At 42.2% G+C, this 72,089-nt stretch overlaps 1 protein-coding gene across 3 annotated transcripts; it reads right to left on the bottom strand.

The window, feature by feature from the left end:
• Positions 1 to 18,368: 18,368 nt before the first annotated feature.
• On the bottom strand, positions 18,369 to 71,733 carry GALNT8 (polypeptide N-acetylgalactosaminyltransferase 8). Of its 3 annotated transcripts, none has more exons than XM_063785404.1 (12): positions 67,782 to 67,873; positions 67,010 to 67,082; positions 65,808 to 66,105; positions 53,781 to 53,947; positions 48,393 to 48,576; positions 47,466 to 47,663; positions 46,834 to 46,948; positions 31,936 to 32,121; positions 29,684 to 29,821; positions 29,018 to 29,113; positions 27,543 to 27,710; positions 24,401 to 24,604 (listed from the first exon to the last, which is right to left on the bottom strand). In XM_063785404.1, the coding sequence occupies exons 3-12, from the start codon at positions 66,095 to 66,097 to the stop codon at positions 24,557 to 24,559; spliced, it is 1,590 nt and encodes a 529-aa protein (XP_063641474.1). In that variant the 5' UTR covers positions 66,098 to 66,105; positions 67,010 to 67,082; positions 67,782 to 67,873; the 3' UTR covers positions 24,401 to 24,556. The 3 variants fall into 3 exon arrangements, with proteins under 3 accessions (XP_016778309.3, XP_063641474.1, XP_054519956.1); XM_054663981.2 differs by having other exon boundaries at positions 67,015 to 67,082; XM_016922820.4 differs by lacking the exons at positions 24,401 to 24,604; positions 67,010 to 67,082; positions 67,782 to 67,873 and adding exons at positions 18,369 to 20,456; positions 71,439 to 71,733.
• Positions 71,734 to 72,089: the final 356 nt, after the last annotated feature.

The raw sequence follows: 72,089 nt of genomic DNA, 5'->3' as shown, positions 1-72,089 counted from the left end.
GATAAAACAAGAACATCACTTACCCTCATGCATAATAGGAGGAAGCTTTAAAAATATACCCCAAATCTGATTACTTTTTCTCACCACGTTACTGCTGCTCTGGAAGTCTCTTGATTAGTCTCCTGCCAGCAGTGTGCTGCAGCTGACTCATGATGGCTCACAAGAGCTGACTACTTATATTTTCAGGGCTTTGAAGAGTCCACTGTCGAATTGTTGGTAGTTTGAAATTGGCCATGGTGGGAGCATTTACACCACAGGAATTAGCAGGCATTACAAACCAAGGCCTTTTTCCCCACCTAAAGAGCTGGTTTACCTGCATACCACTCACTTCACCCCCAGCAGACAATTCTCCATGCACAGGCAGAGTGATTTAAACAAACAAACAAACAAAAAAACCACATAAATCCACATGCGTCATTTGCCTGCGTCAAAGACACCTCATTGCACTAAGTATCAAGTCTAAACTCCCAGCCTGGGTCCATACCAGCCCCATGGAATTGGGCTAGTACCTCCCTCTGAGTCCTCATTGACTGACACTTCTCTCCCCTCCTCAGCTTCAGCCATGCTGGCCTTTGGGGAGTTCCTGGACATGGAAAGCTCTCTGTGGCTTCAACCCCTTTTACACTTGTGTCTTCAGCCTGGAGCACTCTTCCCCCAATATACTTGCATCACTTGCTCCCTCACTTCTTTCTGGTCTCCACTTAAATGTCATGTCTTTGGAGAAGCCCTCCCTGATCACTCCATCTAAATAGCATTACCCACCGATCCTCTGCTGCTGTTTTATTCTTCCTCACAGCACTTATCACCCTGCTATAATGTATATTTATTTGCTAACAGCTTTATTGAGATGCAATTCACATACCAGACATTTTGCCCATTTAAAGTATGAAGTTCAATGTTTTTCAATGCATGTGAAGAGTTGTGCAACCTTCACCACAATCTTAGAACATTTTCATCACCTCCAAAAGAAATCCCTTTAGCCCTCACCCACAAAAGCTCCCCCAAACCACCCTCCCCATTTCCCACCAGCCCTAAGCAATAACTTGTTTCTGTCTCTATAGATTTGCCTATTCTGGATGTTTCATATAAATGGAATCACACTATACATGGTCTTTTGTGACTGGCTTTTTTCACTTACTATGATGTTTTCAAGTGTCATGCCTACTATAGCATGTATTGATATTTCATTCCTTTTCATTGTCAAATAATATTCCATTGTATGGATATGCCACATTTTATTTACCCATTCATCACCTGATAGAAAGTTGAATTGTTTCTACCATTTGCCTTTATGAATAATGTTGCTATGAGCATTCACATACAAGTTTTTGTGTGGACATGTTCTTATATCTCTTGGGTATCTACCTAGGAGTGGAATTTCTCACTCGTATGGTAATGCTGTCTTTAACTTTCTGAAGAACTGTTTTACATTCCCACCAGCAATGTATTAGGGTTCTAATTTCTCTGAATCCTCACCAATAATTGTTATTTTACTTTTCAAAAGAATTACTACATAGCCATCCTAGTGAGTATGAAGGTGGTATCCTACTGTAGTTTTGATTTGTATTTCCCTGATGATTAATGAATGTTGAGCATTTTTTCATATGTCTGTTGGCCATTTGGATATCTTCTTTTGAAAAATGTCTATTGAGATCCTTTGCTCATTTTTAAAGAGTTATTTATATATTCTAGATACGAGTCCCTAATCAGGTATATGATTTGCTGTATTTTCTCCCATTTGTGGTTTTTTTTTTTATTAATAGACTTTATTTTTTTAGAGTAATTTTGGGTTTACAGAAAAATTGTGAGGTGTCTTTTTGCTTTCTTGATAGTGTCATTTGAAGCACAAAAGTTTTTAAATTTGATGAAGTCTAATTTATCTATTTTTTCTGGTGTTGTAGATAAGAATCCATTGCCAAGTCCAAGGTCCCAAAGATAATGCCTATGTTTCTTTTGTCTGTTTGTTTGTTTTGTTTTGTTTTGTTTTTGAGATGGAGTCTCACTCTGTTGCCCATGCTGGAGTGCAGTGGCACAATCTCATCTCACTGCAATCTCCACCTCCTAGATTCAGGTGATTCTCCTGCCTCAGCCTCCCAAGTAGCTGGGACTACAGGCATGTGCCACTACACCTGGCTAATTTTTGTAATTTTTTTATTAGAGATGGGGTTTTATCATGTTGGCCAGGCTGCTCTTGAACTCTTGACCTCGAGTGATCCAGCTGCCTCGGCCTCCCAAAGTGCTGGGATTACAGGCATGAGACACCTTGCCTAGTCATGCCTATGTTTCTTTTAAGAGTTTTATAGTTTCAGCCTTTACACCTAGGTCTTGGTTTAGCTTGAGTTTATTTTTATATATGGTATGATGCAGGGGTCTAACTGTGGCTATCCAGTTGCCCCAGCATATATATTTATTTTTTAATGTACATATTTTCCTGCTTAGGCCATAAGCTCCATGAGGACAGAAATTCTTTTCTGTTTTATTCACTGACGTGTCTATCATTAGCACCTAAAACATTGGCACATGGGGGCACTGCATATTTGTTGAATAAATGAGGAATAATTAACTCGATAAATGTTATTTATTATGATTATCATTGGTTTACCCTTGCTTTCTCCTTTCTTCCTTCCTTCCTTCTTTCTTTCTTTCCTTCTTTCTTTCTTTCTTTCTCTCTTTCTTTCTTTATTTCCTTTTGAGACAGGGTCTCTATCTGTTGTCCAGGCTGGAGTGCAGTGGTGCAATCTCAGCTCACTGCAGCCTCAGCCTCCCAGGCTCAGGCAATCCTCCTGAGTAGCTGGGATTACAGGAGTGCGCAACACATCTGGCTAATTTTTGCATTTTTTTGTAGAGGCGGAGTTTCGTCGTGTTGCCCAGGCTGGTCTTGCACTCTGGGCTCAAGTGATTCTCCCACCTCGGCCTCTCAAAATGCTGGGATTACTGTAGGCATGAGCCACCATGCCCGGCTCATTATTTTACTCTTTCAACCCCTCTGGGCTTCAACCCTGCAGCTTAAAATTCCTATGACTAGGCCTGGTGTGGCGGCTGACGCCTATAATCCCAGCACTTCCGGAGGCCGAAGCAGGCAGATCACCTGAGGTCAGGAGTTCAAGAGTAGCTTGGTCAACATGGTGAAACCCCATCTCTACTAAAAATACAAAAAAATTAGCCAAGTGTGGTGGCACGTGCCTGTAATCCAAGCTACTCGGGAGGCTGAGGCAGGAGAATCGCTTGAACCCAGGAGGCAGAGGTTGCAGTGAGCCAAGATCATGCCACTGCATTGCAGCCTGGGCAACAGAGCAAGACTCCATCTCAAAAAAAAAAAAAAAATTCCTAGGACTAACCAGTCTCTCCAATGCCTCCTACTGCCACCCTTGGTCCTGGCGTTTGGTTCTTTCTGGTTCTAACTCTGATCCTCCAACCAACCAAAAGGTCCACTCAGTCCTCCCACCTCCTATGTGAGCCTTCCAAGCTCTCTGTTCCCTCCCAGTTTCCTCTTCTCTCCTCTTCTCTTTCTGGAGCTTCTCACCCCCTAGCCATTCTAGCCTCTGCCCTCCAGGGACCACCCATCCTGCTCAATGAACAGTCACCCTTCTTAGTAGGCCCTTAGTGTTTGCCTAGAGTCTCACTTCCACAACGTGCTCTCAGGTTTGCCTTAGAGATCCGCATGAGACCCCTATGAGGCAAATCAAGCACTCAATGTTCTCCCTATCTTACAAATGAGAGCCTGAGTCCCGAAGGGCTTGCTCAGGCTTCTTGCAGGTCCCACAGTTTGTTAGAGGTGGCATTATGCCTAGGACCCAGGTCTTCTGACTCCAGGTCGAGACAACTCCTATGAGCAAAGAGATTTTTGCTTGCATGAGGACAACTCTACCAGACTCTCTGAAATGCCTTCCCAAATTTCTAGTCATCTCCTTGGTCAAAAGAAGCATTTTTTTTACAACACCAGTTAACTTTTAACAAATGATTGCTGTGTGCCGGATCCTGTGCTGTTTTACGTACATTATTCTTCTAATCCTCACTGATCTCCAAAGTTCAGAGAAGCTAATGAACTTCTAAAAAATCATGAAGCTAGCAAATGGCAGAGTTGGAATTCAAGCCCAGGTTTTTAACAACCAAACATTACAACTCCCTCCCATAAGGAAATTCACCTTAATAGGTTCCATTTTACACAAGGAAAAGCAAAACTAGCTAAAAGAAAAAAACATCTACAGAGTTCTTCTTTGCCCCTAATGGTGAAGATGGCTCTGCACTAGTCCTTATCCTCCTCGTTTCTGAAACAGGGACCCTAAGCAGCTCCAGGTACTGAGTCCTGAGTCCTGAGTCTTCTGCACTCAGCTGCATGCCTCCCTTCTTCAACCTATTCCTCCTCCCCCTTTTCTCTAGCTCCTGCACCAGGCCCCAGTCTCCAACCTCCCCTTCCCCTCCCACCCACCCCAAGACCAGGCCCCTTTTCGTTTTTATGTTCTCTTTCTGAATCAGAGAAAATCTGCAGCCTTCCCTTCCCCAAGTAGAGCCAGACTAGCCTGTGGCTGGATAAAAGCTCTGAGTCGTGAGCCGCAGTCATTATTTTACTTTAACTTGTCATGTCCCTTCTTCCAAATGATCCCTGTTCATCACTCTCTGCAGCCTGCCCCTCAGCCTGCACACATGTGGCAGCGGCTCTCCTCTGAACCATTCTTGGACATCTTCAGAGAAGGACCTGCCTCCTAGGCCACCATTAGAGCCCCCTCCCCGCCAGCCCCCGGCCTTCTAATCACAGAGTTCATTACAAAGCCTGTTGCAGCTCTCAACAACTGGGCGCTTAATGGAGATGGATCTGTCCCCCGGGATGGCTCTAAAAGCAGCACACATCAGTTAATAGTTTCTTCCTGCTGTTTTTTCCAAGGCAGGGATTGAACTGGTGAAAGGGAAAAGAAATCATCTCCTTAATATATCTTTGGAAAGTAAATACTTGTTCAAATAAAATAAAATCATCATCCCTGGAACATGCAGGAAGGGAGGCAGAATTTCCTCCATTCCTATTTAGGACCTTATCACCTGGGGTATGGACGGGGACAGGGAAGGCCAAGTAGATTGAGAAGCCTGAGGACCCAAACATTTGGGGTAGGCAAAAACTTACTTGATTATAAAACATCGGCATTAGCAGTCCCCCTACTCTCTGTTCTATTGATTTGCATACTCAGTTGCACAAGCACGTGAATTAGTCTGGGCCTTTCTCTAAGGCCAAATTCTACTTAATGCTCTTTTAGGGGACCTATCTTGCCCTACTTATTTCTCTAAATTATCTTGTCTGATTTAATTCACCCCTCTTCCCCTTTTATCAGTCCTGATTCCACTCCCATTATAATCCTCAATGCAAGAGGGAATTAGTGTGCACAAGTTGGGGATGGCAGAGGGAGGAGGGAAGCAATTAGGAAAAGAAGCAGCAGAGGAGGATAAGCAAGGCAGAGGACCTGCCGGCAGAGCTGGGAGGCAGCGATGCATCTGTCAGACAGAGCTTTTTCCAAGGGTGCCAAGGGCTAATGGACTATATTTTCTTTTGAAGTATTTTTTACTGATACTAATGGGCTATTTCTTACTGAGTACTTTTTCCTGATACACTCTAAAAGAAAACATTGAAGAGAACTGCTCTCACAACCCACAATTTCCATTTCCTCCCTGAAGCATTTGTTGTTCTCTGAGGCACTCTTTGCAAGGCACACACACACAAACACACACACACACACAACACATGAAATACTTATGGCATACTAGGCGCTGCTCTAAGTTAGCACCTACTTATCTAATTTAATTCTAAAAACAATTTTATTTTTATAGTTGGAGAGTTGGCCAGACTGACCAGTTTTTCTGTAAACCATTTCCTTTTCTTCCTGGACACATAGCTGGACTACATTTCCCAGCTGCCCTTGCAATTAGGTGCAGTCATGTGAGTGAGTTCTGCACAGTGGATTGAGAGCAAAAGGGATGTGGGTCATTCTTGAGCTGGCCCATAAAACTACACAAACTTTAATACTATCCCTCCATTCCTCATCGTTTGGACAAATGAGGAGGGCTCTGGGGACTGCGTCGGCTGAGGGGTTGAGAGAGCCACAGGCGGAGGGATCCCGAGTCTCTGAGCCATAGTTGGAGAAGAGCTATGCAGAAGAACCACCTGACGAGGGACACCCACCTTGGATTGTCACATCAGCAAGACATACATTTTTATTTTGTTAAACTCCTAAAATTTTGGTTACGGTAGTCAGCCTACCCTGACTATTACAACCCCCATTCTATAGACTATGAAATTGAGACTCAAAGAATTTCTATGACTGCCCCTAAGGTCAAATAGCTATTAAATGGCAGAGCTGGGATTCACAGCCAGATTTTCTGGCTAAAACCATTGCTTTTACCACCATACCACAGCTGTTTCATAATCGCTTCTGCTATTGCTTTCAAGGAAGCAAAAAATCTGCTGAGACACGCAGTCATTTTATACAAATGCATTTACAGTTCATTGAGGCTGTCCTAATTAGTACCTTAATGAAGATGGCCCTGGGGGAAAAGAGACCTAAAGGAGGGAGGTAATCAGGGCCAGATCCTGGACGTAATGTGGGAAGAGATGCTGCAAAGTCACCTTGAAGGACCTCAAAGCAGCCTTAGCCAACAGGGGCAATACAGGCTTAGGGAGATTGGCAGCAAGGGTAAAAAATGGGTATACTGTGTTCACATTAGAAAAAGGTAGACTGAGTATCTCTTCTGGCAGGAAGAAAGTCATGAAAATGCAATAAAGAATCTTTGGAAAGCCATTATGCACAGCCAGCACACTAGCCCACCATCACTCCTCTGTTAGAAATCCTTGTCATTTCCCAGTGGCTATAGCATAAAATCCACCTCCTTAACTTGCAAACAAGGTTAATAATGATCTTCTACTCTTACCTATCGAGTTTCAACTCCTTCTTAAGGAGGGCAGAGGTAGAGTAGGAAAAGAGTACGTTATGCTCCAGCAATTTGAACTATCTTAAGTCCCAGAGCACACCATGCTGTCCAGGTCTTTGCAAATACTGTTCCCTCTGCATAGCCCTCCATCCCCAGTCCCAGCCTCCATAAAGATGAGGTCAGGTGCCATCCCATTCTCTGGTCTGGGTTTGATGCCTCTCCTCAGTACCCCCATGGTCTCCTCTGCACATCTACATTATATTGCTGGTCAAACGCATTGCAATTGTTCATTCTCACCTCCCACCAGACTATGTACTGTGCATCCTTCATATCCCAGCACTTCACAAGCACATGGAACACAGTGGGAGCTCAATAAATGCTGTATGGGTGTGTGGCTAGATGGTTGAATAAACAGAATCCTGAAGAAAAATTACTTGGCACTGTGATAGGTAATGGGCTCTCCCAAAAATGTCCACATATTTCTCCCTGGAACTAGAATGTGTTAAATGTAAAAAGGGAATTAAGGTTGCTGACCAGATGATCTTAAGATAGGGAGATGACCCTGGATTATCCAGATGGCCGCAAGGTACTCACAGTAATTCATAAAAGACGGAAAAGGGAGGCCAAACAGTCAGTGTCAGAATGATGACATGTAAGAAAGATTTGACAAGCCACTACTGACTTTAAAGATGGAAGAAGACCGCAAGCACAGGAAGGCAGGCAGCCTCTATAGGCGGGAAAAGGCAAGAACAAACAAAATGAAACAACGCAAATTCTCTCCCAGGCCTTCCAGAAAGGTGTCAGCCCTGCATGCCAAGAAGTTTCAAAAGAGAAAACCACTAGTCATTCGTCCACATTAATTGGACATCTATGTGCAGAGAGCTGTGCTAGGGCCTGCAGGCATATAGAGCTGTATCAGAACAAATCCTGACCTGGATTCCTTCCAGGAAGTCTGGGGTCTGGAGGGGTGCAGCAGGTAATGACCTGAAACTAAAAGATATGAGAAAGCACGCAAAGAGGGAGGGAGGGAAATGTAGGAAAGAACTGTAACTTGAACATGTGGCTGAGCAGGTGTGTCTCTTGACAAACACAAGCACATGGAAACATTGAAGTAGGCCACTTGCCACGTGACAGCAACAGGGGCCTCCGAAGGCAACCATCCTGTGTGGGCTCCAGATCAGGCTGTCCCAGGAAACCAGAACTCACTACATATGGAAAAGAGCTTCCCAGTGACAAATCTAGAGAAGACAAGGGAATGAGACTTAGAGCATGCTAAATCCACAAGTCACTCTTGTCATTATACAGATGTCATTACACAGATGAAAGAATCAACACACGGAGAGAGGAAACTACCTTTGTTTTGAAGCCAGTCTTCACACAACCGCACATCCTCAGCCCTTGACGCAATCTCTATGGTAGTAGTCACTACAGGTGTCATAGCTAGTGTGTGTGGCCGCCTAATTCCCATTGTACTATCTATTTCTTGAGGCAGGGGATAATCTCACCTGCTTTTTAAAATTCTCTTGAACAGTGATTAATGCATGGTAATTAAAAAATAAATATTTGTTGAATAAATTAATGTAAGATCCAGAGAGGGAAAATCAAATAACAAGAGAATTTTCAAATCATGGTACCAGGTGAGGCCGGAGACTAGGGAATTAGGGTAACCAAGGGTTAAGGCATAAGCAAAAGAACAGCAGGTGAAGCCAGTTCTAAGCAAGATTAGGCAACACACGGGCCACATCCTCACTCCTGTGATATCAAGGCAGAAGTCTCCACTTCAGCCTCTGATTGGTCGGGGGCCAATCCTTCATAGGGTGTAACTGATTTGGAAGCCTCTACAGGGCACCTGGAGTGTTACCCAAATTCTTTAGCTTAATAAAAACCCTAAACAACATTGTAATCAGGGCTCTTGAGCCGCTTTCTTGAACCTGCTCCCACTCTGTGGAGTGTACTTTCGCTTCAATAAATCTGTGCTTTTTTGTTGCTTCTTTCATTGCTTCATTCTTTTGGTGCTTTGTGCATTTTATTCAATTCTTTGCTCAATGTACCAAGAACCTGGAAAACTCACAATCAAGACTTTCCATCCAGTAACATAGGAAAAAGGGATCAGTAGTGATTTTTCTTCAATAAATATTTATTACTTTATCATCTAAGATAAAGTTATGTTTTTTTTTTTTATTTTTTTAAAGACAGGGTCTTGTCATGTTGCCCAGGCTGGTCTTGAACTGCTGGGCTCAAGCAATCCACTGGCTTCAGCCTCCCAAAGTACTGGGATTACAGGCATGAGCCACCATGCCCAGCAAAGAAAGATATGTTTTAATGAAAGTGATTGAAAGGTATGTTTTTCTGTTTCTTTCAAAGCGTATGTTTTTCTATTCTGCAACACTCCTGGAAAACCCATGTTGTAGTCCTCATTTAGGTGCTTACCAGTTGTGTGACCTTGGACCGAAATTAATCACTGAGAGCCTTAGTTTCCTCATCAGGAAAGTGCAAACAATGAGACCTATTTTGTTAGATTGTCTGAAGGATGAAAAATAGCATTTGCACAGCCCCCCAATATCCAGCACATAGTAGATGTTCAATAAATGATAACTCTTATGAGCCTCCCCCTAGGCGGGGATACTTCCCTTTGTACTCAGCTAGGAAACTTTTGACTCCATAATAACAGAGTAGCTCCAGCCTTCCAGGTTCCCTCCCGTTCTACGCTACGTGAGCAGAACTCTTTTCTTCTAATATGCTTCCACCTACCTTCTTTATCAGATCAGCTGATCCCTCTGCTGTGCTGAGAAGCTGAGGGCAAGCTCCACTCCACACAGAACCCGGCCTAAAAGATATTCACCCACACCACTGCTCTGCAGAGTTATCCTCTAAATTCCGTACTAGAAACTTTTATCTTTCTGCAGGTGACTTGTCTATATCCATAAATATGGACTAGTGAATAATGTTGGATTTCTAAAAAAAAATACTAAATTGAAAAATCAGACTGGGCATGAGTCATGCCTGTAATCCCAGCACTTTGGAAGGCCAGGGTGGGAAAATTGCTTGAGGCCAGAAGTTTGAGACCAGCCCGGGCAACACAGCAAGACCCTGCCTCTACGAAAATTTAAAAAAATAAAAAAATTAGCTGAATGTGGTGGCACATGTCTGCAGTCTCAGCTACTCAGGAGGCTGAGGCAGGAGTTTGAGGTTACAGTGAGCCAGTGAGCTATGATTGTGTCACTGCACTCCACCCCGGGTGGCAGACTGAGACCCTGTCCCAAAAAAAAAAAAAAAAGGCCGGGCACTGTGGCTCACACCTATGGTCCCAGCACTTTGGGAGGCTGAGGCGGGCGGATCACGAGGTCAGGAGATCGAGACCATCCTGGCTAACACGGTGAAACTCCATCTCTGCCAAAAACATACAAAAAATTAGCCAGGCGTGGTGGTGGGTGCCTGTAGTCCCAGCTGTTCGGGAGGCTGAGGCAGGAGAATGGCGTGAACCTGGGAGGCAGAGCTTGCAGTGAGCCGAGATCACGTCACTGCACTCCAGCCTGGGCCACAGAGCGAGACTCCTTCTCAAAAAAAAAAAGCTATAACAGCATATATAAAGGATGGTCCTAATTTCATGAAATACATAAATATGTTCAGACACATAGGTTCAAATAAAAAATATGAAAGTGAACAGAATTTAGTATTATTACATCCAAGCAGTAAGATTATGCATGGTTTTACTTATTTATTTTGTGTTTATGTGTTTTGGAAATTTCTACAATACAATGAATGTGGGGTTACTTTTACAGTGAGAAATAAAACAAGTATTATTCATTCATTTGTTTCTGTACGCACTTCTTAGGGAGAAGGCAGAATGGAAAACACTTCCATTGGCTGCTGTGTTTACCCATATGCCCCACAGGGTCCCTGTCCTAGGATTCACCCTCTGTCTTCTTTGCTCTTTCATTCCATCCAGGCAAATTCATTTTGGGCTCCCTTTGCTCCCAGTTCCACATCTCTATTTGCTCATAGCCACATCCCTGGAACAGCTCAGGCCTCTCGAACAGGCAGTGTCCACTTTTCACTCACCTCCTTAAACCCCCTCAATGGGAGCCTTCTGCACATCTCCTGCCACCCCTTCCAGCCCCATCCTTGATTCCCAGGGGTCCTGCTTTCTTTTATGTATCATTCAACTTGATTCTGCCAAGTGTGAGATGAGAAAGAATGAAAATTAGGACTGTAGGTGGGAAGAAGGGAAAAAAAGAAAGAAACCCATAAAATTCAAAGGAAGCACGACTAAATTGGTGGAACTTTGGTATATTTAGGCCAGGCATCCAGCAGCTATAAAGTCTCGAAAGACAACAGAAAGGAGTTCACAGCGTCTTTTTTTTTCTCTCTCTCTCTTTTCTTTGACCCTGGTAGTAGGAGGCAGGTGACTGTGTGTCTGAAAGAGAGTAAACAGGATGCTCCTTGTGTAAGGACACCTACTTTCCAAGGACAAACACCACCACAAGGTCCCCTCCAGACAGGAGGGAGAACACCTAGCCTCCAGGCAAGCAAAAGTTCCTCTTTCCTGTCTCCAAAGCCACACCTGCGGAGAGCGTATTTACTTTGGTCTTTCATATTATCTGACTCATGGGTTTAATTAAACTTTCTATCTGGCTATGTGTCTTTTACTACACTTGAAAAAAAAAATCCCAGCTGTGGCTTTAGAACTGATTTGCACACCCAGTCTAGAGGCTCATTTATAATCACAAATATCAGATGTCTGATGACAGAGTTAAAGGTATTACTGATTAGAATAACGTTATAAGAGAATCTCTGTTCCTCTACAAAGTTTTCTTTTTTTAAACTTGGGATGTTTGTCTCTCTTCTTGTTGCTATTTCAGGGAAAAGAACTGCCAAATGGAGTTTTTCCATCTTTGACTTAAAAAGGGGTGTGGGGGGGTAGAAGCTCGTCCTTGTTATAACATGAGTGCCAACAGTTGGCCTGGAATCAGTGTTCACAGCCAGATTTTCAAATTCCAGTAACCAGGAGTCCGTAATGAAAAGACACCCACAAATGCCTCTCTCTGAGGCCTCTGGCCAGGAGGCGTGGGGACCTTTGATCCTGTCTGGAGCCAAGAGACCCTAAGGATGGAGTGGAGACAGGCAGAATGCTGCCAAGAACTCGGCTGGGTGTGCTTTCCCAAAGCACGTCTGAGGTAAAGTCTGTCTGTCCCTGGATTTGCCAGACCCCTCCACACCAGGGCCAAAGGCGAGCTGGATTACAGAACAGGGACCTGTTTGTTGTTCCACGTTGCTTTCAGGGAGCAAGTGGCCAGCAAGTCTATTTGCCCAACCTCAGCCACCCCGCCACAGGCATCTTGGCTGCTCTCTGAAGAACCTCCCTTCCTTGCCTTTTGGGTGGAAGTGGCCCTGAATTGCTGTTATTTTTCCAAACTCCTCTGTGCATAAACAAGATGTTTGGAAAAGCTCAGATGGCCACGGATCTGCTGTGTTGGCCACTGACTGTCACTTGCAGGGCAGCACTGGACAGCATCAGCAGATGTGCTTCTGCCTGGCTCTAGACCTCGCCTCAACCACCAAATCCCACCCCTACCTCCACCCCACCACCTCTCCCTCTCTTTTTAAGAGAACTTGGCTACAGGGAGTTCAGACTGGTAGGGGTGAGGTCGATGAGATGCCTTCAGTAATTTTAAGGGTGTTTCTTATCAGAGATGTAAGGAATCCTCCCTGTTCCCAAAGGGTTCAAGGAAGAAACGGGGAATCCCATAGGTGGGAATCTGCCTCTCCTGACAGAGCTCTTCTCAAGATCCTAAGAGCTGGGGTAGGCTCCAAAGAAGAACCCTATATGGAAAATTGTCTGTCCATGATTAAAGGTCCCCTGGGCAAAGTATTTCTGAGTAAAGACTCCCTGTTGCTTCCTCTGACTGAACACAAAGATGCACACTAGCAGATTAGCCCACAGATCAGTGGGCAGCCAGGGCCGGCTCCGCGGGAGCTAGGTGCATCCTGCACAAAAAAGCCCTCCCATCTGAGGGTGAGCAGAGGCGAGGAGAGCCTCCGGAACCCTGCTGCAGGGAGGAGAATGAGAGTAGCAGCAGCCACAGGCTCTTTTCCTGCCTCACTCAGCCACCGCTGGCCTGCCAATCCCCAGGCTTAGCTACAGACATGTTTACACTGATCCACTGCCTGCCATCGCCAGAGGTTCCCATGGCTGTCCAGGGCCCCTGAGCCCACTGCAGCGGCTACTGGAGGCAAGTGTGGCTCCTGCCTACACTATCCCTTTCCTCACTCGTAAGCCCTGCTGTCCACTGACCCTGTGGCAGCTGCACCTCCAGCCACATCCATCCCATAGTGTCCTTCATCCACCGAACTGTCTTTGCTGTTGCCACCCCTGTGGCCCCAAGCCAGTGCTTTCCTACCCCCTCAGTCCACCTCCACTGTTCCCTATGCCATGCTGGGGAACTCATGAGCGAGCGTTCTAGGCCAGGAAGGCAAACAAGGCCAGGCAGGTAGCCAGTCCCCAGGACAGCAGTCTGCCCAGGACCAGAGTTCCAGCCCTCTCTTTCGTGTGTGACCTAATGTCTGGCTCCAGCTAGACAAGAGCAGCCCACATGAAACTGACAGAGCCCCAGGCTTTCAAAGCAGAGCACAACAGAGCATTTGTGCCTAGAGCACCTGCACCACAGGATCCATGGCACCTATCCCATATCTGGGACCAAACTCCAGGGAAAGAGTTCCAGTAGACAGGGAAGGGACCCCATGATAAAGGTTGGGGCTGGGGGCTTCAGGAAGAAAGGGGTTCCACAGGTTATGATGCTAGAGTTGGAGCTACTCCTGGATTCCTTCTGTTGTCATTGTTACTGCCATCTGCATTCTTAGATTTCCTCTTTCCCCAGGGATCAGAGGAAGCTGGGAGGTACATGTTGCTCCACTCCATCTTGAGTGAACTCCATCTTCAACAGCACTCTCCTGCCCTGGAGAGAAGCTCTTGAAGATCATAAAGTCACTGGACTAATTGTTGGAGATTGTCACTGTGGTGACTGTGACCCAGTGAGGGCCCACTAGACACTGCGCCTGGGCTGCTGTCTACCCAGCCCTGCCTCTCACAGCCAAGCACCGCACATACACACACAGGCATGAGAAGGTCACAAAGGCTGCGGGGAAACTAATTGTTTCAAAAGCATTTTGAAACACTTGGCTTATTAAGAAATGTTTTCCATTTTTTATTAAAATACCTAAAAGCACCACATTTTTATTAAAAAATACCTGAAAGATTCGTGTTTAATTGTTTAATGATGAACCCACAGCAGTAAATTGAAGGAGACTGCCTGGTAGGTTTAAGCAATGTTAGGGCAGGATTTTCAACAATTCCCAACAGATAGTATCTTTGGGGCTCAGGAATAAAAAAATCAAAACTTTCAGGAATTCTCCAAATCATAAGTTTCTCTTTAAGTATTTCTAAAATTAATTATACTCTTTACTCATTGTTTTGGATATCTAAAAGTTATTTCATAAATAAGAAATATTAAGTTCAATAACATTTATAAAAACTATGGTCTGTAGCAAATATTGAAACTCTGGGACATTCCAGCAAACATTATTGTGTATATTCAGATAATGTAACATTCAGGTACCCTAGTAAGGCTAGCAGCACTAGATAGACTCACAGGTTGAAACTGCCAGTTTAAGAACATATTTCGCTTCCAAAACTTGATATTTCTTACAATATCCTTCATAAGATTTGTATGAATATTTGCATAAAATATACCATGCATAAAAAATACTAATATGTATTTTATTTGCAACAATTACTCAACATTACAAGCAGACAAATCACAAACACATTTATAACATGGCTATTGCTACATATAAGGATGTTAAACTGATTAGATCATGACTGCTTTTCTTTTTCTTTGCACTCCTGTCCTGGTTTTCGAAAATATCAACCTTAATCTTGGACTGTGTCTGTGTTTTCTGCTCTTGCGTTCCATTGGACATCAATGGTTTCATCAAACCAGTAACAGCTCTATGTCGCTTGCAAAACTTTAATTCTCACTGGAGAATTATAAAGCTCTTTTCTGTTTTCCCCATTTTTCAACTGATTTTTCTTTGAATTTGGGATTTGGAAAAAGCAGAATTTCCTGAGCAATGCTAGGAAGGGATTCCCATATGGAAAACCTGGTCAAGATCCACTGCAGACCCATCAGGAAGGCCCACAAGCAGGCTCTCTGGAAAACAGAGTAGAGAGCTTGATGAGGGGGGAATAGCTGGGACTCGGGGGCTCCAGGACAAAGTCCTTGTGACAACAGTAAAGCACAAGCCCATTTTCATCAATTTAGTCTCAGCTAGAAAATGCCCTGGAAGCAGAACCACCAGCCTCACTCAGCAGTTAATGAAGAACCTTCAAAGAGTGAAAGAAGGTTGACAACTTACTTTGAAAGGACAAGTCCTGACTTAGCTTTTGTGACTTGTAAGACAGAGAAGGAAAATATTAACATTAGGGAATGTTGACATATCTGGTTTCATTAGTTAAAGTTAAAACTATACCTACTTCTTATTTTGTTATACAAAGTTGAGTTTCTTCCTAGTTTTTTTTTTTTTTTTTTTTTTTGCTATGGAAGCCAAAGAGCTTTCTGGTGATATTGACAGATTTGGTTTTTATAGTTCCAAGGAGATGGTAGATTTGGAATCTTGAGACATAAAATGTTTGTGGGAAAAAATTGTGTTTGTTAAAATTATAACTTCAAGTCATGAGCAGTTGATTTTACCCTTTAATCCTAGTGATAATTAACTCAACCTGACATTACAGACCTCATTCTATTTCATTTAATCTTTATAAAAGGACTTCACAAATTTCTTTAAATTTAGAAAATTAGCTAAAAGGACATTTCCTATTGTTAAAATGTATTACATGTAAAATAAGGGAACTCTGTAAGAGATTAACTTTAAAATTCTAGAATGTCAATGCATTATGGCATGGCTCACAGCTCTGTACCCTTTAGGTCTTACACAGATGAGGAAGTTGCTCCCTCTGAAGAGAGAATCGGGATGCTCAAGCCTCATGTAGGTGATGCTTAGGGCCTGGAGAAGAGAAACAACCAGGCACATGATGGCAGTGACCCCTGAGTCTCCAGGCCCTGCTCCCTTTGGAAAAGTGCCAGAATCCTAGGGAAGCAGAGGCTGCAATAAAGAGCGGGATAGATCCAAGCTGCATTCCTGGGATTTGTTTGAAGTCTGGCATTGTAGGGAGAAGAACAAGCAAAGCTGCCTTGTAATTTTAGTTTTGGATAGGTGGAATGACAAGAGGAACAAGCCTGTTACTTTAGGGCCAAAAAGAGAGGAGCATTTTGTAACAGTAAACTGTGGTTCTTTAAGGCTGGTCTAGTGTGGCTTATTCCCATAAGGGGATAAATTGGGTACGGCCATCTGGAAATTGAGAGGTAATGTGGGATGGGGAGAAAATGGCCATTTGCAAGATGCCCCAGAGATTTTCACTTTCTGAGCCAAAGAAAGGGAATGAATGACGGGTCCACAGTTCCAGATATCCAACTCCTAGAATCAAACACAGACTTCTCTGTTGGAGTTTTGGTGACCTTTCATACTCCAGGGTCATCGACTAGTTTACTCGTCATATTAACTGTTGTTTACAAGGTAACACTGACTTACAGTAGAGCTCCAATGTTCCCAAAAATCAGAGAGAGAGGGGTCAATAAATAATTAACTTGGTTGCCAAGGGAACAGCTTCCTGAGTGGACTGAAGACAGCCGCTGAGACAACCTTCACGTGTCCTGGCCAATGAAGGCTGGAAGTAGACAGTGACCAGATACACATAATTCCATGTACATCTTAGGACAAGGAATGAATAGGTGGTTTTAGGGCCAAGGAAGCAAATCAATACCTTCTTTGTCATAACTAGCAGGCTACCCTCGAGAACAGAGCTGCTGGCGGAAGCTCAGGACCTCTGGGAAGCTGGGGAGCCTAAGCAGCTTTCTGTATCCTCACTGTAAGTGTGAGAGAATCACAGATTTCCCTCAAAGAATAAAGTACACCAAACTTGAATTAAGCTGCTATTGCTTATCATTGCAGTTAAAAGGGAAGAGATTTTTAGTGTCTATCTAGATAGGCGTCGAGTTTGTTTAATTTTTTTTATTTTTAAACAATTCCAGATGTACAGAAAAGCTGCAAACATAGTACAAAGAATTCTTGTAAACAAACCCTTTACTGTTCATCCAGATTCACTTTTCCACATTTGCTTGATCATTCCCAGTTTCATCTGTCTATCTATCTAACTATCTCCATCCAGCCACTCCTCCATCAAATCTGTCTACTGCTCCATCCATCCATCCATCCATCCATCCATCATCTATCTATATAAAATCTCAGAGATAATGTCCCTTCCCCTCAACTCCATCCAGTGACTATTTTGTAAAATAAAGAACATTCTCTTATATAGCCAGAGTACGATGATCAAAATCAGGATACAATGCTATTATCTAATCAACAAACGTTCTTCAACTTTCACCTATTGTCTACTGCTGTCCTTTACAATCAAAGGGGGAAAAAGCCCTCAGGTCCAGGATCTAATCCAGGATCACACATTACATTTAGTTATCTCGTTAGTCTCCTTGAATCTGGAACACTTCCTCAGTCTTGTCTTCCATGAGTTGATATTTTTGAAGCATACAGACCATTTCTTTTGAAGAATGTCCCTCAATTTGGGTTTGATTGATGTTTCCTCAAGATTATAGGTTCAGGTTCTGTATTTTGGCAGGAAAACCATAGAAGTGATATTGTGTTCTTCTTGCATTATATCAGGAGGCCCATGATATCCGTTTGTCCGACAACTGATGATGTTAACGCCAGTCACTCAATTAAAATTACCGTTATTTATTTTAATACTCAAATTGTCCCAGATTTGGCCAGTGGAAGCCCCTTCAACCTGACCATTGTGGTTTGTGACAGGTCCCCATAATTTTCTGAGCAGTTTATAACTTTCTAAAATAGAAAGATATCCCAGCCCCAGCCCTAAAATTAGCTATTTCTCCAAAGGCTTGTAATTCCTTTCACTGGAAAATATTTAGAAACAAGATCTGCATGCTGCATGTTAGGTGTGATCAATGCATGTGTGCATGAGTGAGTGTGTATGTGTTCATTTACAATATGGAAATATAGTTAGGTTCACTTATTTTTGTTTATACTCCATTTTGGGTTTCTATCTTTATTGATTTTATAGGTTTATATTTTAAGCATTTGAAACATAACACGGTTCTAGAAGTCAAAACTATAGAAAATATAGTTAGAGAAATGTCACTCTCCCCACATCCCTTCTATCCCGTTCCTACTCCCAATTTTTTCTGCCCTATTTCCAACCACCACCACCTATTGTAACCAATCTCATTATTTTCTTATTTATTCTTCTTATGTTTTACTTTGCAGAAATGAACAGATGCAGGTATATTTTTCTCTTATTTCTTACCTAAAAGGTACATAGTATAGATACTATTTTTCTTTTCCCACTTAACAAAAGATACTGGAAATCACCCCATATCAGTTCAGGGAAAGAGTCTTTGTTCTTTATCATAGCTGCATAGTACTCCATTATATGGAGGTATTCAATTATTCTCTGATGTTCAGCCACATCTTTTTTTTTTTCAACATTTCTCAGTTACAATGAATACTGCAAAGAGTCACTTTGTGCTAAGTATTTTCTTATTTTTAAGGTAAATCTCTAGAGGTGGAATTACTGGCACAAATAGAAAATGTACATACAGTTTCTTTAGATATTGCTAAATATCCCCAGTTTGCCTTATGTATAAGATTGCCTGTTTCCCACAGCCCTTCCAAAAGAATGTGCTGTCTTACTTTTTAATTTTTACCAATTTAAGTGAAAAGTATCTCAATACAGTTTTAATTTGCATTTCTCTAACTACGAATGAGGTTAAACATCTTTTCATATGTTTAAGGGTATTGTGTCTTTTATCCAACTTTCTATTGGGTACATGCTTTTTCAAAACTTTGCTGTGAACTGCATTTTCCCTTCAATTTGCCAGGCAGAAGCTAGAAATTATACATTTGCTTAACATTCATCTTGTCCCTTGATTTTTTCATAATAAAATCGTATCTGCAGTAGTTTTAGTTCTTGATATGGCAGTGTTCATAGTGAAATTTTAATCAAGCTATTTATAATCTGTACACTTTTAAAAGTTCATTTTTATAAGTTTTAATTGATTAAATTCTGTACCAAATTATCACTGTCCCGCTTGCCTAAGGCCTGAAGAAAACCTAATGATTCCCCAAATCATTTCCAAGCAGCCCTGACACGGGACTAAGAGAGAAAAGTGGCCCTCTGAAGAAGGGGTTCTGGGAGCACATGCTTGAAGGGTAATCCCACAACACACCACACGCACAGGACCATCCTACCTCCTCCCCCACCATGGTGCCCGGTCCCACCAGCCTCCAAAACCTTGCCAAAAATTGGCAGGCTGAGATACATCTTCCCAACTCACCAACTAGCAGAAAATATTTATCCAGTGGGCAGCCATAGAATCCTTGGTTTTAAGATTTTGCCTGCAATCTCTTCTTTGCCCCCAACAAGCGATGCCCCTCTGATTCAAGCCTCATCTTCTCCATAATTTGCAAGAGTAGGAGGAGGGAATAGGTAATTAAGTCATTAAATGTTATGACCTACTAAGAGAAAGGCTTTGATGGCCCTGGATTTTCTTACCCTTCTCAACACACTGTCCCCTAGACAGCTGTGATGAGTCGAGGTGCCTTCTCTCCTCCCCTCAGCCTCCAGAATCTCTTTGGTGTGGGAGAGACTGATCATCCAAATAAAACTGCCATGGAAGGATGAATGGAGGAATGTTTAAAAGTCACTTATCTATTTTCTGCATCTCTCAGGACAGTCCAGGCAGGAGGGAGAATTAGTGCTACCTGAAGAGGTGTCACGCTGCCGGCCTGAGGAGGGCCCAGCCTCTCACGTGGAATGGCCCCCGGCAGCCTGGGGAGTCCCCAAGCAGATGAGCTGGGGAGGAGGTGTGGGGCAGATGGCGACAGTAGCTGTCGGGAAGGAAGGCTAAACATCGTGGGCAGAAGTCAAAGACAAACTTCCATCCTCCTCCTCCTCTCCCCACGTAACAGCCAAAAGATGCTGGTTATTTCAAGGAGTTTCCAAGAATGGCATTTGATATATATCACGACCTTCCCAGGGAAGCTGGGGACGAGGCATCAGAGCTTCCTCTCCTCTCTCCAACAGAGACACCCCGGCACACGCACAGGCCCCACCTGAAGTCGCCATAAACAGACATACACATGCTTTCTTTCTCATTGAGAAAGAAGCTGGGAGTGTTAGGAGTAGAAGCCATTCCACTTGCAAGAATTGATGACCCAGATCCAGCGCCATCTGAGGATCACTGGCTGTTGGTCTGACCCCAGTCTCTGACACTGTGCTGGATTTCCCACACTTGCGTGGTACAGGTCTGGAGCACAAGCACGTGGCTACCCGAAAGATCCTTCTTCATCTCCAGACACCGCTTGGTATCTCTGTTTATGACAGCTCCTCCCTGGAGGGGAAGAGAGACAGAGCCAAGGTGCTGAAATGCCTCAGTAATTCATCATCTCTTCTAGCTCTGCTCTCCCTGCTGTGCTCAGCCACATTCTTGAGGGACCCCTCAGTGCTCCACAAGTCATCCAGGGAAGAAAGGGAAGCAGAATGTAGGATGAGATCACCCCGTGCTTCCTCTACCAGCCCCATGGCAAACTGACCAACCAGGCGATGTTGCGCTGGCTTCGTGTGATGCCCTCAGCCTCTCCTGAGATGGAAGCATTGGGTCAGTACTGACTACCATGGAACGAAGGCATCTGTGAGAACCGTGGGCCTTCTCAACTTGGCCCTCCTCTCCACGTCCTCACCCCTGACCCCATGAGACCCATCAGGGTCACCTTCACCTTGTGCTTCTCTCCCTCTTCAGGGAAACTGTGTTGTGGGCCTGGAGCAGGAGCTACATTCAGGAATCTCAGCCTCTGAGGCAGCTTCCCGCCTCTCCTATTGAGGGGACTTCGCCAAGGTTTATAACTGGGAACATGATAGGCTTTAGTGCTACAAAGTCAGGGCTGAATCCTTGCTCTACCACATACGAACCATGTGGGCTTGGGCAAATTACCTAATCTCTCCAAGTCTAAATGTCAATCTCATCTATAAAATGGGTTTAGAGTTAATCTTAAGGTTAAAATTAGGGTTAATATTGATGGACCATCTTGGGCCTGACACATGAAACATGCAACAAATCTTAGTTCATCTCTGCCACTCCCCCACTCTAATAGGAGAAGAGAAAGGAAGGGCCATCCTTCTCTTTGATCCTATGTGATTCCCACAACCTCCCTGAGCTTCTTCCCCCTTATCTTCATATCTCAGCAACTGACACTCCTGCCATCTGTCCAAACTACCGTCTCTCCTGGTCCTGCCCTCTGCTCCCGGCCCTCTCTCTCCCACGTCCCTCTCCACCCATTGCAGGACTCACATGATCTACATTACTGCCTGGGTCAGGCTCTTTCCTTTTTATGCCCTGCACTCTGCTATCATCCTCAGGGTGCATGACATTCATTCTGATGGCTAGTGAGAAACCCTGACCTCACTGTTCCCCTTCAGACAAACTGCCACCAAGTTCTTGAACACCAAGTGGGACTGACTGCAGCTGTAACATCTCCAAATTTCTGCTTCCTCTCTCACCATCACCTCCCTGCCTCTCATCTCTTCCAATCACAAACTACCTCCAACAGCCCTTGCTCCCCCAAAATTTGCCTGTCCCTGGACTCCCCCCAGCCCCAACCACCCTTTCCTCCTCTGGGCACCCATCCAGCATTGGCCATTCAGGGCAACGCTTCAGATTCTGGAACTTCTCCTCCACCACTGCCACCACTCCTCTCTCTTTGCTTCCAGACCACAGAGTGCTTGTGGACAGGGTCTGCCAACTGAGCAGGCCTGGCTCATAAACCTGCCCACAGCAGCCTGGCCCCAGGGCTCAGCTTATTCCTCAGGGTTCCTCTTCCAGGCCTCCTCAGCATGCTTTGTCTGTCAGCCCCCACCTGGCACTCACTTTAACTGAATGTCAAGAACACCACACTCCTATTCAGTCTTCCTGTCCCCTGCAAGCCATCAGCGATCCTGAGGACACAGCCTCACAGATGATCTCAAAAGAGCGGCCCCACGCCCGCCTCACCCACCAGCAGCCCCCCTCTGTTCCCTGAGCCCCAGCCATCCGCGATGCTAGAGAAACACTCTTCCTAACATCCATCTTTTATTTCTCCCTCTTTGCAGATTCCTTTTCTACTGCCTTTAAACATGTCCAAATGTCACGATATTAGAAGGACAAAATAAACCCAGACCTTAACTCTACTATCCCTTTCAACAAACATTCAGTTTCTCTCCCTTTCAGAATCAAATTCCCAAGCAACGAGGCAATAGCACACAGTGGTTAAGATTCCGTGTTTGAGTGCTGGGCATTTACTACACTGTGTAGCCCTCAGCAAATAATTGGACTCCTCAGTGCCCCAGTTACTTCATGGGTGAGCTAGTGATCACATTTCTCTTATAAGACTTACGTTTTATAAGAACTAAATGAGATAATGTTTAACCCAATGCATGGTGCAAATATGTATTCAATAACTCTTGGTCACAATAATTTATTATTGGTCACAATAAATTATTGGTCACCATAATTTATTGTGACCTTTTAGACAAAGTCAGTGGTCTGTTTTCTATTTCCACTCAACTTCCACGTGACGTGAGCTTTGACAGTGTTCCACACATCCTCAAGTTTCTTCCAAATTGTGTTCATCTGGATCTTACACATTGTTGTTTTGGGTTTGATTTTTTTTGTTGTTTGTTTGTTTTGTTTTTGCTTTTTTTTTTTTTTCTTTTGAGACAGAGTCTCGCTCTGTTGTCCAGGATACAGTGCAGTGGCATGATCTTGGCTCATCCGGGTTCAGGTAATTCTCCTGCCTCAGCCTCCCAGGTGGTTGGGATTACAGGCGCCCACCACCACGACCAGCTAATTTTTGTATTTTTAGTAGAGACAGGATTTCACCATGTTGGCCAGGCTGGTCTCAAACTCCTGACCTCAGTTCATGGTCTGCCCGCCTCGGCCTCCCAAAGTGCTGGGGTTATAGGCATGAGCCACCGCGCCCGGCCATTTTGGTTTTTATTTTGGGGTGCTGCGTGTCAGAGTTTTTAAAAGGATTTTTCTTTTTCTTTTTCACTTTTACAAAAGTAATAGATGCTTCTTTTTTAACATGGAAAACATTTTTAAAGTATATGAAATACTTTAAAATAAATGGTCAGGGCTCAGGGCACATGGGCTGCTGGCAGGTGAGGTGGGCATGGAGCAGCTCCTCTGAGATCATCCATGAGGTCATGTCCTCAGGATCGCTGATGGCTTTCAGGGGAGGGGATGATTGACTAGAAGTGCATTTATAGAAAATATATTTTAAAATATTTTATATATAAAGTATATAAAAGCACTCATAACAAGATAATATTTTATATGTGGTCTTTACATCTTGCTTCTTTATATAAATTTAACATTCTATATACATCTTTTCCAATTTTATTAATTTTTTGAAATAGATTTCTTGAGAACATCATTTGAATGGCTATATAATATTCAGTTCAAGAGATGAGCAAAACCTCCCCTACTGTTGGACATTTAATTTTTCCTTGTGTTTCACTGTGATAAGTATTAAGATATTTTCTACATTAATCCTGGCCTATGTTCTGTACTATTCTTTAAGTAAAGATATTGTCCTAAAAAAGAATCAGTGCCTTAAAAAGGGTTGTAGTTAGTTTGGGTTCTGAGGAGTGTCTGGTTTTCCTACACGTGGGCAAGTTGCTTCTGGAGCCGTGCCAGTCTCCATGCTCACCAGTGGTGTGTGGGAGCACTCCCTCCCCACTTCCTCTTTCCCCACACTTCCAACCCCTCACCACGAGTGCTCTCCTCCTCCTCACTATTCCTCACTACTCCTCACAGAGACCCTCTTTGTATTGTGAGCTGTTGCTTCACCCCGAAGATGGATGACCTTCTCCAAATGCCCCCTTATTTCAGTGGCATCACTATCTTAACGCTGTGCTCCTCAACTTAAAGTCCATGTGTCTGACTAGCCCTTCTCTTCTTGAACTGGGTCCCCGCCCCATCTCTGGCTCTCTTGTGAGTCACAAGGGTCATAGCCTCCTCTGGTACACCCAAAACACAGAATCATGAAATCAAAGAAAATGAAGGGATGATCTAGTCTCATCTCCCTCTCAATTTTGGAAAATTTCTTTGGTAACTTTTTAGTAAATTAATTTGTAAGTTGTGTCTACAAAGTAAAGTGAGAACCAGAAGAGCCCAACATTCAATCAAGTATCATTTTTCATATCTGAAAGAATTGTAGACCTAAGAGGTAAGATGGATGGAAAAGGATTAGATGGAGTGAACCCACTCCACACTAACATTAGGTAACACACCAGAAATTACATGATCACCTCCCTTTTCAATTTTTGTGGTTCTTGACATAGTGGCCATAGAAATGGACCCAGCCTGTATGTTAGAATGGTTGGCAGAATTTCCCTGGATGTTCTGCCTTCCAGATCTCACAGCCAACCCAAATCTCTTTTCTGTCAGTAGCCTCAGTCAGCTGAGAAGGCGATCATCCAAAATTTTCTTGGCAAGGCAACCTTCAAAATGTTTGGAATGCATAATTATTTATTTAGTAACGGTAGGCTGTTATCATGAAAAGAAAAAACACCAAAAAAAGATATGAAAAAATGAGAAGAAAATTTTATCTAAAAATATTATTTCTTTAGAATACATTGTATCTTTAATTCTTACGAGGTTTAGGATAAAGTATACCTATTAAGGGAATCAAATACATAGTACTTGCCAAAGATTCTGTGTATATTTACTATTTTTAAGTACTTGTATCTAAGAAAATTGGCATCTTACAGATTAATCTTGTGATAGCAATTTTAAAATGTGTATTTGAGTAATTAAATTGGTGACTCGATGGTGAAATTTTACTGACTTTATAAACACTTCTGAAGCATTTAAGAGAACTTAAGAATTGAAAAATTTAAAGTCAGGTAATTGAAGTTCTTAAGAAAGGAAATTTAACATATTAAATTTGTAAATACAGCTCATCATGTTTAATGGAATTTAATTTATTAAATTAAAAAATCTTCTTTAAAGGGGATTGTCAAAATTTGTTAGGCTTATAGATAAAATAATAAAATTTGTAAGCTGAACTTAAAAGCTTAAAGAAAAACCATGATTCTTTGAACACTCCTTTGCACCGAGTACCATGCTAAATGCTTCACACACACTATCTCATTAAATGTTTTAATTTATAACTTGAATACAATGAATATTAATTTTTTTAAAACAAAGTAAACTTGTTGTAGTTTTCTTCACATGAACAAAAAAGATATGATTAAGGACATCAAAAACTCATATTTAGCACCCTAGGCCTGCCAGATGCTCAGACATGCTGTGCTTGGTGACTGCCATTGACAGAGAACTCACCACTATGCTCAGCAGCCTATTCTTCTGTAGGAAACCTGAAGCTGTAAGGCCTTTAGTAAGTTCTCCCCTTGCTCCTACATTAAGTCAAAATCTGCCTCCTTAATCTTTATCTGTGGGTCTCAATTCTGCCCTCCTGCAACATTAAACAAATCTGCTCCCTCTTCCTCACAAAGACAGCATCACCTTTTCTCTATCCATAAGCCTAACAAGCCTTTCAAGCTAATATCTCCAGGCCTGCCAATCTTCCATTTGCTCTGCAACCATTTGTTGAGTGCCTGCCATGTTCTAGGGGTTGTGCCAGATGCTAGAGAAAAAACAGCAAACCCCAGGCCCTGCCCTCCAGCTCACAGCCAAATGATGAAAAAAGTGAGCAGACAATTGCAAGAGATGGTGAGACCAGGGCTACAAAAGCACCCCTGAGAGCACCTAGAGGAACCACCCAACCGACTCCTCTGGGGTCACGGAAAGCTTCCCAAGGGAGATGATGTCTAAGGCCAGGGGAACACTTTGTAGTTGGCCTGGTGAAGAAGCGGGAGGAGAGGGAATAATACCTGCAGAAAGGCCTAAGGTCAGAGGGAACCTAGATTTTCATTGAATTACATGTAGTTCCATAGAATTGGAGCTTAAAGTAAGACATCAGAGCCTGAGAAGACATTACCCTCCTCCTTCTAATTGATATTGTCTAGTTCAGGGAAGCTTAATCTAGGATCCAAAAAACCTCTGAAACTGTAAGCAAATCTTGCACATAAGTTCATATGTATGTTTTCCTGGAGAGAGACTCCATAGCTAGCAATGAATTCTCAAAGGGGTCATTAACTTTGAAAAGTTAGAAACTGTTGAACTAGATTGTCCGTGTGGCACCTGAACCAAGCATAGTACCGCATTCAGAGACACAGTCAGAGACAGAGCAGTAGCTCCCTCCAGGAGGTACTGCCCCTTCCTAACGAATTGGCCCAAGACTGCAGAAGCTTTTGGAGCAAGCCCATCCATTATAAATTCCCCACAGACGTTGTCAGCCAAGACCCTCGCGTCATCAACACATGAATTCTGCCAGATTCCCTCCACCCTGTCCTTGGTCATTTGATATTGAAGTTAAAGGCAGAGCTTCTACATTAGCCTCTGTCAGATTTCAGCGTAGTATTCCACACCCTCTGATAATCATTAATAATAAATGGATCACAATGGCTAATGCGTATTGAACACTCTTCTGCTCCAGGCACCACGTGAAATGCTTTACACATGCTATCTCATTTAATCCTCCCAAAAGTCGCATACAGAAGATATTATCATCTCCATCATTTTATAATGAGGAAACTGAGCTTCAGAGAGGGTAAGGAAATTGCTATACTGAGCTAGGACTTGTGCCCAAACTCTCAACTGTTCAGCTACAACAGACTCCAATATTTCTTCTCCTTAACCACCCTGCCTTAGTCAAGAGACTCAGTGTTTCTTACCAGTTCCCTGTTTCCAATCTTTTCCCTACACGGGGCCACAAGAAGTAATTCTCCTAAAACACTATCAAATCAGATCTGAACCTTTCATATACCTATCCTTTAAAAAACACGTAACTCGCCGGGCGCAGTGGCTCACGCCTGTAATCCCAACGCTTTGGGAGGCTGAGTCGGGTGGATCACGAAGTCAGGAATTCAAGACCAGCCATGGTGAAACCCCGTCTCTACCAAAGACACAAAAATTAACTGGGCATGGTGGCATGTGCCTGTAATCCCAGCTACTCGGAAGGCTGAGGCAGGAGAATTGCTTGAACCAGGACCTGGGAGGCAGAGGTTGCAGTGAGCCGAGACTGCAATATTAGGTAACACACCAGAAATTACATGATCACCTCCCTTTTCAATTTTTGTGTTCTTGACATAGTGGCCATAGAAATGGACCCAGACTGTAGGTTAGAATGGTTGGCAGAATTTCCCTGGATGTCCTGCCTTCCAGATCTCACAGCCAACCCAAATCTCTTTTCTGTCAGTAGCCTCAGTCAGCTGAGAAGCCACTGCACTCTAGCCTGGGCTGCAGAGCAAGACTCAGTCTCAAAACAAAACAAAACAAAACAAACAAACCAACAAACAAAAACACATAACTCACCGGTTTAAAATCCCAATATATATGCAGTCCATTCTTAGCTGCCTTGGAGCATGGTTCTAAGGTGGGCTTCTCCGCCTTGCCAGGGTCTGTCAGGCAGCGATCACTAGCACTGGCCTCTGCAATCAGTTGTCCCACATAGAGCTCCCCAGTTAGGTGATAGTAGACATTCTAAAAAAAAAAAAAAAAAAAAGCAGAGGGCTCGCCATAGGCATTGTCAGCCAGCAGGAGACCCTAGCCCAAGAGACAGCAGGAAGAATGATCTTGGGGCCCCTAGACACCCAGTCACACCAAGAGCACTGAACCTTCCTGGACAACATGAAGCAACCTCTGCTTCCTTCTCCTTAGTCTCTCCTTGAATCCAGGGAGAAGGCCAGGCCTAGGAGGGTTCCAACAGAATCATAGCTTACATGGATGAAGAAGCTTGTCTTTGAAGAAAAAGCAAAACTAAACTCCAGAATCTGTCACTGCAGGCCTCAGCTATGGGTTTGTTGTCAGAAAACCTTTCAAATTCCTGGTCTGACACTATCTTGCTCAGTGAGCTTGGACAAGTAGGTTATTAATGTGTCTCCATTTTTTCAACTAAGTGCAAATGATATCTATTGTGCATGCCTCAAAAGGCTGCTATGAGGGCAGCATGCAAAGTAAGAAGATAGATGTGAATATTGTCCCTAAAAAAAAAAAAAGTCCAGCCAGGTGCGGTGGCTCCCGCCTATAATCCCAGCACTTTGGGAGGCCAAGGTGGGCGGATCACGAGGTCAGGAGAGCGAGACCATCCTGGCTAACATGGTGAAACCCCGTCTCTACTAAAAAAAAAATACAAAAAATTAGCCGGGCATGGTGGCAGGTGCCTGTAGTCCCAGCTACTAGGGAGGCTGAGGCAGGAGAATGCCGTGAACCCAGAAGGCAGAGCTTGCAGTGAGCTAAGACCGCGCCACTGCACTCCAGCCTGGGCGACAGATCGAGACTCTGTCTCAAAAAAAAAAAAAAAAAAATCCCCTGACTGCACCTTCCACATGGTGCCAGGGCCCTTCCATCCCTTGGAGGAGCGTCTGCTCAGCCTCTATCCTCTCTAGCTCTGTTTCCTTCTCTATAGGAGAAGCACAGGTGGCTTCACCTGTCCACTTTCCCAGGCTTTCCAGTAGCAGTGAGAAGATGGCGGGAGCAGTGGGAGGAGGGGAAAAGGAAGGGACCAGAGGTGATTGTCAATGCAAATATCACCATGGAGAATGAATGTGACAGAGCATAGCTTTTCTACCTATCCTCCCTGTAACTGAAATGGAACTACGTTGCCATGGCTTTCTGAAGAAACTAAGACGTGCTCAGTTACAAGTGCAGGTCTGGGTTTCACCTTTACCCAGGATGCTCCGCTCCTGCCTCCCCATCACGTATCACGGAGTCCAGACCCAGCAAAGGTTACCAGGGGCTGAGCCACGACAGACTTGCCCAGGCAGGGCCAGGAAGATTGTGGAAGATACCTGTGAGCTGAATTCATGGCAGTAATACATGATGGGGGTGTTGCCTGGAACGGGTCCCTGATCCAAGCAGACATTTTCATCCAATAGGTTTTTCATCTGAAGGGGACAAAACACACGGCAACACTGTTAGAAAGGGCAGAGAATGAGGCGCCATCCCTCCCAGGGCCTACATTTTCCCCAACACACCGAGGACACCAGGAACGACCAGCCACAAGGAGCAGAGGGCTGGGGTCCCGGCAGGCATTTTCTAAGCACTGGGAAACAGACCAACGCCGAAGGGAGGCGCTGCTGCGCTGCCCACATCCGGGAAACACCCATCACCTCAGACCATCACCACACACACAGGGAGGGGCGCCTCTGCAGAGTTCAGGCGGACAAGGCCAATCGCTGCGGCTGCTGGAGAAACGGGGGCGGGGCTGGGGGGGGCGGGGGGAGTCCAGGCAAGAGCTACAGTTTTCAAGGGGAGTAGAAGCAGAGAGAAGGAAAAGAGATGGGGATTGGGGAGCAAGGGACAAAAGGAAACTGAGAGGGTTGAGGGCGAAGAGCTGAGTAGAAAGCTGAGGTAGGAAGGGCGTCTTGGGCAGGACAGGCAATCACGAGATTCAGGCCGCATTGTCTTTCACAGTCAAACATTTAAAATCCAAAGTGCAATTTCATAATACATACTCTTCCATAGCCCACGATGGTGTGGATTGGCTTCAAGAGTGGATAAACATTTTTCAGGTACCAGTCAAAAGTTTTACATTTCAGTTTTTGCCGGAGTGCCATTCTGGAAGAAATGTCTCCAAAATCTATTCCAGAGTTCTGTAAATAAAACGCCAAGTGTTTCTGTGCTTTGATTCATGAAAGCTCTGTTAAAGCGAACTAAATATGGCCTGAGAAGGACTCCATATTTCTGCATGTGAGTCCTTGTGGATGGACTGCAACCAACTTAATGGATAGACAAGATTGAAACCCTAACTTAGGACTATGCACCTGTAACAATAGCTGGGTCTTGGCCAATCCCAGCAGCCATACTTCAACCATTCATCCATTGTCCAGTGTTCAAGTGTTCAAATAAGGCAAACACGGAGCTGTAACCAATCCAGCTGTTTCTGTACCTCACTTCCGATGTCTGTACGTCACTTCCCTTTTTTTTTTGGTCTATAAATCTTCTTCCACCACATGGCTGCGCTGGAGTCTCTGAATCTGCTGTGATTCTGGGTGCTGCCGCATTTGCGAATCACTCGTTGCTCGGCTAAACTCCTTTAAATTTAATTTGGCTGAAGTTTTTCTTTTAACAGCTCCTTCACTCCACCAGTGGGTATGGACCACGCATGATGGAACTGAGTATTTTTCTGATAGCCTGTGAAGTAACCCTGATATTTTATATTTCCAGAGAAAGTGGAAAAACCTTAAACCCTAGAAAATTCTGCTCTTTCAAATTCTGCTCCTTCAAGGCCTGCATAGTGGGGCCGCTCAGGTTTATTTCTCCTCATAAGCTTACGCAGATTGCTCCTCTTTGAGATGATATTTACATCAATAAAACCCAACATACTCCTCATGATATGGCCAGAAAAGGCTTTTGGAAGGAATACTCTAATACCAAGATTTGGAGATTAAAGGAGACTTTTTTAGAAGTGATATTTGTGGGGAATCAATGTAAAATAATACTAAAGAGGCAAATTAGGAAAAGCAGAAACCATTTGTGTATCTGCCCTCTTCCCAGAATTTTCCTTTGGGGCTCATTGTGGATCATCCCATGTAAAAATTTACATCATCCTTTGACGGTTCAGTATTTTACAGACAATTCTTTGTACAGCTTGGGACAGTCACAATATGACTGTGTGGAAATAAAAAAGCTAGGGATGTCCTGGAGGGTACTTGTTTTCCTATCATACCTTGGTATACTGGGACATCAGAATCAACTCTTACCCATCTCTCTTCAAACAATGATCCAACTGTAAGAGGTTATTGGCAGCTTGGATTATGAAAGGAAGCATATTGGTATCTTTAAATGATAAAGAAGGCTCAGGCATTTCTGCACATTTTTACAATCTCCAGACCTAGTGATCCCAGTGTTAACCTGGCTCCTGACCCTAGGAGTCCTTCCAGACTTTCTCTTCTAGGTCCATCCACAGTTACCCACCATCCTGACTCCCTGTCTTTCTGGGGGCTACATTAGAAGCCACTACGATGGAGGGATGAGTTTGTCAATGAGATAACTCCTCCCTGTGGGCCAACACAGCTCCACATGCTCTAGCCCGGAGCCAGAGCTCAGGGACATGAGAGAGCACAGCATGACCTTAAGCAGCCAGTGTATAAGATGTGGGCTTAGCTAAGAAGGCCATCCTTGGCTGGGTGCAGGGGCTAACACTTTTAAACTCAACATTTTGGGAGGCCAGGAGTTCCAGACCAGCCTGGGCAAAATAGCAAGACCCCATCTGTACAAAAAAAAAAGAAAACTTAAAAAGGAATGCTATCCTCATTCTTGTGCATCCAACAAGATTACAGTGCCTTCTCCTACCACCCCACATCATACCTGCTATGTTTATATCTCTCATTATAAAAGAGAGATGAAGAACATGGAACTTAGAAGCCAGATTTCCTTGGTTTGAATCTTACTCCCTGCATTACCTTAAACAAGTTTCTTCCAACTCTCTGTGCCTCAGCTTCCTCATCTGTAAAATTTAGAATAATAAAAATAAAACCTATCCCCTACATATGTTGTGATGGCTAATAAGTTAATATATAGAAGGGTCCGGAATGCAGTACTGTACTGTTACATAAATGTTAAGAGCCATTATTATCACACCATCAGGAACTTACCCTAATTCTTTAGGGCTGCGATGGCACTTTTGCTTTATCCCTCCCCATTACATAACCGCCACCTCCTCCTCTTTCATTCTTCCGTGCTGCTGTTCAATTCCATGACTCACCTGGAGAGGTATGTTCCAGGCCAAGTAGACCATGTGTTTGTGCTCATCCATCCAGATTTCGGCCACTCGCAGAGCATTGCGCTTCAAGGCAGGGGTGAGATCCAAGGCGTAGGGCTTGTGGTGTCTCTCTAGGTGGGCAATCCGGGAACAGGGCAAAATCTCGACCTTCCCTCCACACTGCCACACCTGCAGAAGAAGACCAAAAAATCACCCGTGCTTCACAGCCAATGAATTGCATAGCTTATTGACACAAGAAGACTACATTTTAGAACCGTTTTTAAAGAATGTAAGCTCAGTCCTCCCACTCCTGCCTTTATATTGCCTCCTCTAACTTTCTTATCTAAATCATCTTTCCTTAGAAGTCTACTGAACTGCTTCTTTCCTGTCATTCAAACAACTCCTGCATCATACTTCTTTCAGGAAGTCCTCCTACATGGACCAAAGGAGGGGCTGCCTCTGCTCCCTTATCCCCAAGGAAAGTGCCCATGTCCTGAGAGGCACCATGCCCTGAGCCACTCTCACTGCACTAAGTTCCTCATGCCCCTTCTCTGCCTGCATGCTAGACAAAGGGCAATGTGGCAGACAGACGCCAAAGTGACCCCATGATCCCTCCTCCTGGTGTCTACAGCCTTGCCTGATCCCCTCCCCTTGAGTGTGGGCCTGTGACCTGCTTCTAACCAACAGAATATGGCAAAGATGGCAGGATGTGCTTGATTACGTGGATCATGAATACACTGCATAAGATTGGAGGGTCCATTTTGCCAAGAGATGCTCTCTTTTGTTGGCTTTGAAGAAGGAAGCTGCCATGCTGTCAGCTAACACATAAAAAGGGAAGACATTAAGAGTGGCTTCCAACTGATACCCAGCATGAAACTGAATGCTTCCTCAGCCTGGAAGACTTCAAGGATCTGAATGCTGCCAACAATAATGTGAGCTTGAAAGCAGATCTTTCCCCAGTGGAGCCCAGATGAGAACCCAACTCTGGCTGACACCTTGATGGCAGCCTTACAGAAGACCCAGCTAAACTGTGCATGGACCTCTGACCCACAGAAACTGTGAAATAATGGATGCATCTTGCTTTAAAACACTAAGCTGGTGATAACATCGTTATACAGCAATAGATAACTAATTTGCATAACTTCACCAAATGGCTTATGACCCAATTACAAATATTCATTTTTACCATCCTGATGGGTACAAAACATACTTGTCAAAACACACATTCTAATACTGAGCTTAGAAAATATGATGTTCATCTCAGTAGCTAATAGGACTATTTAATCACATTGGATAGACGTGATGTCTCCTGTGTCTTCTCTTCATGGTTGCCTAAGTGAGATGCAGTTTCTGGGAGGTAATTAGCCCACAGCAGTGGCTAGCAACCTACCACGCTCATGCCAATGGGAGCACCTGAGATAACAGTGTGTAGCTTAGGCCACGGCGGTTCAGTTAACTTATCAAGAGTGTCCAACTGAGTAGTCAGTCTCATTATCTGACTTTCAAATCGTTTTCATCCTTTTCTTCACTTCTTAAAACTCTAGATTCCCCTTCCTTTGCACCCTATTTCCCAGAATGATGGACCAAAAAAAAAAAAAAAGCAAGGCTTTGAAATCAGACTGACCTATGTTCAAATTCTGGTTCCATCATTGCACACCTGGCAGCTAGAGAGTTTTGCCTCTAGCTGCCAGGTGTGCAATGATGGAATAAGTTGACCCTCAACTTATTCATCTGCTATAAGGTCACAGCCACTATTTGGGTTTTCACCGGGATTAAATGATGCAACAAGGAATCAGTTATGGCAGCCTCTGAGATAACCTGAAGTGCACATTTTCTTTCATTATCCTTCTCTGGCTCTCCTCATTGGCCCCCAGAATCATGTGGAGGTTACATCCAGCTTGCACTCAGATATTATTATTCTCTCTAGCCAAACATTCAAAAATCCAAATATTACCTTACTCCAATTTTCCTAGCTGATGGAGGTTTTCAACTCACATGAATTCAGGGAGAAAAATTAACTGTTATCATAAGAAATCTTAAATTCAAGTTAAAAGTCAAGATTGCTGAGGCCAGGTGTGGTGGTTCATGCCTGTAATCCCAGCAATTTGGGAGGCCGAGGCAGGCAGATCACTTGAGGTCAGGAATTTGAGACCAGCCTGGCCAACATGGTGAAACCCTGTCTCTACTACAAATACAAAAATTAGCCTGGTGTGGTGGTGCACACCTGTAATTCCAGCTACTCAGGAGCTGAGGCAGGAGAATCACTTGAACCTGGGAGGTGGAGGTTGCAATGAGCCTAGATTGCGCCACTGCATGCCAGCCTGGGAAACAGAGCAAGACTCTGTCTCAAAAGAAAAAAAAAAAGATTGCCGTTTATGAAGTAATGCCCATAATTAGCTTTGCCCAAAAGTTTTCAAACTCTGCTCTTCAAATTTATTCCCACTTGCCAAATTCCTTCCATCATCTCTCTCTCTCTCTCTCTCACACACACACACACACAGAGACATTAAGCTTCTGCTGATAATAATATATTACTTTGTGCCATATACTGTCCTAATACTTTCCATAAATTTAGTCCTCACCATACAGGTATCTCCCTTTAAGTAACCTGCCCATGTTCACCAGCTAGTAAATGACAGAGCTGCATTGTGAACCCAGGAAGTTACATGTTCAGTTCTGGCACAGTGTGTGAAATATACAAGGTGCTCAACAAATGCTGTTTTTTCTTTCCTACCCATCATCTCCCTTCTTAACCTTTCCTACCCAACATCTCCATTTACACACATTGATGAGCACCATCCCTGTCATGGCCACTAGATGTCAGAATAAAGCACTCCATGCAGCTCTGATGTTCAAGATCTGCTACTGGAGAAAAATCCTAATAAGTGCTTAGATGTTTTAAAAGGCAAATAGTCTCACGCAAACCAAGAAGCTGGATATGGGCAGAACTGCTTGGTCCAAAAAAAAAGGAAAAGGATGACCCTATATTTTAAGCAAAGTCCATTTTAAAAATCACAAAATATTAAAAGAAAGAATGTCTTGTAGAAACTGAAATGGCAGTGTTCTATGTGTGTTTGGGAGAATGAAAACAGAGAGACTCGGCCTAGGTGCAGAAGGAGAGAACAAAGCATAAGGAACTCAGAAATAATGAGGGCTTTGGGTCTTAAGTTGAAGAAGTGGGGAATTCACCTAAAGCTCTGGTAGGTAAGAAAACCTAGCCACAGTGTAACTAGGGTCATCCTCAAGACTTTGCTAAGTACCATAAATAAAGTTATTATTTTTGCATTTATATTTTTTGTGTTAGACAGTACCTGTACTCCCAGTGTCTATTCTGATCTATATCTACAGTGATAGAAGAAACATCTGGGCACTTAACCCAGTTAACTAAAATCTATATTTCCCAGACTCCTTTGCACACAGGTGTGGCCATGTAACTAGGTAATGGCCAACAGAATGTGAAAAGAAATAATATACACAACTTTCAGGTAGTGCTCTTAAAAAGAAAGAGCTTGCTCTCTCTCTTTCCCCCTTTTATCTTCCTACTGGCTAGAATACAAATATGGTGTTGAGTGTGGCAGGACCACCAAATAAAAGTCTTGGCCCCTATCACCCTAGAGCTGCCATATCAATCCTGAACTGCTTATGTTCAAACTGTTATAGGAAAGAGAAATTAATTTCTATCATGTTGAAGCTTCTGTTATTTTAGCCTCTGTCAGAGAAGCTGAATGAGCATTCTAATTAATATCTTTATAAAATTATATCAAATTCATTACATTGTGACTGTACCATCATTCTTATGAGGTACATTAAACAAAATGCTTCTCTTCATTTCACAAATGGGAAAACTGATCAGACCACTGCATTTGTCTGTTTTCACACTGCCATAGAGAACTGCCTGAGACTGGGTAACTTATAGGAAAGAGGTTTCATTGACTCACAATTCAGCATGGCTAGGGAAGCCTCAGGAAAATTACAATCTTGGCAGAAGGCAAAGGGGAAGCAAGGCACCTTCTTCACAAGGCGGCAGGAAGGAGAATGAACGCAGGAGGAACTACCAAACACTTATAAAACCATCAGATCTTGTGAAAACTCACTCACTATCAGGAGAACAACCTGGGGAAAACCCCCCCGACATGATCCAATGACCTCCACCTGGTCTCTCCTTTGACACATGGGGATTATGGGGATTATAATTTAAGATGAGATATGAGTGCGGACACAAAGCCTAACCATATCAACCACCATCCAAAAAAGGTTAGTTTTCTCTGCCAAAGAATGATTATGGCTTAAGGTATAACCCAGAAAAGACTCAAAATTCATTTGTTAACATTAAATGTGGAGTCCTGAGTGGGTCCTTACTGGGTACAGTACATGGCTATGGGGTCATCAGTTTCAGTTAGAAAGAAATTAAAGACAGTGGAATGAAATAAACTCTAGATGAGAAATTACTTTGTTCCTCCAGACACCACAGTGGATCAGAGATCACCTTGTCACAAGCACAGAATTTCAGGGCTTGGAGGGGGAAAAAAGGTCATCTTATAGAAGCTTAGTCCACAGTGACTTAGCAGAGACAGCATTACAACTCAGGGTCAGTGTTTGTTACAATGCCACCCTGACATTCTTATTATTGTCATTTTTACTGTTAAACATTTATTGAGTGTAAACCATATGTCACTCACCATACTAGGTGCTTAATGCAGCAGGTATGGCTTAGAGGGCTTGTATGTTGCACAAAAACTCTTAAGAGGCAAAGCAGGATTTTGACTTAAGTCTGTCTGTCTCCAACACCTGTGTAATTTCGACTACTTTCCATTGCCTCTTTTAAGAGTTCGGCCTTAGGCTGAAAGACGAAAAAAGATGAACTACCAAGAACAATCACAAACCCCCGGGCCAGCCCCTTCTAATGAGGCCCTGTAGATTACACCAAAAAGGTAAAAGAGATACTGTGGAAATGATATTTTATCCACAAAATCTCTTCTAAATTGATTCTGATTCATGAAATTTATTGGCCCTAATTCTTCACACCATTTCTGGGTTGGCCATGTGACTTACTCTGAAATAGTTTGCTACTTCTAAACCTAGGCCTTACGAGACTTCACATGGTCTCATTTGCCCTCTTACACACCGTAAGAAGAGCTTTCTGTCCTAGGTAGCTGCTATCCCACATTTGCCTGAGCCCCAGAGTGAACACGTGTGGAACACGGCCACTCCATCCGAGCCAGCTGGATCTGCAAATCTGTGAGAATTGATTATTGCTGCTTTAAGGCACTGAGTTTGGGTTGATTTATTGCGTGACATTTTTTGGCAAGAGTTAACCAATACACTGACATATCTTGAATCTGCACTTGTAATTTCTCTATTTTTCTTGGTTTGCATCCTGAATTCCCTCATAGAGCACAAAAATTCAGGTTGGGAGAGGTGGTGGAGCAAGATGGTGAACTAGAAGGCTCCACCAATCATCCCCCTGACAAGGATACAAATTTAACCACTATTTACACAAGCAAAGCACCTTCATAAGAACCAAAAATCAGTTAAGCACTCACAGTACTCATATTTTAACTTCATATTGCTGGAAAAGGCACTGAAGAGGTAGAAAGGACAGTAGCGAATCACTGATGCTACCCCTCCCCCATCCCCAGTAGCTGCAGCACGGTGTAGACAGCATTTCTGTGTGTTGGGGGAAGAAGAGCACAGCAATCATGAGGCACTCAACTCAGTGCTGTCCTGTTAGAGCAGAAAGGAAAACTGAACCAAACTCAGCTGATGCCCACCCGAAGAGGGAGCATTTAAACCAGCCCCAGCCAGAGGGAAATCACTGATCCCAGAAGTAGGACCTTGAGTTCCCACAAACCTTGCCACCAGGCTAAAGTGCTCTGAGTCTCTAAGTAAGCCTGAAAGGCAGTCTAGGCAACTATTAGGGGAATCCTAGTGCTGAACTGGGCCCAGAGACAGTGGATTGGGGGTGGGGAGGCAGGTCACACAACCTACTGAAATATCAATTGGGGCCACTAAAGCAGTACTGGCATGACCCATCCCTAACCCCAGGATGCACAACTTGCAGCTCCAAAACAGACCCCTTCCTTCCACTTGAGGAGAGGAGAGGGAGAAGTGAGGAGGACTTTGACTGCATCTTGGATATCAGCTCAGCTACAGCAGGCTAGGAAATCAGTCAGAGTTGTGTGGTCCCTGGTCCAGGCCCTAGCTCCCAGATGACATTTCTAAACACACCCTGGGCCAGAAGGGAGCTCGCTGCCTTGAAGGGAAGGACCCAGTCCTGGCAGCATTTATCACCTGCTAGGTGAAGAGCCCTGGGACCCTGAACAACTAGCAGCAATACCCAATACTACACTGAGGGCCGTGGGTAAGTCTCTGAGACTTGCTGGCTTTAGGTACCAGCTCGGCCACAGGTGGGTAGAGCACCAAGCAGTCTCTTGGGGGTCCCTGATTCCAGGACTTGACTCTTAGATGGCATTTCTGGACCTGCTCTGGGCCAGAAGGGAGCCCACTTCCCTGATGGGTGAGTCTTAAGCCAGGCAGCATTCATCATAAGCTAACTTAAGAGTCCTTGGGCCCTAAGGGAACATGAGTGGTAGTCTGGCAGTACTCCCTGTGGGTCTGTGGTGGCACTGGCCTCTAACTTTGGAAAGAGGAGGGAAGAGTGGGAAGAAGTGTGTCTTGTGGTTTGAGTGCCAGCTCAGTCAAGCTCAGTCACAATATAATAAAACATGAGGTAGACTTTTAAGGTATTTTACTTTAGTGTCTGACTGCCAGACAGCACCTCTGGACCCACTTGGGACCTGGAGGAACACACGGCCCCGAAAGGAAGGACACAGGCCTGTGTCCTGTGTCCTGGCTTTGCCACCTACTGATTGTAGAGCACCAGGGTCTCAAGGGAACATAGGAAGTATACAGTGAGTGGTTACAGCAGGCCTTGAGTGAGACCCAGTTCTGTGCTAGCTTCAGGTCTGACCCAGAGCAGTCACAGTGGCGGTGGTCACGGGGTGGCTTGTGTCACTCCACCCCCAGCTTTAGGTAGCTCAGAACAGAAAGAGAGATAGACTCCATTTGTTTGGGAGACGTAAGGGAAGAGAACAAGGGTCTCTGCCTGGTAATCCACAGGATTCTCCCGGATCTTATCCAAGACCATCAAGGTGGTACTTCGATGAGTCTGGAAGAACCACAGCATTACTGGGCTTGGGGTGCCCCCTAAAGCAGGTACAGCTTAGAACATAACACCCATGTCTTTTTGAATATCTGGAAAGCCTTCCCAAGAAGGATGGGTACAAACAAGCCTAGACAGTAAAGACTACAATAAGTAGTCTTTACTTAGAATAAGTAGACTAACTCTTCAATGCTCAGACACAGAAGAACATTTACAAGTATCAAGATAATTCAGGAAAACATGATCTCACCAAATGAATGAAGGGACCAATCCTAGAGAAACAGAGACAAGGGACCTTTCAGATGGAAAATTCAAAATAGCTGTTTTGAGGAAACTCAAAGAAATTCAAGATAATTAGAGAAGGAATTCAGAATTCTATCAGATAAATTTAACAATGAGATGGAAATAATAAAAAACAATCAAGCAGAAATTCTGGAGCTGATAAATGCATTTGGCATACTGAAGAATGCATCAGTATCTTTTAATAGCAGAATTGGTCAAACAGAAGGGAGAATCAGTAAGCTTGAGGACAGGCTATTTGTAAAATACATAGTCAGAGGAGACAAAAGAAAAAAGAATACAAAGCAATGAAGCACGCCTACAGCATCTAGAAAATAGCCTCAAAAGGAAAAATGTAAGAGTTATAGGCCTGAAAGAGGAGGTAGAGAAAGAGATAGGGGTAGAAAGTTTATTCAAAGGGATAACAACACAGAACTTCCCAAACCTAGAGAGAGATATCAATGTCCAAGTACAAGAATGTTACAGAACGCTAAGCAGATTTAACCCAACGAAAACTACCTCAAGGCATTTAATAATCAAACTCCCAAAGATCAAGGATAAAGAAAGGTTGCTAAAAGCAGCAAGAGAACAACATACAATGCAGCTCCTATACTTTCTGGCAGCAGACTTTTCCATGGAAACCTTACAGGCCAGGAGAGAGTGACATGATATATGTAAAGTGTTGAAGGAAAAAACTTTTACCCTAGAACAACATATACAGTGAAAATATCCTTCAGACATGAAGGAGAAATAAAGACTTTCCCACAAAAACAAAAGCTGAAAGACTTCATCAACACCAGACCAATCCTACAAGAAATGCTAAAGGGAGGACTTCAGTCAGAAAGAAAAGGATGTTAATGAGCCATAAGTAATCATCTATAGGGATAAAATTCACTGGTAATAGTCAGTACACAGAAAACCACACGATATTATAACACTGTAACTGTGGTGTATAAACTACTCTTATCCTAAATAGAAAGTCTAAATAATGAATCGATCAACAATAATAACTACAAAACCTTTTCAAGACATAGTACAGTAAGCTATAAATAGAAACAACAAAAAGTTAAAAAGTGGGGGGACAAAGTCAAGGTGTAGAGTTTTTATTAGTTTTTTTTTTTTCAATTGTTTGGTTGTCTGTTTATGCAAATAGTGTTAAGCCGTCATCATCTTAAAATAATGGATGATAAGATAGTATTGCAAGCCTCATGAAAACCCCAAACCAAAAAACATACAACAGATACACAAAAAAATAAAAAGCAAGAAACTAAATCATATCAACAGAGAAAATCACCTTCACTAGAGGAAGACAGGAAAGAGAAGAAACAAGAAAGAAAAGACCACAAAACAATCAGAAAACAGATAACAAAATAGCAGAAGTAAGTCCTTTCTTATCAATAATAACATTGAATGTAAATGGACTTAACTCTCCAATCAAGACATAGAGTGGCCAAATGAATGAAAAAACAAGACCCACTGATCTGTTGCCTATAAGAAACATACTTCACTTATAAAAACACACATAAACTGAAAATAAAGGGATGGAAAAAGATATTCCATACCAATGGAAACCAAAACAAAGCAGAGTAGCTATATTTATATCAGGCAAAATAGATTTCAAGACAAAAACTATAAGAAGAGACAAAGAAGGTCACTATATAATAATAAAGGGGTCAATTTAGCCAGAGGCTATAACAATTTTAAATATATATGCACCCAACACTGGAGCACCCAGATATATAAAGCAAATATTATTAGAGCTAAACAGAGAGCTAGGCCCCAATACAATAATAGCTGAAGACTTTAACATCCTATTTTCAGCACTGGACAGATCTTCCAGACAGAAAATCAACAAAGAAACATCAGACTTAATCTGTACTATAGACGAAGTGTATCTAATAGATATTTACAGACATTTCATCCAGTGGCTGCGGAATACACTTCTCCTCAGCACATGGATCATTCTCAAGGACAGACCATATGTTAGGTCACAAACAAGTCTTAAAACATTCAAAAAATAAAAATAATCACATGCATCTTCTCTGACCACAGTGGAATAAAACTAGAAATCAATAACAAGAGAAATTTGGGAAACTATACAGACACATGGAAATTAAACAATAGGCTCCTGAATGACCGGTGAGTCAATGAAGAAATTAAGAAGGAAACTGGAAAATTTCTTAAAACAAATGATAATGGAAACACAACATACCAAAACCTATGGAATATAGCAAAAACAGTACTAAGAGGAATGTTTATAGCTCTAAGTGCCTACATCAAAAAGAGTAAAAACTTCAAACAATCTAATGATGCATCTTAAAGAACTAGAAAAGCAAGAGGAAACCAAATCCAAAATTGTAGTAGGAAATAACTAATAGATCACATTTGTCCATTTTTCCTTTTGTTGCTATTGCTTTTGGCATCTTTGTCATGAAATCTTTGCCTGTCCCTATGTCCTGAATGGTACTGCCTAGGTTGTCTTCCAGGGTTTTTATAGTTTTGGGTTTTACATTTAAGTTTTTAATCCATCTTGAGTTAATTTTTGTACATGGTGTAAGGAAGAGGTCCAGTTTCAATCTTCTGCATATGGCTAGCCAGTTATCCCAGCACCATTTATTGAATAGGGAATCCTTTCCCCATTGCTTGTTTTTGTCAGGTTTGTTGAAGATCAGATAGTTACAGGTGTGTGGTCTTTTTTCTGGGTTCTCTATTCTGTTCCATTGGTCTATGTGTCTGTTTTTATACTAGTACCATGATGTTTTGGTTGTTGTAGCCCTGTAGTATAGTTTGAAGTCAGGTGGTTATTATTAAAAAGAAAAAAATAACAGATGCTGGCAAGGTTGTGAAGAAAAAGGAATGCTTGTACACTGTTGATGGGAGTGTAAATTAGTTCAGCCATTGTAGAAGGCAGTGTGTTGATTCCTCAAAGATCTAAAGACAGAGATACCATTCAACCCAGCAATCCCTTTACTGGGTATATACCCAAAGGATTATAAATCATACACATGTATGTTCATTGTAGAACTATTCACAATAGCAAAGACATGAAATCAACCTAAATGCCCATCAATGATAGACTGGATAATGAAAATGTAGTACATATACACCAAGGAATACCATGCAGCCATAAAAAATGAAATCATGTCCTTTGCAAGGACATGGATGGAGCTGGAGGCCATTATCCTTAGCAAACTAACTCAGGAACAGAAAACCAAATACCACATGTTCTCACTTTTAAGTGGAAGTTAAATGATGAGAACACATGAACACAAAGAGGGGAACAACTCACGCTGAGGCCTTTTGGAGGGTGGAGGGTGGAGGGTGGGAGGAGGGAGAAGATCAGGAAAAATAACTAACGGAGACTAGGCTTAATACCTAGGTGATGAAATAATCTGTACAATAAGCCACCATGACACAAGTTTACTGATATAACAAACCTGCACTAGTACCCCTGAACTTAAAATGGAAGTTAAAAAATAAAAAAGAAATAATAAAGATCAGAGTAGAAATAAATGAAATTGAAATAAAAAATACAAAAAAATCAATGAAACAAAAAGTTGGTTTTTTGAAAAGTTAAACAAAATTGACAAACCTTTATCCAGACTAAGAAAAAAGAGAGAATATCTAAATAAACATAATCAGAATTGAAAAAGACATTACAACTGATTCTGCATAAATTTAAAGGAACATTAACAGCTCCTATAAGCAACTGTATGCCAACAAGTTGGAAAATCTAGAAGAAATGGACAAATTCCTAGACACATTGAACCTGGTTCAAGATTGAACCAGGAAAAATATCCCAAACCTGAACAGAACAATAACAAGTAATGAGATCAAAGCTGTAATAAAAAGTCTCCCAGTAAAGGAAAACCTGGGACTCAGTGGTTTCACTGTTGATTTCTACCGAACATTTAAAGAAAAACCAATACCAATCCTACTTAAATTTTTCCAAAAAATAGAGGAGGGAACATTTCCAAACTCATTCTATGAGGCCAGTATTACCCTGCTACCAAAACAAGACAAAGACACATTAAAAAAAAAAAAGAAAAGAAAACTACAGGCCAATATCTCTGATGAATATTGGCACAAAAATCCTCAACAAAATATTAGCAAACTGAATTTGACAATACATTAGAAAGGTCATTCATTATGACCAAGTGGGATTTATCCCTGGGATGCAAGGATTGTTCAACATATGCAGATCCATCAGTGTGAAACATCATATTAACAGGATGAAAGACAAAAACCATGTGATCATTTCAATTGATGCTGAAAAGGCATTTGATAAAATCCAACTTCTATTCATGATTTAAAACCCCTCAAAAAACTAAGTATAGAAGAAACATACCTTCACATAATAAAAGCCATATACAACAGACCCACAGCTAATATCATACTGAACAGGGAAAAACTGAAAGCCTTTCCTCTAAGATCTGGAACATGACAAAGGTGCCCATTTTCACCACTGTTATTCAGTGTACTACTGGAAGTCCTAGCTAGAGCAATTAGACAAGAGAAATAAGTAAAGGCATCCAAGTTGGAATGGATGAAGTTCAAGTTACCCTTGTTTGCAGATGACATAATCTTATATTGGAAAAACCTAAAGACTCAACCAAAAAACTATTAGAACTGATAAATTCAGTAAAGTTGCAGGATGGACAATCAACATACAAAAATCAGTAGCATTTCTATGCCAATAGTGAACAATCTGAAAAGAAATTTTTAAAAGTAATTCCATTTACAATCACCACAAATAAAATTAAATACCTAGGAATTAAGCAAAGAAGTAAAAAATATCTCTAAAATGAAAACTATAAAACCCTGATGAAAAACATTGAAGAGGACACCAAAAAATGGAAAGATATTCCATGTTCATGGATTGGAAGAATCAATATTATTAAAATGTCCATACTACCCAAAGCAATATACGGATTAAATACAATCCCTATCAAAATGCCATTCTTCACATAAATAGAAAAAACAATTCTAAAATTTATGTGAAACTGCAAAAGACCCAGAATAACCAAAGCCATGCCTAGCAAAAAGAACAAAACTGGAGGAATCACATTACCTGACTTCAAATTATAATACAGAGCTATAGTAACCAAAACAGCACGGTACGAGCATAAAAACAGACACATAGACCAATGAACCACAATAAAGAACCCAGAAACAAACCCACACACCTAGAGTGAACTCATTTTTGACAAAGGTGCCAAAAACATACACTGGGGAAAAGACAGTCTCTTCAATAAATGGTGCTGGGAAAACTGGATATTCATATGCAGAAGAATGAAAGTAGGTCTGCATCTCTCACCATATACAAAAATAAAATGAAAATAGATTAAAGACTTAAATCTGAGACCTCAAATTATGAAACCACTACAAGAAAAAAATGAGGAAAATCTCTAGGACACTGGTCTGGGCAAAGATTTCTTCTGCAATACCCCACAAGCACAGGCAAACAATACAAACATTGACAAATGGAATAACATCAAGTTAAAAAGCTTCTGCACCGCAAAAGATACAATCAACAAGGTGAAGAGACAGCCCACAAAATGGGAGAAAATATTTGCAAACTACCCATCTGACTAGGGATTAATAACCAGAATATGCAAGGAGCTTAAACAACTCTATAGGTAAAAATTTAATAATCCAATCAAAAAATGGGCAAAAGATTCGAATAGACATTTCCCAAAAGAAGACATACAAATGGCAAAGAGGCATGTGAAAAGATACTCAACATCACTGATCATCAAAGAAATGCAAATCAAAACTACAGTGAGATATCATCTCACTCCAGTTAAAATGGCTTATATCCAAAAGACAGGCAATAACAATGCTGGAGAGGATGTGGAGAAAAGGGAACCCTCGTCCACTGTTGGTGGGAATGTAGATTAGTACAACCACTATGGAGAACAGTTTGTAGGTTCCTCAGAAAAAAAATAAAAATAGAGCTACCATATGATCCAGCAATCCCACTGCTGGGTATATACCCAAAAGAAAGGAAATCAGTAAATCAAAGAGATATCTGCACTCTTTTGTTTGTTGCAGCACTGTTCACAACAGTCAAGATATGGAAGCAATCTAAGTGTCCATCAACAGATGAATGGATAAAGAAAATGTAGTATGCAATAGAGTATTATTCAGCCATAAAAAAAAAGAATGAGGCCGTCACTTGCAACAACATGGATGGAACTGGAGATCATTATGTTAAGTGAAATAAGCCAGGCACAGAAAGACAAACACTGTATTTCTCACTTACATGTGAAATTTAAAAATCAAAACAATTGAACTCATGGGCATAGAGAGTAGAAGGATGGTTACCAGAGGCCGGGAAGGGTAGTTGGGGGAGAGGGGATGGTTAATGGGTACAAAAATAATAGTCACAAAGAATGAATAAGACAAATAAGACCTACTATTTGATGGCACAATAGGATGACTATAGTTAATAATAATTTAATTTTGCATTTTAAAATAACTAAAAGAATATAATTGGATTATTTGTAACACAAAGGATAAATGCTTGAGGGGATGGATACCCCATTCTCTATGACATGATTATTATTCATTGCATGCCTATATCAAAACATCACATGCACGCCCTAAATATATACACCTGCAATGTACCCACAAAAATTTAAAATTTAATTTGTTTTAAATTTAGGTTGTTCATTTAACCTAAACAAGCATGGGAAGCTGTCAGGGGCAGACAAGAGGCATCACTGCTTAAGTGTGAAGCCAGTATTTTTCCAGACACACAGAAGTTGGTCAGAACTAGCACTGGTTTGAGGATTTATTTTTTCTTTTTCTTTCTTTTTTAATAGATACAAGGTTTCACCATGTTGCCCAGGCTGGCCTTGAACTCCTGGGCTCAAGCAATCTGCCTGCCTCAGCCTCCCAAAGTGCTGGGATTACAGGTGTGAGCCACCGTGACCGGCCGGGTTTGAGGATTTCAGTTATATAATGATAAAAACCTGGCTATTTGTCTTAGATTAGACTATATCTCAGCACAAACTCAGGCTATCACGTCAGCTGCTCTGGCTGTGAGTACAGAAGCAGGCTGGCTGCCCACACGTCTGCATTCCCTGGTCACGCTGCCCACTCCTGTTTTTGCTGTCTTTGGCCTTCTAGAGAATTGTCTGCTCCAAGGTTAAGTTTATCCCAGGAGATGCTTGAAAAATGCCCAGAGTCCTCAAGTGAAATAGGGACATCTATCTATTCAATCCCAACTTGACCCCTTCCCACCCCACCTCCCAGATTATATGGGCTATACCAGGAGTGTCCACTCCAGAAGTCCTATTGCCCCCCGTCCTTGGCCCAGTTGCCTAGAAACATAAGAATGTATCCACCTTTGAGCCAATGACATTCAGCCTTGTTCTAGGATTCCAGGGGTCCTACTACCTTTCTATTATTCCCCTTTCTGCTTTGTCCCATAAAGAAAAGGGAAATGTACCCACCCTCAGGCTAAGCTCCACGTTCTCTCCTCCATAGATGAGCATTCCACCATCCAGAGACCCGATCTCTCCCAGGAAGTGCCTGTTAGCAGCCAGGATGCCCATGATTGAAGGACTCCTACAGAGCACACAGCAAGAGTCACTAATCTCTCCATAAGGAGCGGAGGCGAGGGGTGGGATGCTCAATGATTATTTGGGCTTCAGAACTCTACCTAAGTCTGTTCTTATCATGAAGGCCTTCCCTAAACTCTCAGGCAGGACTAAGTGCATGTAGCTTTCCCTGGCCCACTGCGTTATCATAACCCTTCTCAAAATATATTGAAATTACATCTTTTTCTTCTAGGTATCCTTACTTCATAGTCTGCTAAAGCTTGAAATGGCCCAAATGTTTTCCAAAATTTTAAATGTTTTGCTTGATTTTTGTCTGAAAGTCCCTAAATATCCCAAAGTGTCTGTGATTTCTTAACTGGGATAACTTATTGGGGTTTTTTCCCTCTATCCCTTGTCCTTCACCTCATCCCCTCCCCTCCTTCCACGTCACCCCAATTACTACCACCAAAGATAAACAAAATCCATTCAGTTCATTCCTGCCTTCCCACATGCTACTCAAGTTCCCTGAACCTCCTCAGACTTACTTCACTGGGGCAGTGACATCACGCAGATCAATCCAGGCTTGTGGCAGTGCATCGTAGCGGCACCAGAGTTCCCAGTTAAACCCATCAACTGCCAGTTCATACTTATCCAGTTTGAAGGTGTCAAAACGAATGTTGTCAAACACAGGAGACACAATCACAGTGCGGTCCTCCCGAATCCGAGCCAAGATTGGCTCTGCCCTAGAACAAGAGTGTGCAGAAAGCCCAGCTTGGATATGAGGACAAGCAGTAGGGGAGAGCAGATAAAGCTGTTCCAAGCACCTTGCCCTGACATTGAGTACCTCCTCCATTTAGGCTGTACTGGGTTGTGAGTAGAACTCTCTAGAGTCCAGAGAATCTCTGTACCTTTCGGGATAGCTGAAGCTGCTAGCAGCCAACCCGCATCGAGAACAGGTTTGAAATTAGTACCCAGGTAACACCCCCAGGCCATTGTGAAGCAGCATTCTCAGTATGTATATTACTCCTTGAATTTATGTTATCTCTTGGTTCTCCCTGTTTCCAAAATGATGCTTCTTTCCTGTCTGATTCTCCACATTCTCTAAAGAACATAGTTCTCTTTATTTGATTATGTAATTTCATGGCTGAGGAAAAACCTTTAAAATAACCAAAGGCTAATCTCCTCATCTTTACAGTTAAAGACACAATGTCTAGTTAAGTGAAGTGACTTACTCAAATTCACAAAGTATTTGGCAAAGTCAGCATTATGATCCAACTGTCAATACTCTCCACCATGCTACTTCTCTTAGCCAAGCAAAATCCCTGCATAAAAGCATGCTGTTTTGGAGATTCCCTTTATTTAAGGCCTGGTGCTGACTTTCCCTGTGTCCACAGTATCCTGTCTTGTGTTCAGTACATGCACAATATGTCCTCTCTGCCCTTTCCAGAAGAACTAGCCTCTTTGAGCCTTACCACCCAACATTGACTTCAATGTGAGCATCCAAGATGGCGACCACGTCTGCTGTGGCAGCTTCCCAGCCAGTGTTGCGGGCTTGAGCAAGACCTTTCCTTTCGGGATGCCGTATTATTTTCAGTAGTCCTGGATACTTCTGGTTGTAAAGCTTAATCTTCTCATCCAAGTGTACCTTTAGTTCTCCTGTCAATCAAGTGCACACCGATAGAAATTCTGAGTGCAACAATCAACATGATACAAAAGTTTTATACTATCATATATTAGTGGCTGGACTACCTCCAGCATAAAATGGGCAATTCTAAGAGTCAACTAGAAAATAAGTAGTATTTCCCCTGCACCTGCCTCTCTTCTCCCTTGCACCTGAGGTGTACTGTGATCATTCCTAATTTCCTTTCCCTGACAGTTAAACTATCTTAAAATGATAATACTGCTTACTACGTGTCAGGCACTGTTATAAGTGCTTTTTCACATTGAGAAGTTCTTGAGAGAATGAGTGGACAGATCTAGCCTAAGGTGCACAGGTTGATGGAAAACACTGCAGGAAGGCCTGGAACATCTTCATAGCTAAACTCTCAAGACTCTGGAGAATCCATAAATGACTAAAATTGTTTTGTTTTAGATATTCCCAGTTGACCTACTTAAGGACCAACTGGGACAGAATGCACAGATTAATCTCTTTGCCAGCTTCTAGCTAGTAAATTTAGCCCAAAAATTATGCAAACAAGATTCACTATTCCTAGATTGTTTACAGGTAGTTTTCTTCCCTCTCTTCCCTCTCTTTTAATAAAGCTTGTCTATGGCTTTGTTCTTGGGCTCAGCCTACCACTGACTTCCTCACGTGTAAGTAAACAACTTGCATGCAAATCACTTAGCAGTATGCAAAATATCTAACCAAATGACTCTGAGTTACTCATTGATAAAATTAATTCAGTTAATTCTGAAAGTATCTCATGTGGTAGGCACTACAATATCCCCACTTTACAGATAAAGAAACTGAGGCACAAAGAGTTTTAAAAACTTTTCCAAGTCACATATCTAGTAAGTGGCAGGCCCTGGATGTGAACCTATGCTGTGTTTAGCCACCAGAACACCGTGTCTCAAGAACTCTGTGAGTACCTGGTTGGGTTTATCAAGTCCTCCCTCCCTCTCCTCTCTCCCCATAGCCAAGGAACGAGATTCTTGCCAGTTCCTCTCTCAAAAGAAGAGCATATTTGTGAGACCTAGAGTGATCAAGACCTGGAATCAACACCTAAGTGACTATGGCAGTAAAATTTACCCCACTTTAGATCTGCTGCACTCAAGAGTAATTGTCTCAATTATTGAAGGTGCTAAGCAGGGCCAGTACATCTAAGGCTGTTTGCTTCCTCTGGGAGTAAGCTGGGGTAGCCAAGGTTGCCAGTCTGTACACTTACCCAGGCACTACTTTTAGTCAGTAATCCACAGGAGGTGCCATTGAACCTGAATATCTAGATTCTAATTCAGTCACTACATCATCCTGTGTCACTTCCCATTGGATGTGTCTGACTCCTCAACCTAGAGAAAAGTACCATAGTGGGCATGGTGGCTCATGCCTGTAATCCCAGCACTTTGGGAGCCTGAGGCAGATCAGTGCTTAAGCCCAGGAGATGGAGACCAGCCTCGGCAACAGAGTGAGACTGTCTCTTTTTTAGAAAAAAAAATATTAAAAAATTTCAAGAAAAGTACCAAATAGTCAGGACCCTTCCAACTCCAAATTTTTATGAGCCATAGATTCTGAGTCACCTCCTGAAAAATAATGCCTATCATATAGCACACAAATGAAGGACGCCTCGACGGGTTTTCTGAAGACAACCTATGCTCCCTTCCCAGCTTTGCCCTCCTACTGGTCTCCTCCCCAAAGCCTGTTATCCCAAGCTGGTCAGCTCAGGGTGCTTCTGGATTCCCCATTTTTGTTCACACCATTCTTTCTGCACTCCCTAGTTCTCCACCCCAGCCCAGTTTCCCAGTCTTCCCTCATTTTCTCTGCTGTCTCAAATCCTATGAAGGCTTCAAGTCCCAATGCAAGCCTGCCTCCTCCAGGAACCCTCCTTAGATCATCACACCCCACACCCCCACACCGTGCTTTCTTTTGCTCACTGACGGTTCACTCGGTTTGTCACATTATTCTTCACACATTAAGGTATCTTTCCACAGATGTGTCTTGCCTCATTAATTAAGAAGGAAACTTGAACTCTCTGACATCCTCCTCCCTGCCCAGTGGCTAGCACATGGTAGAAACTCAACATGTAGTTGTTGATTGTGAAATTTTCCTAAAATTAGGGAGAAAATACAGCATTCCATCTACCTTGATATAATTTTTAAAAAGCTTACACCTCACCTAACATTTGAGTGACATTTAACATTTAAGCTCAAAATATTTGAGTGATGTGAATAAAGCTTAACATCTAGGGAAAGACAGAAAGGAGGCAAACCTCTGGCACCAGGTTGTGGCATTTCAAAAGTACTACAAATAACACTGAGATAGGCGAGGAGCAGAACACTAGCTAGCATGTAATGGGAACAGGCTCTCTCCTGAGGCCTTTACACGTATTATTTAATCCCAAAAGTGGTCCTATCAGGTAGGCACCATTATTCCCTGATGTTACAGATGCAGAAACTGAGGTGAGAAGTGGTTGAGTCACTTGCCCCCAAATTCACATGGATAGTGAGTTTCTCTTTCAGTAGACATGGTGGAGACTTCCATTTATTCTCCTGTTTAACATAAAACAGATATTTGAGTTATGCTCAGTGTAGGCTCAATTTGGCTGGTGTTTTCGTGGTTAATGACAGAGACTCTCTAATTCCTGTCCCTGTAACACCAAAGAATGGCTGACAGTCCCCTTTTCTGTGACCATCCAAACAAATCATCTCTGTGAAAAACAAACGTGGGTTTCAGACCTAAATGAGAGGAATGTGTTACAATGGAGTGCAGCTTAGAGCAATAAGAAAGCTTTGGTTTTTCTTTATGTGTCTACCCCGTGTTTGTAATCTTGTATTTTTTTATTGCATTGTTCCACAGGAAAAAATCCTGAATTAAGTCTTATCTACACCCCATGGAACATAGGGTATAGGCCATAGAGTATAGTATTGACTTTTTTTTTTTCACAGAAAAAGATGTCTTTCACAGTATTCCAGCTCAACTCTTGTATTTGCCTCATGAAGACCCTGAGTCCCAAAGAGGTGAGGGGACTTGCCCGACGTTGTCTCAGGCAGGGAGCAGAGCCAGAGTGTTTTCAGAAGTCCAAGGCAGAGGTCTTTCTAATCATGCTCCTATTTTTGGCTCAGAAAACCAGGTGTGCAATTCAGTACCAGTCTCCATGCCCAGAAATGAATGAAACCAGTCTCTTTTCTTTGGTTTTCAGTGGAATTTTGCTCTAAAAATTGTACCTTCTTATTTTTTGTTTAGTTACATTGGAAATAAAAAAAGAGGAAGGTATGCAAAGGATGAATATAAGTATTTTTAGTGTGGAAGTCTAAAAAAGAAGGTTTAAGCAGTCATTTTGTTTGCTCTCTCTCTCCTGAGAGACAGGTTGAAGGTACAATAACCTATCTGGTACTTAAAGATCCTCAGAGAAGGAACATATTCTGCCTCCAATGAGCTGCCACTTCATAGCCCTTATAGTCAAGAAATTCTTCCTTACTGCTAGACCAAACCTCTAAGTTTTTGTAACTTAATTCTACTCTCTTTTATTTGTTGCACAAAATTAATAAAACTAAGAGCCAACAATTGCTGAGAGGCTACCATGTGCAAAATGCATTACATAATTCATGTATTATAACGGGAACACAGTGGTTAGAACCAGGGCTCTGGACTCTGAAGTTCATGGCCAAATCTCAATTCTGTCACTTACCAGCTGTAGATGTTGAACAAGTTCCTTGATCAGTCTATGCCTTAGTTTTGCACATCTACGCAATGGGTCAAAAAGTGATTCCTTCCTCATAGGGTTGTTGTAATGATTAAAATAGTTAACATGGCTGGGCATTGTAGCTCACACCTGTAATCCCAGCACTTTGAGAGGCAGAGGCGGGCAAACCATCTGAGATCAGGAGTTCAAGGCCAGCTTGGCCAACATGGTGAAACCCCATCTCTACTAAAAATACAAAAATCAGCTGGGTGTGGTGGCATACTCCTATAATCCCAGGTACTCAGGAGGCTGAGGCAGAAGAATTGCTTGAACCCGGGAGGTGGAGGCTGCAGTGCGCTGAGATCCCGCCACTGCACTCCAGCCTGGGTGATAAGAGTGAAACTCCATCTCAAAAAAAAAAAAAAAGTTAACACACGTAAGGTGCTTAGAACAAGCAATGTTAGCTGCCATTATGATCTCATTTAATTCTCACTATAGTTCATAAAATGGTTATTATTATCAACATCCATATTTTGTGTACAAGAAAATCAGAATATGAAGACGTTGAGTTACCCAAGGACCTAACACTTACAAAGGAGAAGCCGGGATTATGAACTCAGAAAGTGAGGACTCAGGTCTGTTATCTTCCACATCTCTTCCTTGGGTGGGCTAGACTCAGGGCACGGGCACCCTGTGGGCAAGAGCTGTTGCCACTATGAAGAGTCAGCACCCAAATCTCTCTTTTCTCCAGGCTTAATGACCCAGGGAGAGTGGTCTGTTCCTCATAAGGAGCAACTCTAAGTCCCTTCCTGGTATCTGGAGTCCTTCTCTAGACTCTGCTTCAGCCCCCAGGCTTCTTCATGGTGCATAAGAGGGGCACAGGTGGCCGGGCACAGTGGCTCACGCCTGTAATCTCAGCACTTTCAGAGGCCGAGGCGGGCGGATCACGAGGTCAGGAGATCGAGACCATCATGGCTAACATGGTGAAATCTCGTCTCTACTAAAAAAATACAAAAAAATAAGCCGGGCGAGGTGGTAGGTGCCTGTAGTCCCAGCTACTCGGGAGGCTGAGGCAGGAGAATGGCGTGGACCCGGTAGGCAGAGCTTGCAGTGAGCCGAGATCCCGCCACTGCACTCTAGCCTGAGCAACAGACCAAGACTCCATCTCAAAAAAAAAAGAAAAAGAAAAAGAAAGAAAAAAAAAAAAAGAGGTACAGGTAGATTTGGAGGTACACGCTCCTGGCCTAACTCTCACCTCTGCCACTGGATTGCAGCCCAATTTAAGCACACTGTGTGATCTCTTTGTGTCTCAGTTTCCTCAACCATGTAGAGATAATTATCCTCTGTCTTGACTTTGTGAAGATTAAATGTGGCTAGCACAAATAGACCCTTAACAAATGATCTTTTTGTTTTCCCTACATGAGAAACCCAAGGTGTCCTAAACTCTAAGCCAAAACCTCTTTCCAGCCAAGCACAGATGATAAGTGGTCATTTTTACAATTATTCTTTGATCACGTTGCTCACCATTTGAGCTGAAATCATCCACCAAGATGATTTCCTTCAACAATCGAGAGGGTGTCCGGTTGATGATACTGGTGATGGCCCGTTGTATAATGGACAGAGCTTCATTCACGAATATGAGAATGACACTGAGGGATGGGAGTTGGGAAGGATATGTCTTCCGAAGACATCTATAAGAGACCATTTTTATAACATATTATTTTTTTTTAATTACTTCAACACTGCTATCCAATCTTTCCTTTCACTCTGTATGATGTTATATCGACCAATTCATCCACCCCTCAAACTCACTGGAAAGCAAAACTCTTAGTGGCTTATCACAGTAGCAAGATTTTATATTCATTTATCCAAAATTCTCCTGTTATGGGGATAAAATCTTTCTTTATTAATCTTTGCTAGATGTTTCCATTGGAACATTCAACATACTTCAAAAGGAATTCCCGTTCCTCTTCTATACCCGGATTAGTTTCCTTGCTGGCAGCCTTCTTCTTGTCATTGCCACAGCCCTTTTCCCATGTTCTCAGACCCCAGTCACCTTTGACACACCCTCTACTTCACCACCAGAGACAGGTGGCAAACTAGCCTATATTTACTAAATGCTTACCATATGGTAGGCACTGGTTTACCCTTTTTATAGCTTTTTTGGGGTTTAGTTGATATACACAAACTGCACATAGGCACGCACCCACAATATCATAATCAAGGTAATAAACGTATCTATCAGCTCCAAAAGTTTTTTCTATATGTTTGCCCATTTTTAATTTCTTTATTATTGAGTTTTGTAAGCATTCTTTATATATTCTAGACTTCTTATCAGATATATGGTTTGCAAATATTTTCTCCCACTCCATGGGCAGTCTTTGCACTTTCTGGATGGTATTATTTCAGGAAAAACAAAGTTAGTTTTGATAAAGTTCAACTTTTCAATCTTGTTTCACCTATGCTTTTGGTGTCATACCTAAGAAACTCTTGCCAACCCCTATCTCCCAAGATTTGCTGTCATTTTTTTCTAAGAGTTTTATAGTTTTATCTCTTATATTTACATCTATGACCATCTTGTGTAAATATTTGTGTATGGTGTGATGAGGGATCCAACTTTATTATTTTGCATCTAGATATCCACTTGTCTCAGCACCCATTTGTTGAAGAGACTATTCTCTCTCCCATTACATGGTCTTAGCACCCTTGTCAAGAATCAGTTGATCATAAATTTAAGTGTAAATATTTTCCCCCATGTAAAAGGATAGAGGGAGCTAAAGTTGGGTATTTTCATTCCACCATGTAGAAAGCTAAAGCAGGCTGGAGTTGAATGTTCCCCTTCTCCCAGGTAGGTTAGTGTCAGTCCATTTTGTGCAGCTATAACAGTATACCTGAGACTGGGTAACTTATAATAAATAGAAATTTATTGGCTCCTGGCTCTGGAGGCTAGTAAGTCTAATGTCAAGGTGCTGGCCTCTGGTGAGGGGCTTCATGCTGCATTATAACATGGCAGAAGGTATCACATGGCAGAATGAACAAAGAGAGGATGAAAAGAACAAGAGCCCAGTCCCATGATAACAAACCCCCTCTCATGATAATGACGTGCTAAGAGCATTTGCCTATTCACCAGAGCAGAGCCTTCATGACCTAAACACCTCTTCAGGGTCCCACCTCCCCATACTGTCGCAATGGCAAATACATTTTAACATGAGTTTCAGAGAAGACAAACATTCAAACCACAGCAGTTAGGCTATCATAAAACTCCAGCAGGTTAGGCTCTGGTAAAATAGTTTCTCTTTCAGGCAGACCTTGTTAAGAAAAACAGAATAATCTGGCATATTTCAAAATGATTCCTTTCCACCTCTTCTCTCCTCCCTCCCAGAGGCAGGAGGAGATTTTTCTCTGATATTTACCGTGAGGATCTGGTAGAGGTCCCGGGGGTAAAATGTACACAGGTGTACAAGCTCTCTGACTGGGTCTCCCTGGAGTGTTTAATTCTCAGACTTGTCCACAATTCACCAATTTACAGTTCAGGTTTTCCTATCCTAGCACTGGTTCCCAGGGTTTCTGCTCTGGTAAAGTTCTGATTCTCTGTATCCACCTGTCTGTCTCTCCAATTTTGGGGGAAGCAGTTTGCCCTGCCATGTCACTTCTCTAAAAGAGCTGAGAAGAGTTTATTTTTCCATTTTTTCAGCTTTTTACTTGTTGTTAGGATACAGTGGGGACTTCTAAGCTCCTTAAAAGCCAGACCAGAAAATGAAAGTCAAACTCTTCATTTTTATTATTGTACTTTTCAGTTTTAGAAGGATTATTTGGAACCTCTTTATAATGTATAAGTCTTTATTGATAGTTTCTATTTGATGAGACATTGTCATTATAACCTTCCTTTAATGCTTTAGACATGGCTAACTTTAGTGCTTTGAATATATTTATAATGATGTCTTTGAAGTCATTATCAGATAAGTCCAATATCTGGGCCCCTTCTAAAGTCTGTTGCTTTGTTTTCTCTTGTGCATGAGTTATTACCCTTTCCTGTATCTTTGTATGTCTCATAATTTCTTATTAAAAACTTATCATTTTAGACAAAGCATCTAGTAACTCTGTATATAACCCAGGAGTAGATGTCATTGTAATTTGCTTCATTGTTTATTTATTCAATTGGTAACCTAGTTAAACTAATTTGCAGAGTCTACAAAATCTATTTCTCCTGCAGTGTTCAGCCTTTAATGCTCATGATCTTGATCTTTTTTTTTTTTTCTTTTCTCTTCTTGTTTTTCCCTTTTAGCCTGGCTACCTAGGGGTTGCTTCTGGGTCATCATAAGCCACTTATTCATCAGAGATTGGATTTAAACCTCCTTGGTTGATTAGATTCCTGGATATATGTGGCATGGAGGCTGCAATCACAATTCAGGGAGTTTACATTTTGACCCACATACTGGTAGCTTGGATTTTCTTCTCTGTGATAACTCCTGAGAGAGCACAGCCTTAGGTATGCACATAGTCTTCCAGATTACCAGGGATGTGCATGATTTTATTTTTAATCCTGGCTTCCTAGTAGTTGCCTCTGAGTCAGAGTAGTTTATTGTTCAAGCAGTATTTGTTCAGAGGTTGGGCTTAAGCCCCTAGTGCTGGTGGGGCTTCAGCTGTTTGCTGATGGATCTGTGTTCCAGTTGGCAAATGATTTTCAGTCTTCCTGTTCCTGAGCAGGTTCAGCCTGGGGCTTGCACACAAACTTCTAGACAACCCAGAGATAAGTGTGATCCAAGGAGGGCTCTTCTTGGCAATCTTGTTCCCTGATTCTTCCTGTTAAATTTCTGGTTGTTCTGCCATTTTGCTTGTTGCTACTAGTATTATGGAGCTATGAGCATACTCTTTAATTTTCTCCACCAAGATCTCTGTTGTTTCAGACAACATCATTGAGCTGGAATTCTTTATCCTCTCTTCTAAATAAGGTCAGTCCCTTAAAAACAGCTGGGGAGGTTTTCATCCTGCCTTTCCTCCTGAACAGAACTTCTGCACCACTGCACAGAAGCCGGAGGAGCAGACAGAAGCCAACTTCTAGAATGACACCCTGCTCTACAGGTAGACGTGGGCTGGGGGGAAGGAGGTGGCAGCCCCCTGGAGCTCCTGGTCTTCCTAGCTTGTGCATTCTGGTATGGAACTTCCACTCTGACAGCAAGTTGGAGAAGGGGCAACTGGAGCCCCGTGTTCTTGGACTCATGCACCTGGAGTTGAAATTTCACCCTATGAGTAGAGGCAAAGTAGAAGAAGGGAGTCACAATTGTCTCTCTCAATCACCTCCACTAGGCATAGAGCTTTTGCATTCCTAGCGGAGGAAGGAGAAGGCGTGAAATGTGGGTGGCCTGCCCTTCCTGGGGTGATACCAAGGACCTATGTATGCTAGGACCTGCAGGGACAGGGAGCCCCCTTCTTGACCACAGCCACCAGAGCAGATAACCTTGAGAAGTTTCCATAAGACAGTGCTGACAGTGGGTGGGGGGAACAAGTCACGGCTCCAATGCCACAGACTCCTGCTGTTCTGAAGGATATTTAGTAGATTTTCTTGAAAGAATGTTTTTCCATTTGCATATTTCCTTAGGACAGTTTGTAAAAAAAATTTAAATAATTATAATTTTCTCCAGTCAGATAGTTGTTTTGCTAGGAAAAGAAAATGTTGCACTCAACACTTTGCCATTGTGGAAGGAAGCCTCAATCCACACATTTTTTAAACACTTCAAGTAGTTGCCAACATACAAATCCAGATTTCTTGTCTCTCTGACAAAGCAAATATTTATCTCACGGCAACCACTTTTCCAGGAGATAGCCCCTGCTCTGTCCAGGACCAGGGTTGCTGCAGTTACTCACAGCGTAGCTCACTGTTCACCCGTTCACCATCGCCCTCACCCAAAATGCTCACAACGTGTATGTTGGCAGGCATTTGAATTGCAGCCTCTGAAATTGCAAGGGAATTTTAGGCAAAAGCCAAAATGCAGGTGAATGCCAGGGACACAAAAAAGCACACACTCCTTGGAGAACTGCCCTGCTTAGTAGTAGTGCCAAGAGATATGAGGACGGACAGACCAGAGGGACTGGACATTGGAAGCTAGGAAGACTGGACTTCATCCTAGAGGGACTAAAGGGTTTTAAGCAAAGGATTGGTATGATCAAATTAACATTTTAAAGAAACCATTCAGGCTGCCATGAGGACAACAAAAGGTAATCAGCCACATGTGGACGCCATAATACAGGTGGGAAGGTGTGAAGACCTCACCTAAGGCCAACCCTGGAGAAAGAAAGAAGCGAAAGGAAGATACTTTCAATCTGATTTCCTCATCTCATTCATTATTCAAATGTGGTGGGCAGGTGGAAGTTGAAGGGGCAATACTAGACCACAAAGAAATTCTCAGATTCTAGCAATACCCACACACAAATCACTTGGGGATCTTGTTAAAGTGCAGCCTTTCATCAGTAGGTCTGAGCGGGGTCTGAGATCCTGAATTTCTTCCAGGCTCCCAAGTGATACCAATGCTGTAAGAGGGTGGTACAGTAAGAGTAGGAGTAGAGTCTCCAGAAAGACCTGTGTTCACCCGAGTCACAGCTGTCACTTTCTATCTGCATGATCTTTTTGTGCTTCTCTTCCTTTCCTTATTTATAAGATGGTGAGGGTGGTGGTTAGTAGCAGTAGTATTGGTAGTAATAGTAGGAGAAGAAGGAGTAATCCTCACTTCATAGTATTATTATGAGGTTCAAATGTGGTAATGTGCATAAGTGCTCAGAATAAAAGAAGCTCCATAAAGGTTATCTGCTATTCTTACCACTTTGCTGGTTATTTTTGTTCTTGTTGTCATTATTACTTAGACAATGGCAACATTCACTGAGCTAGGAGCAATAAGAGGAGAAAAAGAAGTGGATCAGCTTAGGTTTGGCCATGTGGAGTCTGAGATGCCTCTGAGTCACCGCATGGAACTCCCTGGTAGGTCACTACATATATGGCCCTGGAGACTCAGAAGAACAGTCTGGATTACAGTCCTGTGGATTCGGGAGTCACTGCCATGTAAGTGGCGAATTCGTAAGTGGATAAAATCACCTTAACTACCAGCAGAAACGAGCCTTGGACTAAAGCCTGAGGATGATGAATATTTAAAGCACAGGCAGAGAAGCCTGGCAGAGATGAACCTTAAATTCTTTAAAGCCTAGTGGCAGTTCTTAATGTCTGGTACGGGATGGTTATACAATAAATCTGTATTTAATTGCGAGTAAGAATAGGTGATTATGTTAAATGGAAGACTGATTAAAATTCTGCTGAACTTCTCTTTCCTCTAATCCACATAATCACATCAGTGACTTCAGATTTTCTCTCCTCTGCCCTGTTTCCCGTGCATCTTTTGCATATTCTCGGCTATATTCGAAATGCTTTCACGACACTTCTCTTATCCATACCCACATTTTCTTACCCACCGTATATCAATCAAAAGAGGTAGGAAATGTGCCTCCCGTGGTTCCAAAAGAATAATCTCTCCCTCCTCCCTGCATCACCAGTACCTGGCCTGGAATGTGTAGACCAGGACTGTCCAGTAGAATTTTCTGCAATGACGAAATGTTTTATATCTATCCTATACATAATGATAGCTACTAGCCACATGTGCCTATCAAGCACTTATAATATGGCTAATGTAACCAAAACCTAAATGCTTAATTGAATTTTAATTAATTTACATTTAAGTAGCCATATGTGACTAGTAGCTATCATATTGAACAGTGCAGCAGAAGATACTGAAAAAGTATTTGTTGGTTGGATGACATCTAGAGGAACAGATCTCTAGCCACTCCTCCCAGCAAAGAATCACAGTGTACCACCTCAAGCAAATAATTTTAATTAATTTACATTTAAGTAGCCATATGTGACTATTAGCTATCATATTGAACAGTGCAGCAGAAGATACTGAAAAAGTGTTTGTTGGTTGGATGACATCTAGAGGAACAGATCTCTAGCCACTCCTCCCAGTGGAGAATCACACTGTACCATCTCAAGCAATGGGAGAGAACAATGGCTTAAGGACATAAGGTAAGTTCTATGTGCTACAGCTGGAAAGATAAACTTTATTCATATCACAATTTTGCCTGAAACTACTGTCGTGTGGAACACATAAACTAATTTGTATACATGCAAACAGGCTTTAACCAATCGCAAAATATGTATTCTTACACTGGGATTTTCCAAGGCAAATTATGCCAGCCACATAATTTCCCTTAGAAAATCCCAGTGTGAGAATGTATATTACATTGGGAGGGCCAGCTTTATGGTATGCAACCTGTGCAGTCACACAGGACCCCACACATAGGTCTCCCCTATTGATTTCATTCATTACTTTTATCATCCTGAAATTCTTAATTATTTTTTAATGAAGGTCCCTCATTTTCATTTTGCACTGGGCTCTGCAAATTGTGTAGGTGGTCCTGTTCACAGCAGGACTAATTAGCCTGGCCAATATGGCATGATGAAGTGAGATTTATTTCAGGGATGTGATGCAAAGATAGTCCAACATACACAAATCTCTATATGTAATAAACCACATTAACAGAATGAAGGACAAAAACTATATGATCATCTCAATAGATGCGAAAAATCACTTCACAAAAACTCAACATTTTTTCATGATAAAAAATCTCAACTAATTAGGTATAGAAGAATTGTACCTTCAATACAATAAAGGTCATATGACAAACCCACAGCTAACATCATACTCCATGAGGAAAAATTGAGAGCTTTTCCTCTAAGGTCAGGAACAAGACAAGAATGCTCACTCTCACATTTGTATTCAACATGCTTCTAGAAGTCCTAGCGAGAGCAATCAGGCAAGAGAAAGAAATAAAAGGCATCAAAATTGGAAAAGAAGTGTAGATTGTCCCTGTTTGCAGATGACATGATCTATATATATAAAGCCCTAAAGAACCCACTACAAATGGTTAAAACTAATAAACAAATTCAGTAAAGTTGCAAAATCAACATACAAAAATCAGTAGCCTTACTATACACTGACAGCAAACTGTCGAAAAAGGAAATCAAGCAATTCTATATATGATAGCTATACAAACACTTAATACTTATGAATACATTTAACCAAGGAGGTGAAAGATATCTACATTGAAAACTATAAAATACTGGTGAATGAAATTAAAGAAACACAAATAAATGAAAAATCATCTCAGGCCGGGGGCGGTGGCTCACGCTTGTAATCTCAGCACTTTGGGAGGCCGAGGCAGGCAGATCACAAGGTCAGGAGATCGAGACCATGGTGAAACCCCGTCTCTACTAAAAATATAAAAAATTAGCTGGGCGCGGTGGTGGGCGCCTGTAGTCCCAGCTACTCGGAGAGGCTGAGGCAGGAGAATGGCATGAACCCGGGAGGCGGAGCTTGCAGTGAGCCGAGATCGCTGGGCGACAGAGAGAGACTCCGTCTCAAAAAAAAAAAAAAAAGAAAAATCATCTCAGGTTCATGGGTTGGAAAAATTAATACTGTTAAAATGTTCATGCCTCCCATAGTGATCTACAGATTGAATTCAATCCCTATCAAAATTCTAAAGACCTTTTTTTACAGATAGAAAAAACAACTCTAAAAGTTCTAAATGGAACCATAAATTATCCTGAATAGCCAAAGCAATCTTTAGCCAAAAGAAGAAAGCTGGAGACATTACACTACATGACTTCAAAATATACTATATTAAGCTATGGTAATCAAAACAGCATGATACTGCCATAAAAACAGACATAGAGTAGTGGAACAGAATATAGAACACAGATATAAATCCACACATTTATAAGCAACTGATTTTCAACAAAGATGTCAAGAAAACGCAATGGAAAGAGGACTGCCTCTTCAATAAATGGTTTTGGGAAAACGGAATACCCACGTTTAAAAAGAGTAATACTGAACCCTATCTCACACCATATACAAAATCAACTGAAACTAGATTAAAGACTTAAACATAAAACCCAGAACTGTAAATCTCCTATAAAGAAAATAGAGAAAATTTTCCAGGACATTGGTTTGGGCAATGACTTTTTGGATAAGACCCCAAAGCCACAGGCAACAAAAACAAAAATAGACAAATAGCATTACATCAAACTAAAAAGCTTCTACACAGCAAAGAAAAAAATCAAAAGAATGAAGAGACAACCTACAGAATGAGAGAAAATATTTGCAAACCATATATTTAATAAGAAGTTAATATCCAAAATATATAAGGAACAGAAACAACTCAATAACAAGAAAAATAAAAATCAGCAAATGACCTAAGCAAACATTTCTCAAAAGAAGACTATAAATGGCCAAGAGCTTTATGAAAAAAATGTTCCATATATTAACCATCAGGGAAAATGCAAATTAAACTCACATTGCACTATCATCTCACCCTTGTTAGAAAAATACTACTATCAAAATACTACTATCAAAAATACTACTATCAAAAAATAAAAGATAACAAGTATTGACGATAATGTGGAAAAAATAGAACCATTGCACAGTTAGTGGGAGTGTAAATTAGTATACCCAATAAAGAAAACAGTATAGAGATTCCTCAAATACTAAAAATGGAACTACTGTATGATCTAGCAATCCTATACTGGGTATATCTCCACAGGAAATGAATTAGTATATTGAAGAGAGACTGCACTCCCATTTTCATTGGATCATTATTCATAATAGTGGAATACTATTCCATAATAGATGGAATACTATTCAGCCACAAAAAAAGAAGGAAATTCTGTCTTTTGTGACAACATGGATAAATGTGGAGTACATTATGTTAAGTAAAATAAGCAAGGAACAGAAATACAAATACTACATGATCTCACTTACAGGTGGAATCTAAAAAAGTTGAATTCACAGAAAGAGAGTAGAATGAAAGGTGGTTACCAGGAGCCAGGGTGGGGGCTGGGCAAAGAGGGGTTAGAGAGATGTTGGTTAAAGGATACAAATTTCAGTTAGATAGGAGGAATAAGTTCAAGAGTTGTATTGTACGACATGGTGACTATTGTCAATAGCAATACGTGGTATTCTTGAAAATTGCTAAGAGACTAGATGTTAAGTATTCTCACTGAAAATAATTGTGAGGTAATGCATATGTTAACTTAGATATATATTAGCCATTCCACGATGTGTATACATTTCAAAACATCATATTGTACATGATAAGATATACAATTTTGCCAATTTAAATAAAATAAAATATTTTTAAAAACAGTCACATTTCCAAGAGCATCAAAAAGACAAATACCTAGGAATAAATTTAACAAAAGACGTGAACAAACTTATACTGTGAAAACTCAAAACATTGTTGAAAGAAATTAAAGACCTAAATAAATGGAAAGATTTCTCACAGCCGTGGATTGGAAGATCTAATTTCTAAATGAAGTCCTCCACAAATCTACAGATCTGCAGAGCTACAGAGTTAATGAAATCCCTGTCAAAATCCTGCTGGTTTCTTTGCAGAAACTGACAAACTAATCCTAAAACTCATATGGAAATTCAAGGTCCCAGAATAGACAAAACAGTCTTGAGAAAGAAGAAGAAAGTTGGAAGATTCACATTTTCAATTTCAAAATGTACTACAAAATTACAATTGTTAAGACAATGTGTTCCTGGCATAAGGATAGGCCTATACAGCAACGAAAGAGGATTGATATCCAGAAATAAACCCTTACATTTATCACCAATTGATTTCAAGAAGGGTGGCAGGACAATCTGATGTGGAAAGAGTAGTCTATTCAACCAAGGTAGTAGGATAACTGAATAGCTATACATAAAATAATGAAGTTGGACCCTCCTTGTCACATTATGTACAAAAACTAATTTAAAATGGACCAAACACCTAAATTTAAGACTGAAACTATAAAATTCTTAGAAGAAAACATGGGTGTAAACCTTTGCGACCTTGTACCTAGCAATGGTCTCTTAGATATAACACCAAAAGTACAAGCAACCAAGGAGAAAATAGATAAATTGGATATCATTAAGATTTAAAACTCTTGTGTTTCAAAGACGACCATCAAGAAAGTGAACAGACAATCTACACAATGAAAGAAAACATTAACAAGTCATATTTCTGATAGGAATTTGTATCTAGAATATATAAAGTACTCTGCAACTCAATAATAAAAAAATAAATAAGCCAATTTTTTTAAAAAAGAACGTCTCCAAATAGACATTTCTCCAAAGAAGACATACATATGGCCAATAGTACATGAAAAGATGTCCCACACTATTAGGCCTCAGGGAAATTTAAAACAAAATCACAATGAGATACCACTTCAGACCCACTAGGATGGCTATAGTTAAAAAGAAAAATAGTAACAAATGTTAGTGAGTATGTGGAAAAATCAGAACTCTCATATACTGCTTGAGGGAATGTTAAATGATGGAGTCACTTTGGAAAACCACCTGGCAGTTCTTTGAAAGGCTAAATACAGAATTATCATATGGCCCAGCAACTCTACCCATCGGGTACACCTACAAGAAAAGAAGACATTTGTTCACACAAAAACTTATACATGAATGTTCATAGCAGTATTATTCATAATGGTCAAAAAGTGGGAACAATCCAAATGTTCATCACCTGATGAATGGATAAAGGAAATGCGGTAGGTATAATCCAGACAATGAAATATTATTTAACAATAAAAAGGAACGAAGTATTGATATGTGTTATAATGTGAATGATACTTGAAAACACTGTAATAAGTGAAAAATGTTAGTCACAAAAGACCCCATATTACATGATTCAATTAATACAAAAGGTCCGGAACAGACAAATCCATAGGGATAAAAAGTAGATTAGTGGTGGTTGCCTATGGATGAGGAAGTTGTAGGAAAATGCGGAGGGCCTGCTAATGCCGTTTCTTTTTAAAGTGATGAAAATGTTTTAAAATTGATTGTGGGAATGGTAAATAACTCTGTGAATATACTGAAAAACATTAAATTGTACACTTTAAATGGATAAATTGCATGGTATGTGAATTATATCTCAACAAAGCTGTTTCTAAAAAAGTATTATGAAGGAGGGTGGGAGACACAGAATGAGAAAAAAAATCAATAGGAAAGGGAAACAGAAGGAGAGGGAGAGGGATTGCTCTTCAAATTAGATTTACCAGCAAAGAGGAATTCAAGTAGAGAATTTGAGCAAAGTCCTAGGGAAGGAGGTAGAGCTACTGGCTTTGGTGTGACTTGCGCAAGTCCCTTCTCAGCTTCAGTTTCCTCATCTGTAAAATTATCAGTTAGCCCCACCATATCTCTGTTTCTCTGGATCAGAGCTGCAAAGGACCTCTGCTCCTCTGACATTTCTGTTCTTTCCCAAGGGTCTGTAAATATTTGGATCAGTTGGTTATCTTCTCTGAGCTGTCATTATAAAATAAATTGAGAACAACAACTTTGCTCAGCCTGAACCCCTTCCCCAACAATCCCCCACTCCCCCAACCTTCAATGTTCACTGCTCCCAAAGCTCATCCTCACATCAAACTGAGGACCCTAGAAGCCCAAGCCTGGTTCATCCCACCTGTAGTCTCGCGTGTCGGGGATGGTGCGATTGAGAGGCAGCTGGTTGCTGAGGTACGCGTTGTAACCAAACTTCCGGAAGAGGTCCTGGGCCGCCTTCTGCTGGGCCTCAGAAAGATCCTCGCCCCATTGCCTGAAAAGCTGTGAGTGTGGGAAGAGTTTCATTTGGGTTTTGTGCTTCTTTGTCTCATTCACCTTGGTTTCCATTGCCTTTAGAACAGGGCGTACTTCATCTTTCGCCCTCTTCAGTGTGCTGTTCACATTTTCTTGTTGCCTCAGAGCTAATTTCATACTTTCTTCTGCAAATGAAGTGGACAGGGGTGGGAGAGAAAACATTTCAGCCCCTCCTTAGTTACCTGGGTATTCCTTTCCATCCTAATTTCCTCTAACGGTTTACCCACTACATCTTAAAACTTATAAGCTCTTGTCACAGAGGATGTAGTATGTCAGGGAACTTATCCAGCCATGCAAGGCTGTCCCAGCAAAGTATGTACTAGATACGTCTCTCCCTTTAGCCCCAACAAAACTCCTCCATCCCACATCTTCAAAGCTCCTCGAAGAACTGACTATGATCTGAGAAATAGATGGAAAATAAGCTAATGTTTTTCAGAATGAGGCCTGAGAACCACTTACATCAGAATCAATCAGTTGTGATTTTTTTTAATGTAGATACCCAGGCTAATCTCCAAATCCACTAAATCAGGATCTGAGAGTTGGGTGGAAATACAGACAGGAGAAATTACAAGAACCTGCTTTTTAATAAAACCAAGGAGTAATTCTTTTTACAGTAAAACTTAAGAAACACTTACTACACCATTAGTGCCTAACAAAGGCAAATCTGCTCTAACCACTACCACCATCATCCACCTATGCCCTTGCTTCTCCTGTGCTTGATTTACGAGGAACTTTAAAATTGGAGATGTCCTAGTCTTGCAATTTCCAACTTGCGTGATCATAAGAATGTCTTCAAAAGCTTGTTAAAAATACAGAATCCCAGGCCTCCCCTGAAGATTCTGACTCAGTTCTGGGGTAGAGCCTGAGAATCTATATTTTAAACAATTGGTCTAGATAAATCTAATTGTCACATTAATTCGGGAAACACTGCCTTAACTCAAAAGAATGAACAGATAGTGATAGACCCAGGCAGAGGATGTTTTACGCAGAAGATGCCCTCCAGGATCCATGACGTCATCTATTATTTACCTCACCTTTCCACCCAGTAAGATTTGTGCTGGAGTATCTTAGCATATGCACCTTGAACTCCCTCAAGCTCAATCTGTGAACTCAGCAAAAAGAGAGAAAAAGTAACCATTTTAGTGTTTAGTGATGATGACATTCTTCAGCACTAAATCCCACCATGGTGATCAAGGCACTCTGACATAGGATCTACTTTGTTTCTACTAATCCTCCCTTAAGCCCACACTAAACTTCAACCAGACTGACAGGATCACGTGTAGCCTGTCCAGCATCTTTCTACAAGCTAGAAGAAGGTATCCTTTCTTTCTGAATGATTGCAACTCAGGGTCACCAGCTTGGTGAGGGGACAGCCCCATCGTGTGAATTTTCTCCGGGTAGATGCATCTCGTGCCACAGCACATGGCTTGGCAAGCAGAACGTGTGTGCTGGATTTCAGATCCATATACAGCCCCCAAGAGGGAAGCAGGGGAGTCCTGTGACTGGGAGGAGAACATGTTTGTAACGTGACGTAAGACTGGCCCAAAAAGAAGGAAAAGGAGAAAGAGAATCACCTCTTCAAGTGGTTAAGACAAAAAGAGGATAGTCGAAAAAACTTGGGCAAAAAGTAAATGGTAGGTCTCTCAAAGGAGGCTCATGTGAACACCATGCATACTTGTTCAGGTAGAAAAAAGAAGTGAGAGCATACTGTTTACAGTGTCCCAGATGGAACACTATGGTTATTCATACTTTTCTGTCCTAAGCATACAGGGGCCACAGGGTGGTACTGGGTTCTTCCTACCTCTGAGCTCCTCTGCGTTCTTCCTTGGGGGGATATCTGATTTTCTCTTTCACTCATGGCTGTCAGTGGGAGCTGGTTTGGACCTGGCCATCCTAAAGTCAATTTGAGGAAATGCATAATCTGGTAGTATGAATACAGTGTCACTAGGTTATCCCCATAACTTATACTGAAACCTTCCAAGCCCCAAAACAGACACATCCATTGACATTCCCCTGGTGGGGCTTTTATGAACCCTGAGGGAGGTTCCAGAAAACTGGCTTAGAGTCATTGATCCCTCCCTCAATAGGGATATAATTATTATTGTTTGCATTTGCTCTTGGTAGCTTACATGATTCAACTAAGTATCCTTACTGACTTCTGATTTTTTTTTTTTTTTTTTTTTTTGAGACGGAGTCTCGCTCTGTCACCCGGGCTGGAGTGCAATGGCACGATCTCGGCTCACTGCAACCTCCACCTCCCGGATTCACGCCATTCTCCTGCCTCAGCTTCCCGAGTAGCTGGGACTACAGGCGCCAGCCACCACGCCCAGCTAATTTTTTGTATTTTTCTAGAGACGGGGTTTCACCGTGTTAGCCAGGATGGTCTCAATCTCCTGACCTCGTGATCCGCCCGCCTCGGCCTCCCAAAGTGCTAGGATTACAGGCGTGAGCCACCGCGCCCGGCCGACTTCTGATTTTTTTAAATCTTCCTGGAATCCTGGAGGCAATGAGCAAACAGGATGAAGGGTAATTAAACAGGCTTTTAGTTACAGGAAGCCCTGTGGGGAAAAAAAAAAAAAAGCATTGGTGATCTAGAAACAGGGCCCAGAAGACTTTCTGAGGTTCAACTCAGGTGGTAGTGAGTCTCTGACATCACAACATTTCAGAGCGAATAAAATGTGGGAGCACCAAGAATAACAAGAAAGATCTTTGCAAAGAAGGAAAGAGGAGTAAACCAGATGGCTCTGGCTGGCTCCTCATGGCACATTGTGTCCTAGCTGATGGAAAGAATAGCAGGGCTTTGGGTAGAACTCCTGCCATTTTACGGCTTGAGGAGGCTGAGCCAGTCTGATGAGCCTTGGGGATGGGTGAGACAGTCCTGGTGTGGTCTGGGTGCCCTGCCAAATAGTGAGGGTGGAGCTGGGGTCACCACCCTAGGTACACAGGCATCCTCCTGGTGAAGCTGCACCAAGCATATTTGCATGGGCAATGTCCGACCCACCCAGGTAAGCCAGGGCTTGTGGAGCTGAAGATCTTCCCTCTGTTTCATCCACTCTCTTGCCCCGTATCACTCTTCCCTTCATCCCTGTCTGCCTGTCTTTTTCTCTCTCTTTCCTAGACGCACCCACTCATTTATTCATCTATGGAATTTCGATGTATGAATAGAAATGAGTAGTGAATGAGACGTTCATGGAAACAGCACTTATGAAACTTGCTTTCCATAAAACTGTACCATAATAAAATATGATGAGTCTTATGAAGGAGGACGTAGAAGGTGCTATGGGTGCCTTAGGCCTCCTCCTCTCTCCTTTTATTCTCTCCTTCTCTCCCATCACACTTTCCCTTCTTTTCTTCTTGTCTCCATACAAACTCTTTCACTCTCTCTCCCTGGACTCCCTCACTTCTCCGCTCCTTTCCTGTCCCAGCTCTTTTCTCCTCTCTCATCTCCCTTCTCACTCTCCTCACTCTTTCCCTGATTTCTTCTCTCCCTTCCTTTTTCTCTTCCTGCCTTTCCTTCCACCCATCTCCCAGCCTCACCCTGAACCCTGACAATGCTCAGTTCTCATTTTAAAAGACACTTTCCCCAACTCCAGCCCCATGTGCACACACCTGGGCAGTCACATCCCTGCCCACACATAAAACACCTCCCTATGGGGTTCCAGCATTTGATCCCTGTTACCTGGGAGCAGGGGAAAATTGCTGCTTCCCTTGCTGAAGTTGGATGCGCAGGCACATAAAATTCAGAGGCATTAGAGTTCCATGGTGAGCCGGAATCACAAACAAACCCCAGAATCTGTTGAAATCTTACCCTTAAGTTTAAATGAGGAGGTTAAAATTTGGCACAGAGCAGTTTATAGATCACCTTCTGCATCTACTTCACAACCCTATTAGGTCAGGTTGATAACTATCATTATTGCTATCATCATCTCCATTTACAGACCAGGAACCTGAGGCTGAGAGAGAGAAACACTTGCTCAAAGTCACACAACCACAATGGCACATCAGGATTCGATCTTAGATCCTCTAACAAAGCCCTCATTAGTTCATGAAAGGAGCACACCGCAAAATGGAAGTGAGGCCCTTGCCCCAGAGATTGCCACCTCTCTTCAACAGCCCCTACCACACATAGGTGTGGGGAAAGGAAAGAGAGATCAGATTGTTACTGTGTCTGTGTAGAAAGAACTAGACATAGGAGACTCCATTTTGTTCTGTACTAAGAAAAATTCTTCTGCCTTGAGATGCTGTTAATCTGTAACCGTACCCCCAACCCTGTGCTCCCTGAAACATGTGCTGTGTCGACTCAGGGTTAAATGGATTAAGGGCTATGCAAGATGTGCTTTGTTAAACAGATGCTTGAAGGCAGAATGCTCGTTAAGAGTCATCACCACTCCCTAATCTCAAGTACCCAGGGACACAAAACACTGCGGAAGGCCACAGGGACCTCTGCCTAGGAAAGCCAGGTATTGTCCAAGGTTTCTCCCCATGTGACAGTCTGAAATATGGCCTCGTGGGAAGGGAAAGACCTGACTGTCCCCCAGCCCAACACCCGTAAAGGGTCTGTGCTGAGGAGGATTAGTAAAAGAGGAAGGAACGCCTCTTTGCAGTTGAGACAAGAGGAAGGCATCTGTCTCCTGCCCGTCCCTGGGCAATGGAATGTCTCGGTGTAAAACCCAATTGTATATTCCATCTACTGAGATAGGAGAAAACCGCCTTAGGGCTGGAGGTGGGACATGCGGGCAGCAATACTGCTGTTTAAGGCATTGAGATGTTTATGTGTATGCATATCTAAAGCACAGCACTTAATTCTTTACCTTCTCTATGATGCAGAGAACTTTGTTCACGTGTTTGTCTGCTGACCCTCTCCCCACAATTGTCTTGTGACCCTGACACATCCCCCTCTCTGAGAAACACCCAAGAATGATCAATAAATACTAAGGGAACTCAGAGGCTGGCGGGATCCTCCGTATGCTGAACGCTGGTCCCCTGGGCCCCCTTATTTCTCTCTATATACTTTGTTTCTGTGTCTTTTTCTCTTCCAAAGTCTCTCGTTCCACCTAACGAGAAACACCCACAGGTGTGGAGGGGCAACCCACTCCTTCAATAGGCCTAAGGACAGGCTCTATGCTACACATTCCTAAGGCCCTTGGGATTCTTATTCTTCTCGTTGCCTGCATATATGTAGATATAATGATAATGCATGTGCACAAGCCCACACACGCATACACACACACATGCTCACCTCCCCCATACTGCTTGCTCTAATTTCCACTTCTACTCACTTCATTCTCAATACCCATCTCCCATTTGAAGGCACAGAATTCAGTGTCAGATGCTTCAATGAGCGACTGAGATGAAAATGTGACCTCTCACCCATGTTTCCTTCCATGTCCCTTTTTCCTAAGTGCCCCAAACACACACACCCACACACACACCTTCCAGCTTAGCATTGTAAACTTACTCAGATCCTGCAATTCCACCTCCAAGTGGGAGAGTCTCTTTATCACTGCCCCGTCGCGTTTATTCAGATGTAAAGGAAGCTCCCTGTGGAGACCACCCGTAAACAAGTTTTGTAAAGTCCCCTTGCTAGAAAATACCAGAAGGAGATTGACAGCAATGGCCAGAGTCAGCCCAATGAAGAGGGCTTTGGGGAGTTTCCTCCAAAACATCATCTTCTTCCTGGGGGTCGTCCACTCCCTGTGGGGCTGAGTGTGTCACTGCTGGAGCAGGGTAAGAATCAGAACCAGCCTAGCTTTTGTGGGAAAGAGAGTTCTAGGTGCCAGTTGAGTTGGTCTCCCTTGTGTGGCCTCTGAGGAGCAAAGTCTCCTTATTGCCTTGTCTTTATGCCTCGAGAGGATAACCGCTCAGCGGCTTTCCACAGGTTGCTCAGGGAGATAACACTCCCTTGAAGCAGAGGAGTATAATCAAACATCTTGGCTCCTCCTGAAACCCACTCCCACCCATTTCAGTCATTAAAGATCTTAAGTAGTTTAGACACACGCCTTTGCTCAAGGAAATTCACAGAAACCGCCACTGTTACACATCTTATCGAATGACTCACTGATTAATCCTTTTCCTCATCCCTTCCTCCCCTTCCCATCTGCCCTAAGAA

The sequence above is a fragment of the Pan troglodytes genome, chromosome 10, assembly GCF_028858775.2.
Source record: "Pan troglodytes isolate AG18354 chromosome 10, NHGRI_mPanTro3-v2.0_pri, whole genome shotgun sequence".
Taxonomy (NCBI): Eukaryota; Metazoa; Chordata; class Mammalia; order Primates; family Hominidae; genus Pan; species Pan troglodytes.
Note: the sequence above shows the minus strand (reverse complement) of the source record. Positions and strands in the feature narration are given on the sequence as shown.

Bases quoted from the DNA above. Each gene is read 5' to 3' on its own strand.
- GALNT8 (XM_016922820.4), bottom strand. From the start codon at position 71,649: ATGATGTTTTGGAGGAAACTCCCCAAAGCCCTCTTCATTGGGCTGACT. The intron at 32,122-46,833 runs GTGGGTACATTT...CTTCTTCTGCAG, and splicing joins ACGTGGAGCTTAGCCTGAGG to GTGTGGCAGTGTGGAGGGAA. The intron at 20,457-27,542 runs GTGAGTTATGTG...CTTCCCCTCCAG, and splicing joins TATATTGGGATTTTAAACCG to GGAGGAGCTGTCATAAACAG.